The sequence below is a fragment of the Ruditapes philippinarum genome, unplaced genomic scaffold, assembly GCF_026571515.1.
Source record: "Ruditapes philippinarum isolate M1 unplaced genomic scaffold, ASM2657151v2 ctg2355_1_1_1_1, whole genome shotgun sequence".
Classification (NCBI taxonomy): Eukaryota; Metazoa; Mollusca; class Bivalvia; order Venerida; family Veneridae; genus Ruditapes; species Ruditapes philippinarum.
In genome coordinates this window covers 27030-99118 of record NW_026864350.1, presented here as the reverse complement: position 1 = coordinate 99118, position 72089 = coordinate 27030, and the positions used below count along the sequence as shown (strand labels likewise).

Below are 72089 nucleotides of genomic sequence, written 5' to 3'. Positions count from 1 at the left end.
GAAAAACATCAAAATAAAAAAGCTTTTAAGAAAAACAAATAAAAGCATATTGAGCCTTTAAAACGTTATTTTTAAGGTTTGGGGGGGGGGTCGATAATCCACAATTCCCTCTATACCCCATGTGAGAATTTTACGTTATTCTGAAGCTCCGCTCTTAATGTGCGACTACTTAAATAGTTTATATTTTTAGTACTGCCTGTACGGACTTCTTCTTAAAGCCGCATCTACACCTAGTCAAGTTTCTTATATGTCACATATTATCAGGCACATTTTTTACTGAAATGCCTTACTAAGATTTCCCAGAATTTATACCTTTGTTCATTTAACTTTGTTGATAAGCTTAATAATGTATTTTAAAAAATCACTATTTATAGTACTATAAAATGTGTAAATAAAAAAAACGGATAAATGCAATTAGCTAAAAACAATGGAGTTAATGAAAGGTGTACTAATAATATATTATTTATATTAATAATATTAATATTTTGAGCTAAAGCTACAGTCCCACATCCCGGCATAGCCCCGGTAGACGTCCGGGTGATCTGGAGTTACACCGGGGAAACACCGTAGCTCTGCCGGCATTAACCGGGGATGATCCGGGGTATGATATAGTCGGTAGAGCTACGGTAGAGCCCCGGTGAATGCTGGCAGAGCCCCGGTGAATGCCGGCAGAGCCCTGGAGGATGCCGGCAGAGCCCCGGAGGATGACGATGGAGCTACGGTTGATCCCGGTAGAGCCCCGACAAAGCCCCGTTCATTTAAAAAGAATCACGACAATTTGCGATGGTTGCACTTGTTTGTATTTAAACCCTTCCCATTTTTCTTCTATCCAGTCTTGCATTAGGAATTTTCAGAAAATCATCATGAATTACTGTTCTGGAACAATATGTATTAATTGAATAAAAATTATGTATCAATGTAATCATTTTCGCGCGTTTTCAATCCACCGGGGTTCTACCGGAGCACTGCCTGGATCGTCCTTGGCACTGCCGGGGCTCTGTCTGGATCGACCGGAGCTTTGCCTGGGTCAACCGGGGCTCTTCCGGCGTCATCCGGGAACGACCGGGGAAGCACCGGCATGAACCGAAGCTTCACCTGGGTTCTGTCTGGATGGTCCGGAGCGCATCCTGGGTGGTTGGTTGAGAATTACCGTAGTGCTGCCTGGGTAAGTGTGACCGCAACAATATTTTCACACCGGATCATCCCAGTAACTTACCGGGATGATCCTGGGCTCTGCCGTGAGTAAGTGAGACCGCAGCTTTAATAATTGATACAAAGTCTTTATTTGATGAAAGTTCTTCACTTACTGATCAAGACCATTGAGAATCCCTATTGATTCTACTATAATTCAGGGCACATGTTTTGCGTCTATTTAAGACCTTTAGTTTTGTTTACCATTGGATTTGACTACAACATGTACAATATATTATTTAAAACATAATGAAAATTAATTTTTTATGACCCCAAAGTGCGGTCGTTTGTCTGATGTTAAAAAATGCATATGTACATATATGTCATAATTGGACCCCAAAGTGCGTAACGCACTATTGGGTCGGACCCCAAAGTACGTAACGCACTTTGGGGTCGGACCCCAAAGTGCGTTTGACCACAAAGTGCGGTGTTACACCGCTACATTGTGACGTTTTAAACGTTTGTACAGCGTTAATGACTAAATTAAAGATATTGGTGTTCGAAATTATTTTCTTAGTTAGACCATTTTCTATCATTCTAGATAGTTTTCAAAACAAAATTCGACAAATTTTTTTTTTTTTTTTTTCAGATTTTTTAAACAAAATCGCGAAAGAAGTCCCTTAAAATAAATATGAGTTTTGACTCCGCCCACTTTCATATTTATATTAAAAATATGAAATATATTTGACTGATATAGCACCATATTTCATGGATAAAATTAAATAAATTGCAATACGTATTGTAATTGATATTGGGTACTGGGAGATAATTCAGGAAAAAAAGACTAATAAACTTAACAAATAGTATATATCTCTATATTTTTGCAGAACAGAATAAGTGGATACTTTCCATTAACACAAATTAAGACTGTTTCAACCGTTGCAGCATCAACTATTAGTAATTTAACTTAATAGCAGAATAAACACTTGAAAAGCTTATCATTAAGTAACAGTAAATAACAATGATAATTTTATTATTTTGTGATGCCGTTTTATGTGCGTTGTAAATTTGTAGTGCCCCCAGGCCACCACATTTGACTGCAACACCGCATCGATCGCAAAAAGCTGTATTTTCAATAATCATTAATGCCAAGGGACCCCCTTTTTCTTTCGGATTTTTTTATCAGATCGTAATCTTTTTCGTCTGCCATAGTAAATCACTCAACGTTTAGATCCGTTTTTTTCAAACATTTTAGCATTTTTTCTACCCGCGCACTGTGCATTTTTTTTTATCCTTACACAGTTTTATTACACACTTCCTACATTCGGTTTGTTATTTTTGTTCATGCATAGGACATTTTCATAACATTAATTTATCAAGAAAATTATGGAAGAGGTTCTTTAATTTATAAAGAAAATTATGGAAAACTGTTATTACTAAATAAAACCGGTACAATTGAGTGTGAACCGCGGAACAATATTTATTTCCCCTGTACTGCAATATATCGGTGTACCGGTAAACCGTTACAGCGCTAGGATCCATGCTGGTCGCAAACCCATTATGTTGGTTTTGTCATGGCGCGGCTCATATGTGTTTTCTATCCTCTTTTTTCATTGGTTATACCAAGTCCTTTCCGGTTCTGGTTCTATGATTTACGGCAATGACCAATAATCGTTTTCGTTCTCAATGTGAGCTATATATATATATATATATATATACACACACACACAATATTACACATTCAAATCCATTTTGAAAATTTTCATGAAAATTAGCCTAAATCTGGAGGCGTGCTGCTTTAATACTTTTTATACACCATCTCCTAAACCAACAGTGATGAAACTATACAGGATTTTCCCCAAGATGATCCTTGATGTAAATTTCCACAATAATCCCTGTCCGCTGAACAAAATGACTGCCAGAGCCAAATATAGAAAATCTTGCTCAACCTCTTGAAGATTTTAATGAAAACATTATGTAGTCATTTACAAAAAATGCTAAAATAGTTCAAGTCTGTTAAACGAGATGGCTGTATAATTGATTGGCTTTATATGGCATATTTTCTGTCGCTTTGCTAATGTAACAGTGATGAAACTATACAGAAATATGAAATACCCATGATGTTGATCAAAGTGATTCTTAACTGGCCGAATAAAAAAACCGGTTAAAATCAAGTTTTATTGGTGGTCATCTTGACCAAAATGATTCTAATTCTATCTAAAGTGAGAGGACCACATCTAGGCACATTATGCCTCAGAAATCATTAATTGTTTATAGAAAGGGCAAAAATGTGTTTAATAATGTTCTAACGTGAATTTAGAACATGCAAAATGCTTATTACCTGAAGAAAAAAAACATTGAATGTGAAATAGTTTATAATAAGGATAGCAAAATGCAAAGGAAGTGGTACTTTCACTTCCATACAAATGTTACGATAACCCTCCATATTGACAAAACGTAAAGAAAGTAAGAGATGGCTCAAGTATATATGACCAATGAGTAAATGTAGCAGACACAAAAAAGTAAAAGCTTTTGTAAAATACAAGCATTTTTATGCTTAATAGGCGTAATTAGGTGTATCTACCTGCCAAATATGCAAGTATGAAGGTACGCAAATTGAAAGCCTAATAACGTGAATCAAGAGGCGTTTTTTTATACGAGTAAAGGCGTTATAATGCAAATCAAAACGCAGATCAAAAGACGTAATAGCAAATAAAGGCGTTATATCGCGAATAAAATGACGAAATAACGTGAATAAAGGCGTTACAACGCGAATCAAAATGCCAATTTATACGAATCAAAAGGCGTTATAACGCGAATTAAGGCGATTATATAATGCGAACCAAAGGCATTATAACGCAAACCAAAAAGCGTTATATAACGCGAACCACTATGCCAATGATAAGACTTCATATGGTTAAAATTAGCATATTCTTACACTATCGGAAATTTTTCTATATGAACAAAGAAGCCCCAAAGCGTGCACTATTTTACAACAATGCACTCGCCGTTCTTATTATCTCCCTGTGTATTTTCACATTTTGTTTGAAAAATCTGATAAATTAAAAACAATTGTTTGTCGAATTTTGTTGTGAAAACTATCTAGAATGAAAGAAAATGGTCTAACTAAGAAAATGAATCCGAACACCAATATCTTTAATTCAGTCGTTAACGCTGTAAGGACGTTTAAAGTGTTGTTTATGTGACGTCACAATGAAGCGCCAAACAGCACGTGCAAAACAATCAAATCAAGTACGCTATTTTAATGTCGCAAACGAGTTAAGTTTTACATTTGTTTCACTTTTAATAGTTTGTATTTCACTTGGAAAATTATAGAGTGAAATAAAATAAACAAACAAAGCTTTATCAACGTTTTCAAAATTGTTATTCTCAAAATGTTTCTACACACGGTAGATTTAACGACAGTTTTTACCAACCCACTGGAACAGCTTTAAAGAACGGTTCTATTGGAAACTATGAGGCGAAAACAAATTTAACCACCAAACATAAAGTCCAACTTAATAATAATTATATTTTTTCTTGACGTGTTAGAATGAAAATAGATATTAATTCTTCGTGCATTATTTAAGAAATAATATATCCCAAACTGTGATTTTATTGCTCAATAACATCACTGTTTGGAGTTCGGATGAGAGGAATTATATCACGAGGGCGTAGCCCGAGTGATATAATGATGCGCATCCGAACGACAAACAGTGATGTTATCAAGCAATAAAATCACCGATTTGGATATATTATTTCGATTCTAACACGACATCAACAAATAAATGCTGCCGTATCTGATATTTAGCTAAATTGCGTCTGATTTGTTTCCGTACTTATTGTCAGCGCGTCACATTTTTAGTGGTTACGTCACGTGTATAATGATTACGTCACATGTCTAAATATAGAACGTCAAACAGTGATTTTATAGCATAATAACACACACTTTCGGTTCTTCTATGTTCAATAGGGAAAAATGCGAGTCGTGTTAGAATTCCTAAATAACGCTATCTTATTCGCGTTATTACGCCTTTATTTGCTTTGCTACGCCTTTTTTCGCATCATTACGCCTTTTGCGTCGCGTAATTACGTCTATTGCCCTTTATTCGCGTTTATATGCGTTTATCAGCGTTTCTTTGCCCTTTGTTTCGTGAAATTACGCCTTTTGGTTCGTGTAATAACGCCTATGCCATTTGATCCGCATTATAACGCCTGTTTGAACGTTAATAAGGTTTTATTGTATATAGAAATTAAGCAAATAAATCGTGAGTAAATCATTATAATGATATTTTCGATAATAAATTTAATTTATTTCTAATTATATACGTCTACAAACTGCAATTTTATTGTAAAAGTCTATTAAAACGGTATAATTTATATTTTAAAAGTCACTTGCGCATACTTTCGTCAAAAAAGTCACTTTCGTATTTTAACAGGCGGTGAAGAAGCTACTTGTTACCTTTGGCACCATGCGATACGATATTATCTAAAATGTCATGTCGTTTGAGATTGTCGCATGTCGTTTGAAATTATCGCGCGTCGACCCTCAAACACAAGCGCGACATACGATATGACGCTTCGCATTGTCGAGCGCCGTTTGAGATTGTCGCGTGTGGTTTGATAATGTCGCCGTCGCATTTGCAGGGTCGACACACGACAACGCGAAGCGACATCGCGACAACGCGAAGTGACATAGCGACAATGCGATACGACACTTGATCGACAATGCGAATTGACATCGCAATATATCGTGCTTTTATAGGTGACATTTTAAAGTGGATATCGCGACATTGTCATTTGAGATTGTCACCGTCGTTTGCGATTGTCGCGTGTCGCTTCGTAATATCGCTATGTCATGTCGCGTTGTCGCGTGTCGACCATGCAAACTCGACGGCGACATTATGAATTGCCCCAACAGGATTCCGTACTTATGAGATAAAGAGAGACATTTAGTCTGTGTTTGATAGCGAACGCCATACATACTCGTTTGTATGCGTTTTGCGCTGAGGCAAAATGCCAGGTAAACAAGGAAGAATGAAATCTATTAAATCGTGTCATGTCAGTTGTCATGTTATATGGTATCATTTTCGAATCGAAAGATATTCTTGCTAACTAAAGTTCATTTTGTGATTTCGGTATAGCTGTTGCCATGAGCTGTTGATTATAACAAATAATTAAGCCAAACGCAAAGATACTTGATCAAGTAAGGCAAATGAAACTACGTGTACTCTTGTTTTGAAAATGGCGACACATAGTCTATAATACTACTGTAATTATACAGAAAAAGAAACTAGTACCTAATGAATGTATTTGATATCAGATCACGAAAAATTGAAATGTATAAGATTTAATTATGTGCAGCCATTTCATATTCTCAAACATTGCATTGCAAACTTTGTACACGAATATCGGTATATCAGTTGCTAACAGTCTTGTCTTAAGTGGTCCATAGATAAGATTATTTAGTTACCTTACTAAACGAAAAATACGACTTAGTTTACAAAAAGGACATGTAATGTAATAACAGTAAAAAACAAAAACAACAATAAACACAAATAAAAAAAAGAAATGGAGGTAATGCAAAGCCGCAATTGTCTCTTTGTTTTCTTTTCACTTTAATGTCAAACCCTTAAACATTTTTTTTTATAAAAGCAATCATCTTGCAAAGTTTACAAACACAGTACTATAAAAGTATGTATTTCAAACTAATAGTTGAAATTCGCCCAGATGACTATTCTACGTTGGTAATTGGTGAATAACAAATCTATCTGAAAACCAATGTTTTAATCCTTAGGAACAATTAAATACAATTATTTTCTGTCTGTTTTCATATCATACATAACGAGATCAATGAACACGATCTTTAATTATAGAGTTTTAAGTAAAGAATCACTATATATCGAAAAGAGAAAGCTGTCCCTGCCGTAAAGCTAAACTGGGAATAAGACCAATATATTTGTTCATTTGAAACCGAATTCATCTCAGTTTGTAAATATGTGTAGCAGAAATGTAAAAAAAAAAGACGTATTAGTTAACCAGATGTCATATCCGACAAAGCAGTTTAGTAATACCCTTTTAAGTGGCAAAAAGAAAAACTAAACGAAATCTGTTCAAAGGTAATATAGTTTTTTTTTATAAATATGGTATTGTAAAAAGTGTCATTGACAATCTTTAATGATATAAAGATATAACTTTGATGAGATAAAGAAACTAAAACTAAATCAGTTTTTTATTTTGAAGAAGCTCTACCATACAAATTTAATCCAAAACAATTGCAACCATGGATTCCGTTACTCTCCTGCGCATCGGTCGAATGTTCCACTATCGCTCACTTCTTTCGTCTGAAGTAACGGGAGTGTATTCATTAAGCTGCGAAGGGAGCGTAGGATTCCGTATTCAGTTATGAGATATCTATATCAAATAATCATGTGATAGAGAACGTATTTCTATATAATTTAACAAAAGAGCTTCTGTTAAAAAACAACATTTGATTGATAAAATTGTTTTTTGATACAAAGAAACAAATAACGAAAAAATCAACAACACCCCCGCCCCCACACGCACAAAAAACCCACAAAAAAAAATAAAACAAAAAACATATCTAATTCATATCCCACTCAAGTCAAATACTACATCGCTGTTGATTATGAAGGTTTATGCATGTATTTTTCTTGCGGTCTCCCACGCCTTTCTTTTAAATCTTTCTTTATTTTCTTATTCACGTCTTTCATGTTTTCAAAACTTTGCTGGAGAAAACAATCATGAACAGTTACATCTGAATAATCTTTTTTATATAACCCGTCATATAGACTAGTCCTCGTGTCGTTACTCCGAAAATGCAGCAAAACAAGGATTATACCTCTATCACGCTCACCTGCAATTGAGAAACATACAATTACAATCACACCGTGCTTTAACAACATTTAAAAAATTCAGAAAAATTTTCTCTTAGAATAATTCTTGCTTCGTTTCGCTTGTATTGTAATTCTTGAAATACAATATTTAAATGGTTAAAAAGATTGTATTTTGTTAATTTTTTACCATTATTGGTTATTTGTTTTTTTTTGCAATTGAAACATTGTTTTGTTATTTCTTAGTTATTTTGTCATTTATGTTTTTTTTAAATTTTTACATATAATTTTATGTCAGTGTTATTATGAAGAGTCTACAATCAAGATTTGTGCGTGCAGTATTGAAATATTTATCAGCGCAGGCCATGCACAAAATTTTCTTCTAGCACAGTAATTCATGAAAGATCTCAATGCATGGAATACTAAAGTTCAAATTTATACATTTAGTGTACACATGTGTACACAAAAAAGATTTGAAACGCCTTACTTTTTAAGTCTTTCAATGTGTAGTTTATATCAGCTTCAGGCCGAGAGTGCATTAAACATAGTGCAATGATAGGGCAGTTTTTCTCCTTGCTGAGACTTGTTGTAATCGATGTTTTATATCCTTTTTTCATCAGATACTTTTGAAGGGTTATCGCAAATGATTTTGTATTGTTTGTATCCCAAACGTCATAGATTATACCTCTTTTATCTGAAACGCATGCAAACTTTCTGCAAGAATATATTGACCACATATGAAACCAAATATATGCTTATATTTTTTGAGAACGACACAAAATTTGGAGGGGATTATGTGTTAGCCGTGTGTGTGTGTGTGTGTGTGTATGTGTGCGTGTGTGCATGTATGTGCATGTGTCCGTTCGAAAAGAAAAAAAGTTTTACTTTTTGTCCCGTAAATTGGTAGACATAACCACCATAGATAGGCAATGTGTCGCGCGCAAGACCCGGTTCCCTGCTCAAAGTTCAGAGTCAAAGCTTGGGGTTAAACTTACTGTATTTGTCATATAGTCTTAAGTGCTGTTCAAGTTTGTGTCAGATTCATACCTTCTGCTTGCATAATGATATGTCAATAAAAATTGGAACTTATGATCACCATATGAAGATAATGTGTTGCGTGCAAGACACAAGTCCGCACCTTTAACGCCAAGGTCGTATTTGAAGGTCAAATGTCAAATTCTGTCCAACAGCGTTGTCATTACTTGATTGATTATGGGAAATTCGACATATGTCTTCACCCCTATAAGACTGATAGTATGTGTCGCATGTTAGATTCATGTCCAATGTCATTTTGGAGGTCAAATGTCAAATCATGTTTACCTATGTCATTACTTGATACATTGTCCAATTACTATAGTAAGTGGATGTCAAATGGTGTGTCAGTCAGGTGGTGTGTCATGCTTAAGACCTTATCTGCAACTTCAAGGTGACGATTGGGCTTCCCGATGATGTATATATTATACGTATGACCTCGACAAGGTGGTACTTAATGCAAGTGGTTGTGTGTAATAAATTATCTACATTATTTTATCTTTGTTTTGGGCATTTTTTTTTATTTTTGATTTGTCTTTTCAGTTATAATTTGAGATTCATACAACGATATAGTAATGACAATGAAACAATTGTAAGTAGAATTAAAATTATGTCTTAAAAAAGTGGCTTTGATTTTTATAAAACATGGTTTATACATTTTATAGTATTTATATCAGACAAAACAAAATCTGCATTTATCATTTAATCTTGCGCTTAAATTTCCCATGTAAGAAAATAAATGGTGAAACTTTGTTATTATAACATTTTATTTCGTCCCTACAATTCTTTTTAATCAATTGTGAAAACTGTTTATTGGAGCTCTGACAAAGGTGAACGTAAACTCCTTTTAACTTTCAAATCCAATATATAAATGGTTACAAATCAAATTGGAAAAAACAAGAGGGTAAAACATAGTGTTTAATTATTACTTACATCTAAAATATAATAAATTATAAATTTACATACCAGCAGCCATGTTTATTATTCGTGTAGAGTTTGTAAATTTTGTATATATAAATACGGATTGATGCATTTATCGCCTGGACTAGATAGATATGAACGTGCAGGATTGATATAGAAGAAAGATAATCAATGATTAAAATGATTAGGGGTCTAGATTTTTTTTTTAAAATGCGTGCAACAGCTTTTTCCAATTAAACCGATACCATGTTTTCTTTCTTCTTCACAAATTTCATAAAATAACTATTCCATGATACAATCATAATAAAAACCAACACATGAATAAACGTAAGACAGTATCCAAGATAATTTAACTGTATGTTTAATTTAGCCAATTAACTATGATATTTTTAGACCTTTGTTAATCTGATATACTCATGAAAGCTGATTCAAGGTTTTAATTGTTTACAAAAACGTATTCATTTAAAAGAAAAAAACAAGTTTCAATTTTAATCATATAAATTAAAAAGAGTCCATAGTTAAAACTATGGTACCTGGTATGAAGAATGTGCTTTTTTGAATGACGGACTGTATAATTCGATCAATTGGTATTGAGGTTTTGTCGGCAGTGGCAATCACGGGGATCACAGGATTTGAGACGCACTTTCAAGTTAATTTCAGTTTCCACAACGTACATGAACAAAAATTAGACCTGAAGAACAAAATGAAACTGAATGACATTGACAGTTATGAGGACGTTTACCTTTAAAGTAGCAAAGTGACTAAAAACAATATTCCCCCCAAAAAACTTTTGCAAGTCAATTATCGCAAAGAAACAGCGTCCGTGTTGATTTCAATGGGACATAATTATTCATGATCGTCTGGCTACAAATGAAGCACCAAGTTACGCATAGGAAGATACATATTCCATTGGGTCAGTCAGTGTGGCACATATAAATTGGTGCGGACGTTACCAACTTTTGATATTTAAGAGGCAAATCAGCTCATAAACTACACCTGGACGTAAGTCCAAAAGCTGAATTTAGCTCATAAAAACAAAAAATAGCTCACAATATGAATTTTATGAGTTTTTGTTCTTTATTCAACTACGGAATGAAGCTCATAAATATCAAATGTTTGCTCGGATTGACAAAAACAAGAAACTATAATCAACGTGGAAGTTTAACACGCACTACAGACGCTGACGTTACGTTAATTTGTGAAAACCATCTCAATGTTCAAAGCCCGACTGACATTTAAACACCTATGGATTCAATAGACTCGATATTCAACGAAATTCAATAAAAGCTTCAGAGTAAGCCTATTAATGAAACCTTTGCTTAGCGATATCTATAACATTGAAATAACAGATACATTATATGATGACAATATAGCAGTGAAATTAACACATAAAGAAGGGGAAAATGACTTCATGGTATTCTCAGGCTATCTTCCCCGACAAACTCGACGAGAGGTCGTGATGCCAAATCATTCTAAGAACATTTATTGTTACAGATCTATTATTACAGTGGGTGTGACAGGAATTTGCGGATTCTTAAATGAATCTAAATTCGTTACCTTAAACGACCGCTATTGTAAAAAGGCGACAACTTTCCATCAATATCAAGAAAAGGTAAATCAGTTGTTGATTATGTATGTGTACCACACGATGTTCCCAACATGTGCAAGACTTTCAACTTCTATTCGGTTCAGTAAATTGATGACTACTGGGGGCAAAATCAAAATTACCGGGCTATTTTGTTTTGATAATGGGCTATATAGGTTAGACCGACTGACGAGACGATCATAGCAAAACCAAATGAATTTCTGGTAAGCCGGACTGGTAACCATGGTAACCAGACAAGATCCCGCCTTCATTATAACTATACAAACGCTAGAAACACATTTGCCAAATGTTTGAAGAAAACTGAATGTACATAAAAAGATCAAAGACGCGTGATTTAGAGAATATATATATACGGCGACATCAAACCCGAATGAAATATGTCGGAAATACAACAACATAAGCATCGGAAATACAACAACATAAGCATCGGAAATACAACAACATAAGCATCATAAAGACATAAGTACTGCGATAGAAGTAGTAAATTGTTACAGTAGTGAACATACCATACAGGACGAAAATGCATTTTTTGGAGCGATGTGAAAAAACTTTAATGCTTTTAAAAACTTTACCAGAAAACGATGAATTGGTTGAAATCATTATGACCAAGCGTAACTTAATAAATTATAAATTATAACTTGAGAACAGCATTTACGACCCGTTTTAAGAGTAAAAAAACTGACAAAACTTTAAATTGCGTGAAATGAGTCATATAGTACAGGAAGGATCATCGTGTGAAATCGATGGAATACCAAATGTACGGATAAAACCTGTTGTTATTGAAATTATTCATCATATCTTTAACTTATTTTCAGAAGTTATTAATACCACTGTCAATACTACTGTCTAATATTATTATCAATACTACTGGTTAATCTGTGTGGCCAAAGGCAATTATTTGTTAATTTCTAAAGGATTCTAATCCCTACAAGAGGATTTATGCATTACCTCGTTTAGTTGTGTTGTATAAGCAACACGACTTTGCAAAACGAGCGACTAACAGACTACTTGGAAAATAATGAAATTCTTAAAAAGAAGCGGTCATGAGAAGATCATACTTTAAATTGACTGTAAATTGTACCACTCAATTGAGAAGATATAAACAAGGTCGGTGTCAGTATCAGTAACACGCTCACGGAAAGTTTTGACTTTTTAACGGGCGTGAAGCAAGGCTAAGATTTGGCATCGACATAATTTTATTTTTTCGTCAAAAACCTTGCACGTGGTAGAAACGGCCCTGACCTTGGTAATAAAGTCGTCGATTTTAAGTTTTCTCTTCGTATGTATGCAGATGACATTGTTCTCGTGACAGACAGCGAAGAGATATAAGTTAATCTCAAAGAAACTGTCTAATGTCAACTCTTTGAAATGTAATTATAACTGTTCACATAATATCAAAACACTTTTGTTTTTGCTTTCCTTGAGGAATATCTGATAACTGCGACAGACCTACCTCGTGCAAAACGACTACTACATAATCATCTGTCAAATATCGGGGCTGAAGACATTCAGTATCAAAACCTAGAACATTGACGGCATTTGCAAAAGAATATGCATTGTTATTTGGATAATGTTTACGCATCAACCTTACGTAGTGCACGCGAGCTCTTTCTGTTAGGTTAGCAAACAAGGCATCTATCAAGCACAGATCTTTCTCATTTTAAATCACATTTGAAAATGGTACGAGATGCTCCCTATAAACTGGCAACGATACTAGATATTTCTCTAGTAGTGTTTGTTGGATAAGTGTCAACTTTCTATCTCTTTCACTTTCGCAATTATCTTGACTTACATTGCTGTTTTAAGCCGACGGGTCTGGGTTGCATCATCAGTCAATATTCACCAACGAATAACTAATAAGAGCCGGTTGAACCGGGTGATGCTCCCCGAATAGCTTTTGGACACAGACAGGTAAACCTCTTGTAGTGTCAAAGTTATGTCACAGACAAAGTTCAAAATATAAAAACAACCCAAATGTTGCGTGCGACACATCGTCTCAATATGGTGATCATTTCTGTGAAATAGTAAAATCAAAATTCAAATAAAAAAGTAATGGGCCGGATACGATTTTGCTGCAAGGATATGCTGTGACCTTGAACTTCAAGGTAGCGACCCAAATGTTACGCGCGACATGTCGTCTCAATATGGTGATCATTTCTGCGAAATAATTGTAATATACAACTTCAAATAACAAATTTATGGGCCGGACACGATTTTGGTGCAAGTTCATGCTGTGACCTTGAACTTCAAGGGTAGCGACCGAAATGTTGCGCGCGACACGTCGTCTCAATATGATGATCATTTCTGTGAAATAGTTGTAAAATCCAACTTCAAAAAACGAAGTTATCAGCCGGACACGATTTTGATGCAAGGTCATGCTGTGACCTTGACCTTCAAGGGTAGCGACCCAAATTTGCACGCGACAGGTCGTCTCAATATGGTGATCATTTCTGTGAAATAGTTGTAAAATCAAAATTCAAATAAAGAAGTAATGGGCCAGACACGATTTTGCTGCAAGGTCATGCTGTGACCTTGACCTTTAAGGTAGATACCCAAATGTTACCCGCGACATGTCGTCTCAATATGGTGATCATTTCCGCGAAATAATTGTAATATCCAACTTCAAATAACAAATTTATGGGCCGGACACGATTTTGGTGCAAGTTCATGCTGTTACCTTGAACTTCAAGGGTAGCGACAGAAATGTTGCGCGGGACACGTTGTCTCAATATGATGATCATTTCTGTGAAATAGTTGTAAAATCCAACTTCAAAAACGAAGTTATCAGCCGGACACGATTTTGATGCAAGGTCATGCTGTGACCTTGACCTTCAAGGGTAGCGACCCAAATTTGCACGCAACAGGTCGTCTTAATATGGTGATCATTTCTGTGAAATAGTTGTAAAATCCGACTTCAAATAACAAAGTTATGGGCCGGAAACGATTTTACTGCAAGGTCATGCTGTGACCTTGACCTTCAAGGTATCGACCCAATGTGCGCGCGACACATTGTCATTTCTGTGATATAGTTGTCAAATCTGACTTCAAATAACAAAGTTATGGGCCGGACACGATTTTGCTGCAAGGTCATGCTGTGACTTGACCTTTAACGTAGCGACCCAAATGCTGCGCGCGACACATTGTCTCAAAATGGCTTCAAATAATAATATAATATAAGTTATGGGCCGGACACGAATTCGGAACGTCAGTCCGTACGTACGTACGTTCGGACTGATTGACTGACTGACGGACGGACGGACAACCCGGCGACTATATGCTCCCCCGAAATTTTTCGTGGAGCATTAAAAGGAAATTTCAGTTAGTCAAGGAGCACATTTCATTAAAAATGTGTTAGCATCCTATTGTAGAAAGACAACGATTTTTATTATAAAGCCGTATTTCAATGGCATATCAACCATTTCTTTCAACCATATACCGATCCATAACCACAACTAAAGTGAACGGATTTTGATGATTGTGTTATTATTGTAAAGCTGACATGTATATTCACCCGATGACCTTCATTTTATCGTGATTTGTGCAATATTGAACAATAAAACATTTTAGATGCATTCATATTTGAACTCACCTCGTATCATTTTGCGGGAAACATTGTGAGGAGTGATATTTGTACTTCATAATATGTTCACTACTTAGAAACTTAAGAATATAATTAAACTTTTTTCAACATATCTTTTTAAGGAAATAAAATTTACTTGTATAACTCAAACTAAAAATTGTCAAAAGTGCCGAATACCCCTGAAACGTGCAGAAAACGTGCTTTTTAGTAAATAATTTTCCACATAGTGAGAATGCAGTCGTTAATAGATTTAAAAAAAAAATCTTATTGAATTATTTGTCCTCAACATTTTTAAAAATGTTTTAAATTATTTGTTCTACATCAGTAAGATAAATAAAAGTTTGAATTGAAGTTTGCAGGACTTCTTTTAAGGACAATACGTTCTTTCTCCCTGAGATTCTGCTCTTCTACTCAGTCAGTTCTAATTGTAAAAGTGAACAAAGTGCAATAACTCCAAAATTAGAGTAAGGAGGGTTACGTTTCTTCCACACTCTACTTAACTCGGTAAGATCTAATTACCTACAAAGTTTCATGTTAATCCCTTCATAGTTCTCATGTTATGTCCAAGACAAAATACAAGGTGTAAAAAAGGATAAAGGGAAATAATTCCAAAAATTGGGATGAGAGAGTTACAGTTTATATTCACTGCATTTTTACTCAGTAAGATTATATGCCTACAAAGTCTTAAGTTGATACCTTTTATAGTTCTAAAGCGCACCATTCAAAGTTTTAAAAGGAATGAGGGGCAATAATTCCAAAGTTAGGGATGACAGAGTTATAGTTCTTTTGCACCGACTTCTACTCAATGAGATTTATCAACCTAAAATGTCTTTTTAATACCCCTTTTGGTTTTAGAGTTATAACTCGGACAAAGTTCAAAGTTTTAAAATAAACAAAGGCTATAACTCAAGAGTTAGGAAAGGCAGAGTTATGGTTCTTTTGCACTGCACATCAATGTAGTGAGATCTTTATACCTACATTTCTTTTAATTTAAACATTTTATAGGTCTAAAGTGTCGTCAAAGTGTAAAACTAAAGAAACAGCAATAACTCCTAAATAAGGGACACCAAAGTTATGGTTCTTTTGCACTGTACTTTTACTGAATAAAATTTATTTACCTCCAAAGATTTTTGAAGTTTTATAGTTATTTCCTGGACCAAATCAAAGATTAAAAAATGAACAAAGGACAATAACTCCAAAATTAGGCAAAGCAGAGTTGCGGTTGTTTTGCAATGCACTTCTACTCAATGATATTTAACTTTATTGAATGCTTCTTGTTAATACCCCCGTGGTTTGGACAAAGTTCAAAGTTTAAAAAAATAAACAAAGGCAATAACTCAAAAATAAGGTAAGGCAGAGTTACGGCTCTTTTGCACTGCACATCAATTCAGTGAGATCTTTATACCTATAAAGTTTTAGATTGAAACATTTTATACTATAGTTATCAATTTTGTCCCGGACAAATTTCAAGTGTGAAAATGAACAAAGGGTAATAACTACACAATAAGGTAAGGCGGCATTGCCGAGTGGTTAATGCGTCGGACTAGTAATCTAATGATCGACAGCCGCATGGGTTCAAACTCCGTCAGGGTCAAGGTGTTGTTTCCTTGAGCAAGAAACTTTACACTCATTGCTCAGTACTAGTTGGTTCCAGGAACGGACTCGAAAGTAAGTGTGTGTACAAGCTTATAGCTTTCTACATAATCGAACTAAAATAAATTCTGTATAAACCAACTCCAAAATTAGGCGAAGTAGGGTTACAATTCATTCTTTTTTTGCACTGCACTTTTACCCAATGAGTTCTATCTACCTACAAAAATTCTTGTTGATATCTATGGTAGTTTCAGAGTTATTGTCTTGACAAAGTTCAAAGTGTAAAAATGAAAAAAATGGCAAAAACTTCAAAAATGAGACAACGCAGAGTTGCGGTTCTTTTGCACTGCACTTTTACTCAATGAGATCTGACTTTCTTAATACCCAATGTGCTTTTTAGAGATATTTCCAGGACAAAGTTCAAAATGTAAATATAAACAAAAAGAAGAGCACCGCTAGGCGGAGCATTATATGCCCGAACGTGATTTTTTAGAAAAGATGAAGCATTTGTAAGACATGGGAATTAAATAATTTTACTACGACGGATGGACAGAATGATGCCAGGGATATAACATAATAAAAGCGAAATTTTTAGGGCATATAATTAATATTCTCAATATATGTGATCATATTCTGAAGTTTGACAGTAAAACTTTTAAAAATATTAAGGTCATTTGATATTTACGTTTGACCTTGTTACCCCAATATAGATATGGATCTTTTATTCAATATAGGGAATCATCCTATGAAGTCTGAACACTATAAGTCAAATGGAACTTGTGTTATGCTCCGGAAAGCACAATTTTTAGTGTTAAGGTCATTGTGACCCTGACCTTTGATCTTATGAGCCTCAAATCAATAGGGGTCATGTAATGGACATGGCTGTTCATCCTGTAAAATTTTACAGCTGTAGGTTGATTAATACTTAAGTTATTGAGCAAAAACCGTTTTCAGTTTTAAGGATATAATGACCTTGACCTTGTGACCAAAAAATAAATAGGGGTCTTTTACTCAATATTGATGATCATATCATGAAGTTTGAACATTGTGGGCCAAATAGTAGTTAAGTTATGCTCCAGAAATCAGAATTTTCAGTCAATTTTTAAGATAATTGTGATCCTGACCTTTGACCTTATGACCCCAGAATCAATAGGGATCTTCTACCCAATATGAAAAATCATCCTATGAAGATTGAATTTTGTGCCAAATAGAACTTAAGTTATGGTCCGGAAACTGTTTTCAGTTTTAAGGTAATAGTGACCTGACCTTTGACCTTGTGATCCCAAAATCAATTTGAGTCTTCTACCCAATACAGACAATCATCCTATGAAGTTTGAATAGTATGGGACGAATTGAATTTAAGTTATGTTCAGGAATTTGTTTTCAGTTTTAAGGTAATAGTGACATTGACCTTTGACCTTGTGACCCCAAAATCAATAGGGGTCTTCTACTTAATATGGACACTCATCCTTTGAAGTTTGAATATTGTCGGCCAAACGGAACTTAAGTTATGTTCCGGAATTTGTTTTCAGTTTAAAGGTAATAGTGACCTTGACCTTTGACCTTGTGACTCCAAAATCAATAGGGGTCTTTTACCCAATATGGACAATCATCCTATGGAGTTTGAATATTGTGGGCCGAATGGAACTTAAGTTATGCTCCGGAAACCAAATTGCTAACGAACGGACGGACAGACAGACGGACGGACGGACGCCAGGGGGTATAACATAATATGCCCGAAATTCTTTTGGGCATATAATGAAAAATAAACAAAGAGAATTATCTATCTACAAATTTTCATGTTAATACCCCATGTCGTTTAAGAGTTATGTCCCGACAAAATTCAAAGTGTAAAAATTAGCAAAGGGGAATAACTCCAAAATAAGGAAAGGCAAGGTTATGATTCTTTTGCACTGAACTTCTTCTCAATGAGATCTAACTACCTACAACGAGTCTTGTTAATATCCAATGTCGTTTAAGAGTTATGTTCTGGACAGTGTTTTTAGTGTAAAAATAAACAAAAGTCAATAACCCCAAAATGAGGAAAGGCAGAGTCATGGTTCCTTCACACTGAGTCAACTCGATAAGATCTATCTACCTTCAAAGTTTCTTGTTAATACCCCTTCTCGTGTTGGAGTTATATCCCGGACAAAGTTCAAAATGCAAAATTAACATAGGGCAATAACTTCAATATCAGGCAAGGCAGAGTTATGTTGTGTTTGCACTGCACTTCTACTCAATGGGATATATCTACATACAAAGTTTCTAGTTAACATTCCTTGTCGTTTAAAGTTATGCCCCGGGCAAAGTTCAAAGTGTTAAAAAACAAGGAGCAATAACTCCAAAATAAGGTAAGGCAGAGTTACGGTTCTTTTGCACTGCACGTCTACTAAATGAGATCTATAAACCTACACAGTTTCTGGTTAATACCCCCTGTCTTTTTAGAGTAATGCCCCGGACAAAGGTCAAAGTGTATAAAGACCAAAGGGCAATAACTCCAAAAAAGCAAGAAAGAATTATGTTTCTTTAGCACTGCACTGCTACTCAATGAGATCTATCAAGTTATCAACCTACAAAATTTGAAATTGTTTTTTGTTTTAGAATTATGTCCCGGACAAAATGTTCTAAGTGTAACAAAACAAAAAGCAATAACTCCAAAATTAAGATAGGCAAAGTTACGGTTCTTTGCACTGCATTTCTATTTAATAAGATCTATTAACCTACAAAGTTTCTTGTTAATAACCCTTGACGTTTAAAAGTTATATACCGGACAAAGTTCAAAGTGTAAAAAGAGGACAATAACTCCAAAATTAGAAAAGGCACAGTTCTTTCGCACTACACTGCTACTCTTTTAGATCTATAAATCTACACAATTTGATGTTGATATCTTTTTTTTCGTTTAAGTTATGTCCCGGACAGTGTTCAATGTGTAAATAAAACCCAATGAGAAATTATTCCAAAACGAGGCAATACAGAGTTACGGTTCTTTTGCAATTAATTTCTACTCAATGAGATCTATCTACCTACAAAGTCTCTTGTTAATGCCATTTGTCGTTTGAGAGTTATGTCCCGGACGAGTTCAAAGTGTAAAATAAATAAAGGGCAATAACTCAAAATTCAGGCAGATTATTTTTCTTTGAGGCAAGACAGAGTTGCTGTTCTTTTGCACTGCACTTTTACTCAAACAGATCTATTTTACTACAAACTGTTTTGTTAATACCACATGTGCTTTTTAGAGTTACCTCCCGGACAAAGTTCAAAGTGTAAAAAAGTGTAAAAAAAACAAAGGGCAATAACTAAAACATTAGGTAAGGCAACGTAACGGTTCTTTTGCACTGCAATTTGATTAAGAGAGATATATATCTATCGAGGAAGTTTTATGTTGATGCCTTTTATAGTTTTCAGGTTGTCTCCCGGACCAAGTTCAAACTGTAAAATAAACGAAGGACAAGAACTCAAAAACTAGGCAAGGCATTGTTGCGGTTCTTCTGCATTGCACTTCTACCTAATGAGAACTATCTACCTCTTAAGTTTCTTGTTTAAATCTTTTGTAGTTTCAAAGTTATTTCCTGGACAAAGTTCAAGTGTAAAAAGTGAACAAAGGGCAATTTCTCTTATATGAGGCAAAGCAGATTTGTGGTCCTTTTGCACTGCATTTCTATTCACTTACAAAGTTTCTTGTTAGTATCCCTTGTGGTTTAAGAGTTATGTCCCGGACAAAGTTCAAAGTGTAAAATTTATCAAAAGGCAATAACTTAAGAATTAGATAAGGCTGAGTAACGTTTTTTTTTTGCACTGAGCAATATATCTACAAAGTTTCAAGTTGATACCTTTTATAGTTCTCAACTTATGTCCTGGACAAAGGTGTGTAAATACAAAGGGTAATAACTCCAAAATAAAGGAAAGCAAAGTTATGGTTCTTTTGCACTGCATTTCTACTTAATGAGATCTATATACCTACAACATTTCTTGTAAATACCACTTCTCGTTTTAGAGTTATGTCCCGGACAAAGTTCAAAGTGTAAAAAAAGAAAAGAGTAAATACTCCAAAATAAGGCAAGGCAGAGTTACGGTTCATTTGCACTACATTTCTATCCAATGAGATCTATATACCTACAAAGTTTCTTGTTAATACCCATTGTCGTTTGAGAGTTATGTCCCGGACAAAGTTCAAAGTGTATAAAACAAAGGGCAATAACTCCAAAAATTGGCAAGGCATAGTATCGGTTCTTTTGCACTGCACTTGTACTCAATGATGTTTATCTAAATTCAACATTAGAAGTTGATATCTTTTGTCGTTGAAGAGTTATGTCCCGGACAATAATCAAAGTTTTGCATTTTAATTTTAAGTTGTACAGGAACAAATAAATTGTGCTTCAGCTAATGACGAAATGTATAATTGTTTGATTCTTTAAAATAAATAATTCAAAAGAAGCTTCAGCAGTACCAGATGAATTTACTATCAATGTCTACAGTGTTACGCTAACTTTAAAACAAACTTTGGACTCGAAAATATTTGGAAATTGTTAAAATAAGAAAATTTAAAAGTGCCTTAGCCAAAGTAAGAATTTCAAACCATGCCTTCAAAATAGAAAAAGGAAGATATAGAAACATTGATAGAGAAGAAAGAGTGTGCAAACTCTGTCAAGAAGATCAATGTATTGAAACGGAATATCACTTTGTTCTTGTTTGCAATTCATATAGCTCTCTAAGGAAGCTGTATATTCCTAAAAAATATTGGGTTTCACCATCAATTAACAAGTTTAACATACTCATTAATACTGACTCAGAATCGCTATTGTTAAATTTAGCTAAATTAATATTTTATGCACTACAATATAGATCTGAACAAATTGCTTAAATTAATTTCTACCAATATTTATATGACATCTAAGTATATGAAAATTTTACTTTTAAATGAAATGAAGTTAAACTCACATAACACATACTAAAATTGATACAAATCAAAGTGTCGGTTTCTTCAATTGAAGGAACATTTATACTTTATTTATACATTAGCAAACGTGTGCAAATTGTTAATGCAATGTGATTAAATTCTACATCAAGACTATTATTGTTGATTCCAAATTTTTCAATGTATACATTTGAGTTTGCGATAAACTACGTTTTAGCATGTTTTGCCTTACATCTTGTTTCGGATAAGGTTAAACCGTTGGAAATGTATCAAATTAATTGTCAATTACAATTTCTATTCCAGACAAACTTTATAGAAAGATTTTTCTCTATTAAGATTGCAGTGAATTTCGATGATATACATGTATTACTGTATTTGACTAAATAATAGTACTATTACCATAATACTTTTACACTGTTTTGTACATATGCAAACAAATAACTTGTAAACTATGTTTTGTTTTGGGCTGGTGGCCTATGAAGCAATAAAGATATTGTATTGTATTGTCTTAAATATCTAGCACTCTTGAATTACATTTAAAATTGGATATCTGGTGAGGTTCCTTACAGTTGGTAAGTAGCTCTTATTATTCAAATTCATTCCATAACCTGAAAAAGATGGCACTTAGCTTGCAAATTACCGCCCGATTTCACTTACAAGCTGCGTATGTTAAAAGAATTTAAAGTATTGTAAATAATTGCCTTGTGTGCTTTTAAGATAATAAAAGAATAATAACTAACTTTCAGTCAGTTTTTCGTAAACAACGTAGAACAAACAATCATAATCTTTTTTTTACAGAAGTTTTTTTTAAATAAACAAAACGCGGTGTCAACTTTTCTGATCTTCAAAAAGCTAATAATACAACATGAAAACATGGAATACTTAAAGATCTAAAGGATACAGGATTAAATGGCAGACTTCCATTTTTTATTTCCGGCTATCATACTGGTAGAAACTTTAAATTACGACTTGGTTCAACTTTTCTGAAAGCCACTAACACAAACAAGGTGTGCCTCAGAGCGAATACGTTTGGTAAGAAACTTTATAATTTTACCAAAAGTTAAATTCTGTAAATTCCTATTTATTTGCAGACGATTTTCTCAAAAAATATGCAAATAATTGAGCGTCAGTTTCATTAAAACTTAGATAGGATTAGAAATGGGCAACAGAAATTGTTTCAATTTTTCAAATTCAAATTTATTCATTTTGGCCGATAATGGAAACATCATAATGACCTGAACTTTACACATCTGGTTCCAAAATTTGTCTAGATGAAGCAAACTGAAAACAATTTTACTTTTTTTACATATAGAAAGGGTAAAACTACAGGCGCCACGGATGGATCGATCATATATACTTTTGCCATCAAAGCTAAAGTGATAAAATGAACGTTTTAATCTGCCACTTAAAGTTTGCATGTTGTTTATTTGTAAATAAGAAATATTTTTAATACCCTTTAAAGGGGATTTTGTTAAAAGATTTAAGACGAATTAATCAAAACGTTTGAAATCAAATAAATTTGTATGGCATAGGAAATAGCCATAGGTATTCTTGTATAAAAGTATACCCGATGTTCGTTTATTTTGTTTTTCATTATTAACCCTTGCATTACGTATCATAAGGAGTTAAAAGCGCACGTGAGGCACATTTTATAGTTTTTCTGGGCCGTCAATAGGTCCTGGAATGGAACGAACGTTCCTCATAGAAGGCATCATGACAACGGCATATGAACGCATCAGCGGATGTTTCTCAATTCAAAATTTCATCATTTTTGTGTTGAAATGTTAAATTCTGCTTAAGCCGGTGCTGAGGGCATAGACATTAGCTTGCATTTTAGTACCGTCCGTGAACATGCTCAATCAAGCCGAGCGTGCAACACATACAGTTTTACCGTTTTGATCGTTCTATATGGATTTTGTTTTTTTACTTTAAGTTTTCTTGCCACAACAAGCTACGACTTGGTTGTTTTGTGTCTTTAATTAAAAGAATCATATTATCGTTTAATTCTATCTAAGGAATAGCAATTAGGAATAACTTCCAATTATTATCAAAGCAGTTTGACATTGTTTGTAATGTATAAATAAGATTCTGAGTAAAAATACCATGCTATCGTCTATTACATAAATATTATTACGTAAGTGTTTACACTGTATGAAGACATTTGAATGGTCACGTTTTCTGACCAGTATGAAATATTTGTCTGAAGGTCTCTGGGTTTATTTTTTATGCAACCGATGCCATTTGACTCAGAAATACGCAATGAAACAAAGTTTACACGAACTTATTATTTAAACCCAAATGCAAATGATTCAACTGTTACAGACATCGATAGGAATGCCATCCATGTGCCGTTCGCATATTTGCAATGGACACAAGAAATGTTAAAAGGACGCTGTTTTAGCAACAACAAAACAAAATACTCGTATTACTGCTAAAGAGATGATTTTCTGTACTCATTCTAACGACGCAAAGTACAAATACTAATACAATGTTGACGTCTTTACGAAACGTACAGAACAATACCAGCAAATAAACAAATATAATCATTCGGTCAACTGTTTTAATTTCACTAATATACCGATTGAAAGAAAAACAGTGGAAAATAGGCCACTTGATTTGTTTGTTTTGTATTGTATTTTATGGCATTGAATTTATTGATTTTAATTCATAAACCTTGCTATTTAAGAAAGTGTATGAGCTTTGCCAAAATGAGTGCAAACCATATATAAACCAAAGAATCAATCATACCTTCAGTAATGTGGAAAATATAAAGAAGATAAAACATAGACACACGCGGTGTGGATCTTACAATACGTCGGACATTAAGAAGTTTAAAACCGGTAGTTTACACTATTGCGCTATAACGGCCAGTGTAACTATTTCGTAGAAACAAATTGAATTTAATCATATCATACTGCGCACACCTCACGAAGTTTACCGATCATATATCGAAGATAAATATATTGTGTACATTGACCTGTTTGCATTTGACAGGTTAATAAAATCAAACAATATAAAGTAAATACAGACTTCAAACATCTTGTCGACAGATACCATATCGAGGATGTAAGGCATATGTTTTGTTACTGAAATTATGACAAGTAAACAAGTAGGAACATTCACTCTACGAAGAAATAAAACGGCTGTGTGTAAGAGTGACTTCCTTTTTGTTAAATTTAATCATTACATTGTTAAATATTATTTTTGCCAAAAAGTAGGTCGATTACACTTTCAAATCTTTGGCAACTCTTGTGACAAAGGTTCAAGTAATGTGTTGCAGTAATTTTAAATATCAAAAATAAAGGGGTTCTTAAAACAAAAACTGAGATTAAAATGATTTTGATTATGGTAAAGTTTTACGTTTGCTGTTTACTTTTCTTCTATCTTCCTTTTACTGATTAGGTGCGGGGCAAATGTGATTATTCTGATAAATGACATACATGAATATCCTGGAGTTTAGCCTGTTAGGTAAGTGTTAATTTATGTAATATCAAAATTGACAAGTTCAATAAATGTTAATAATGTTTATTTACCTGAGAGGAATGCCATTCATCCTCATTTTAAAGCAGCACGCCTCCAGAAGATAACATAAAACTACCGTCTCAATAATAAAAATCCCTCTTCAAAAACATTATATAGTGGAAATAAATCGAAATGACACTTTAAAATAATCATATTTTACAATTTTTGTCATCGGAACAGTTTGCTTTGTCGCTAACGGGATGTACTTTCTTTTTATCTACTATGGAATTCTTTCATCCGGGTTTTTTTTCTAGTACCACGTGATGGTACAGGACACTATCGCGACGCACGGACACCTTGATCGTATGAAACATAGAGGGAAACGACAAAACTGCTTTGCTTTTAATATTTCACACATGTGAAGCGAGGTGTTTAGGCCGCCATATTGTCAGTACGCGTTACCGTAAAAGTCACGTGATTCCCTATCGTGAATGTGTGTCAGTGTTAATTAAAGTGTACCCTACTACCTATCTCGCGATAGTAGAATTCCTCTAAATGGCCGAGCCTCAGTACTTCTTAACTTTTATTTTGTTTCCGCTGTGTAATAACTGAAACATTTACACCGTAGATACCCAATAGAAAAATAAGCAGGAATTGTGTATAAGTAACGCCTAATAATTGCAAAGCTGTGTTCTAAACCAGTATCATGGACAGTAAACGGACAAAAATGATTCAATGTAAAGCAAATGAAAAGAAATGAATCGACACAAACGGTTGCTATGAAATAATACTTTAACCACATTTAAAATACATCCAAGAAAATGATAACATTTTAGGATCATTCGCTGGCACTATTTTTGTGTTTTGTCAATGTGAATAAGTATAATAACGTTTTGAAACTTTGTTTTAATATTCTGTCCAAGTGTAGCTTAAACATTTGCCGAACTAATAGTGTCATATAATGACGAAAATGAGGCAGATGAAATATGATTCAGATAAATCATATGATATTACCAACGTTGCTTAAGTGAATCATGTACTAAAAAGCTGGACCACGACACAATTGTCTCGGTGAGTTTAATAGTGTTATATGATACGAGTAGTTGGACAATGTCTGAGGAATTCCGGATCCTAAAAACAAAAATTACTGGATATACAAGTGGAATATGGAAGAGTGAAATTTTCATAATTTTCCAAAAGTGTTTTAATCTATCACTTTATCATTTTTGGTTTCAGAGAATGGGTAATCTATTCAAAAGGACGACTAAGGCATCAGAACCTGATAAAGGTATGATTTATATAATCTTTACCAAGAACTTATTCAAAAATGATTTTCTCTTTATACAGTAATCTCCAGTATTCATATTCTGTCAAAGAGAAATAATTATACTATTCATTTTTCATAAAGTGATTGTATGCGAACCAGTTGCAGCGGCAAGTGGGTAAAATGTTGTGTTATTATACATAACGATGAGCACATTCTTGATATATGCACTTTCTTGCTAATTCTCGGCATTTTATTCCTATAGAATTAGTTGTATAATAATTAAGTTCTTTCTCCGTATTCCTTAATGTAAATATTCCTAAAGATAGTCATGAATCTTATTTAATGCTGAATTTTTAAAAGGTTACGTAATATTACATGTTTGAAGAATGGAAAATAGATATATGAAAAGATCACATGTACAAATGTATATGGTTGCTTTTTTTCTTTATAATTCAGATGTACATGGTTTTATCTATGACATTTGGAAATCAAACAAAACAGAAACCTTTTCAAAGAATTTAAAACGCTATCTGTACAGAAAAGGATATAACACGCCAATTACAGATTGTTTTGACGATGAATTTCATGAAGGCGGTAACAGTCCAATCATTGCAATATGTTTACTGCACTCTAGGCTTGAAACCGACGTCAACTATACATTAGAAAACTTAAATAGTAAGCGTCTTTTTTGTACAATCTGTGTTTCATTTTCGCAAAATAGATCCTTAATTCTTGAAATGCTCACATAGGTAGAGCTCTTTAAACCCATGGTAAAATTAGACAAGTTTTTTTTTAACTTATTCATTTACAGTACTTGTAAATGTAAAAAAGATGAAAATAAAACAATTAGCACATATTAATACATCTGCGTATGTTTCTAATTTTAAAATTTCACCATTTTCATGTTTAAATAGGTTGAATTTTCTGGGCCGGTGCTAGGGGCGTAGACGGTAATTTTGCACTTGACAGTACCGTCTATGAACAGGCGTAATTTAACCGACCCTACAACATTTTCAATAATGTCGCTTTGGACTTTCTTTTGACCTTTTGGACTTTCTTAAGATATTCCTATATTCTTTTTTTTATCATTTTCTTAAATAATGCTTGTCACTTTTTCTTTTGTTAAATCCACTTTTATGGCTATCAATTGTAGGTGAACAGCAAAAGCGAATTATCCTTATTCTGCTACATTATCGAGAAGAGGACACATCGATCTCTTCAAAAGACTATCAATTTAAAAAAAAATATCATGGAATGACTATACACAATTGTTTTCTTCAACAAGATCATAAAAACATTGAAGAAGTGAATAAAGACATTTGTAAAGACCTTGCAAGAAGAGAAATAAATGAAATACGAAAGAGCTTAAAGGCACCGTGATATGTTTCTGCTGAATCATAATAAATATAAATGTTGTGTTTAGTATGCATATAACGATGTTCAATAAATTTGATATAGATCGTATTTGTCGATTTATCAGGAAGTATCTTTTTAAAAGACACTTGACCAAATTAAAACTGGTTATTTTGTACATGTTATTTCTATGTTGTCAATACATATTTATCTATTTAACAGAATAAACAATATAATAATGTCTTTTTTAATGGCACACAGTGAGATGTATGAGTTCTTATTGTCTGTTTCGGTAAGTGTACTCAATTTCTTACACTAACATCTACTCAGTCGGTAGGCAATTATATTCGTAAATACTTGATTAATGAATATGCAAAACTATATGCAAACTATTAATATATACCAATTGAACACATTGATGATTACATGGACACGTATTGAACATCATAAACTGTGGGTACCTGATAAGTGTGGTTTTCATTTTTTCAGGTGCAAGAGTAAAATTACAGTATCTATAATGTGATTGGTGGTCTCGTTATTTTGGACAAAATTTACAGCTCAGTAAGTTCTTGTGTTAAATAAACTGAGTGAATTCTAATAGAAATTAATTGTCCACTAGAAAATATAATGAGACCCTTAAAGAGTTTTGTGAAGGAAATATTTTTAAACAAAACTTAGATAACTTGAAGTTTAAAAGACTACTAGTATTCTGTACAGTTTATTTTATATTGTCATAAGCTATCCTTTGTATTTTGTTTTAGAATGGGCAATGAGATAACAAGGTTGCAATTTAAAATAAACAGTGAAACTTTTTATTGTATTCAGTTCTTTTTTTTTAATTTTAGAAAGACAAACTGATTGTAGATGGCCTCCGTCAAAAAAACAAACAAAAAAAACAAACAAACAAAAAAAAAACAACAAAAAACAAACTAGTATTACAAATTTGAGGCAATGGGTGAGGAAAATGAACGCATTTAGCTTGGATCGTCTTTTCATTTTTGAAGGGGTAGAAAACCAGTGTAATCAAGGTCACTGCTGCTTAAAAAAATTACGCGGTATGGAGGCCGTAAAATATCGCCCCGTCAAGGAAGTTACATTTTCGATCGAGACATATTTGTACATGTTTAGTTTCTTTTATTTGTCCTCTTTTACATTGAGTGATTCAAGTATTCCTATAATAACCCTTAGGATATGATGCCTGCTTTTAGAATAGATCTTTTGACGTCTTATCAGTGATATGAAGACATCATAACCTCTGATCCCCTTTCAATATACTATTTTGTTCATTTCCGTTCATTGTTTTCATGTCAAGGGCATACGTTTCCTTTAATTAAGGGACCATATGCCGCTTTTATGTAATGGCATGAAGGTGTCACATTGAAGGTTCCATGATGCTTCTAAATTCTTAATTTCACTATTTTTGTGTTTAAATGTTGATGTCTGCGTATTGAAGCCAGTTCTAAGGGGCGTGGAAGGTAACTTGCACTTTCCAGTATCGTCCATGGACAAGCTCAACCAAACTGAGCCTGGAACATTTTCAGTTTTGTCATTTTTACGTATTTCAAGATTTGTCCTGCAAAGATTTTTTAGCGGACATGTTATGATGTCATCTTAAAAATCAATCGCTATCTACCAGTGTGTCTAGTTGGTAAGAAAAAGTTGCGCATGGATTTTCGAATTAACTTTGGCGGAATAAATCAATGCATTTATTTTGAATATATTTTGTCAATTATGAATTACGGATGAAAAGTACCATTGTGCCTAATAGTTGCACACATTTTCTATACTGTGAAAAATTATACAAAAGGATACACAACATGTTTAAACTGGTAGTTTGCCTTTTATTTAACTGTCCATGACTGATGTTATTGTCCTTGTATATGGACTTTTCTGTCAATGCCATTCTCCAATTAAATATTGAATTTACTCAAATATGTATATAATAATAAACAACGTAAAAAACCTCGTTGCAAGACACTTCAAATTTATTAAATTTTATTGCCAACAAGAATTAATTCCCTTTTCACTTATAGCTCCAGTCTACTGAAAAAGTTCCTTGTTGGCAAAAATAATAAATTTACTTAATAAGAAATTGTAGGCGGTATGACCACACGCTTTGTCACTATGTGGGAATGATCACTCGCTTCTAATAGAATTTAACAAATAATTGAAAAGAAACTAGAAATGTGTCCATAGGACACGGGTACCCCCACACTCCACTGTTTTGTCAATCTTATGACTTTAGGTCAAATATCGTTTGTGCTACACATGCCACAATTTTTAAACTATTTTTTTTAAAGAAGTAAAAGGCAATAACTTTACAAGTACTGAATAAATCAAAAGCAAATCCCAAGGTGCATAAGTACACATGGTGACCAACATTTTTTGTAAAGTTTCAGGCCTACAGGTCAAATACTTTTTGAACTATGCATGAACAAGTTGAAAATTGCAAATTATCACTAAGTCAAAGGCAATAAATCTAACAAACCTGGAAAAATTCGCATACAAAACCCCAGGTGCACAGCTTCACAGTGATGTTGATAATTATTCCTGTAAAATTGGTTGATTCTAACTGAAGCACTCAAGGAACATATAACATTGGAACGTTTTTTTTACAAAGTCAAGGACAATAACTCTAGAACTACTGCAAAAATTCACAATCAAAATCCCAAGTGTACAACTACACATCTTGACCAACATCCCTATTAAGTTGAATGACTCTAGGTTAAATACCTTTTGAGCTACGCACGACACAAATTGAAACTTGCAAATGTTTTACAAAGTCAAGGGCAATAACTCTGACAAAACAGAATAAAACCACAAGCGAAATATCAGGTGCATAACTTCAAAGGCTTAATATCATTCCAGTAAAGATGCATCACACAAGGTCAAATATTTTTTGCGCTATCGACACAATTTGAAAATTGCAAATTTTCACTTAGTCAATGACAATAACTCTACAATTACTTAAAATAAATCCACATGCAAACACCTGAGACCCGTCTTATCAACGATCGTACGATTTTGGAAATCTTATCGTACGATTTTGATCTAAGATTGTCGTACAACCGTTGATAAGACGGGCCCCAGATGTGGGATTTTTCCGAAACAACTGGATGTTCGCCCGGACGGACGGACAAGGGTGAATCTAAACCCCCTCCCCTATAGTGGGGGCAAAAAAATTAAATGAAGAGATAAGGAGACTTTTACATGTATGCCGAAAGGTAATAGAATATGTGTTTCCATACAACATTCGGCAACCAAGCATTGAATACAAACTAGAAAAACGGGATCTCTAAAGAACGATCGAAACGGTAAAATTGAAACATTTTATACCCGGTGTGATATGCCTGTTCATGGACGGTAGTGGTAACTACTGCTAGTCATAATCAGAATTGATTGTTAAGCAGTATGATGTAGAAGTAGATGTAAGTGCAAATGCCTCCTTGATGAAAATTTGATGTTGGATCTTTTCTACATGTATGCAGTTGCACCTATAGTAAAATTACACGTTTCTAATCATTTTCAGGCTGTTAAGAATTTAGTTGTCTAATGCGATTTTGTTCACGCTATGAACGTAAGACAGTTATGATTGGACCTTTCCGGTTTTTCGTAGCGGAACATTAAGCCACACCTTTTCCATTCATTGCTATGTCAACTGCTCACAAACAGTATCACAAACAAAACCATGTGTTCTTTTGTGCAAACCAGGTCAACCAGTGACTATGTACTATCTTAGTGTAGCAATTGGATAACAAGCTAGCCAATTTACATAAATCTGTAAACACTGGAAAGGTCCTACACTTTGTCCAAATGTTTCGTTTCTCTTTAGTTGATCTAGCCACATGGCATGGCTATGGTTTAACAACGAAACTGAGTCCGGCTCACAGCTGAAATATAAACAAACTTGACAGCATATCAATACCTACACCATCAGGGTAGGGTTGGTGGGAGTTTAATGAACGATGTAACACGTTAGAATTTAAACTTGAATTAATTACCAAAGCTGTAGGAAACTGTTAAACATGCTTAATACAAACCTAGACGAGTGTTCAGACCGTTATGCATTGATAACTCGCAAAATTAAAACAAGTTTTTAATATGTTATCCGTACATCAATTTGTTCTTAAGGTCATCAACACTAAAATGGACTCTTTCTGCTGTTATTATTCTAAATTTATAAAACATCTTCATTTTATTACAAAGTGCTTAAAGGTTTTATATTAGAACTCTACTAATACTATGAATTCAGTAAATTTAGAACTGAAAATAGGGAAACAATAAAGTAAAATGAAATGGCACGTTGATTCCTTTATAAATTTCCTCTATTTCAGTTCGGATATGATTAATGTCCAATAAAATTTATGTAATGATATGTTGTATGTACAGGTATTTATTTACAGCAGTCAAAAATAAGATGTAATTTTAACATATTCTGATAATTTTTAAGTAATTTATTTGTCGTCACAGACAGGATTATATAAGCGAAACTTTGGACAGTCTAGTTACCACCGTAAATAGAGTTACCCTTGAGCAAGATATTCCGATCTGTACTGGTTGCTATTATAAGATTATTATAGTATACTAGTATTGAAAATGGGGTTGGTAAAGGGTAAATTATGGATCATGACAAAAGTTTATAAGGGTAATTTGATATTTTAATGTTATTGAATTGCATGGTAATAAATGACGAACTGGAGAGTTTAGCAGGAAATAAAATGCAAACATATTCAACCATAAATTGCACTCTTCATCAATTTATCGAAACAATTTAAGTAGGCCATTTTTATTGTTGTTATATCATAGTGTTATCATTTTTAAATTGTCTTTTCGGTAAGGCTTTTGTTTTCGGTAAATTAATAGCTATTTTCTTTTTTACGACCTTGATTGCACTTATAACTGACAATTTTTTTACCATCGACCGTGATTTTCCGATTTAAATATGTTTGAGGGGAATGTTGATTTGCCGAATACGAGTACTGTGACATTTTAAAAACAGAAACTTCTGTCTGCAGTTTTAACATTAGGTGTTAGAACTGGACGAGGATTTTGAAGCAATTCAACAAAATAGCAAATTGATCTCCCAATAAATCATTTGACAATAGCTCTTTATTCATACCCAAAGTCAAGTAGCTGTTATATCTTTGACTTGCATGAACATGATGTTAGTGAATTTTCTCACATCTGTCTGAAATTCAGGTAACAGTCTTCCATTGAGAAATAATGTTTCAATATATCAACATGCCATGCAAATTTATTCAATGACATGATTTTTAATGTACCATTATTTTTGTTAACGCGTATAACAAATTTTTTTTCCAAATTTGGTCTTTTTGAAATTCATCACAAATTCTTCATTCGAGTGTGTGTACTCTTCCATTATTTATCTAGTCTAGGACTTAGAAAATAGCTTCTGTATCTTAACTCCCAGGTGTTAAAAGAAACCATTTTTCTTAATTTGATACGAAAAAATGCATGTAATATTACTATATTAGTCCCTTTTATTGCTATTTTTATATTCTGTTTTGTATATTTGTTACAGCAATAATAAAAAAACAGACTTTGTTCATTTTAACTACTGTTTTGTATGTTCCAAAGAAAATACATTTAATATTTTTATCTCCAACAAGCCTATCAAAGTTCATGATGAACAATGTCTTTCGTCCGCCCATTCATCTATGATATACATGTACAATTCAGGTAAAATTAACCATTGAAATGTTTATAAGAATATCTGGCCATCAGATGCCTACTAGGTCATCGTCACTTGCAGCATTTATTGCTTTGATAATATACACTAGTACTTAATCTAAATAGAAAATAACCTGTGCGCAGGAATGATTTGGTAAGGTATCTGTAATGAGCGCATTTTTTGCGCGGAGCTTCTCAATTGCTGCATTGCAGCAACATTTGTACTTGTTTATAGAAGTAAACTGTCATAAGGCATTTCAATGGAATTTGGTAAGAAGTGCCCTGCCCCGGTGTCAATTATTTGGCCGATTGATTATGAGAATAATGAAGAAGTGACATAATATTTTATATGCTGGTTCATATTTCAAACTTATCGCATGGTTTGGAACTTTTCCTTTGTTCTTGTAACCCATTATACTCAGTACACTTCAATGAGCATTTCAAAACTGTATTGATATATAACAGTACATTTTTTTTCATTGATTCATATAGGAAAAAAAACTCGACTGTTATATATCGGTCGAGTTTTTTTTCGCACCTTGTATATATCAATACAGTTTTTTCATAGAGGCTCCAATGGGGCAGTGGTAACGACCATTCCCAGTAGCAACCCCCCCCCAAAAAAAAAAAAAACACCATAAAATAAAAAATGAAATCAATAAAATAGAATAAGTAATATAAAAACAATGAAAAATAAACAAAGATACTTAATGAAATGAAATTTACTCTCATTTAGTCAAAAGGTACATCCGCTGAATGAAATATTTCCACTGAAAAAAAGCCCTTTAATCTTAAATCAGTCTTGGTAACAGTATACAATCCGCCTCTTAATATTGGATGTCTTTTGTATATTTTTTTTTGCGGCAGCGAAAAAGCAACTTGAAAAACTGCCTTATGATAAATAACTGTAATGTAGCTAACGATTAATTTATTTGTTTCTATTACAAAAAAAGAAAACATTTTGCCATTGCGATAAAACAGTTAAAGTATATGAAACTCGTTAGTTACGGGGGTATAACACTGGCTGGGGCGACATCTCGGGATGTTTCTGCAAAAAAATTGTCTCGGCCTTACGGCCTCGCCATTTTTTAGCAGAAACACCCCTTGATTGTCGCCCCAGCCAGTGTTATACCCTCGTAACTAACTCGTTTCATGTACTATAACTATTACATGATTCACTTCAAAACCTAAACAGCTGTATTGAATAGATGACTTCTTGTTCCAATTTTAACTTAGCGATCAAACTATGACATATTTTGAAACGGTGTTATCTTTCTGTACTTACATTTATTAACTTAAAGATATTACGACGTAACCGTTTATCTCGTATCCTTTCCGTAGACGGTTAAGAGAAGTCTAGCATTGTCACATGATAACCTAGATTATAGGTCGCGGTCACATAACATAAATTATAGGTCAATGTGTCTTTGAGGGGAGGAACTGTAACTATAAGGATGAAGTTCTTCTGATAAAGTTATGTAACGCAAAATGTCGAAAAACTTTTGAATATCCCGAAGAAACAGTCGTCAAAAATTGTAATTTTCAGCTTATTGTAGTGTGAGTCAGAAAATATAATATCGTTGAGTGTATGTTGTCGTCAAAAATACTAAACGCAATGTAGGTCGATGCTTTGTTATCATTTTGGTGAGTGTTTATGTTCTTATTTCATAGGAAGGGGGCGTCCTTGGCCGAGTTGTTAAGGTCGTTCACTTCAAACCACTAGCCCCTCATCGTTGTGGGTTCGAATCCCGACAGGGACTTTGGATTCTTTCATGTGAGGAAGCTATCCAGCTAGCTTACGGAACGCCGGTGGTTCTACTCAGGTGCCCTTTCGTGCCTGAAATAATTCACGGAAGGGCACCTCAGGTCTACCTCCACCAGTAAAGCTGGAACGTCGCGATATGACCTATACAGTGTCGATGAAACGTAAAACCCAATAAAACAAACAAAAATTTCATAGAAAGTCATTTCTTTCGGAAAATCAAGGATATCATTCATCGTAAGTGTGCTAACAACTCAAACCTATGACTATTGAACTTTTGTTTGATTTGATTGTGTGTTTGTGTGTGTGTGTATGTGTGTGCGTGTGTGTGTGTGTTGGTGCGTGCGCGTGTGTGTGTGTGTGTGTGGTCTGTGTGTGTGTGTGCGCGCGCGCGGGGTGGGGAATAAACCCATATGCATTTTAAAGTTGAAGGCATAATAATTGTCTTATTTCTATATATCATTTAATTTGATAAAAATGTGCATGATAAGATAAGATTCTAAAAAAATAAAATGTTTAGGTTTTTCTTTACCGTCGCTTATAATTCCTAGATTAGAAACTAAAATGCATCCATCAGGTTCCATTTACTTAATTCTAGGGATATGTTTTGTATAAATGTAATAAATACTTAAAACTAATCCTTGATACATGCAATTAATCAAATATAATTTATTTTAAAAATGCAAGGTTGCTCATAACATCACATTTGTTTTATCTTTCAAGCGCCACAATATATCTTTCAAGCGCCACAGCGACGGAGAACGACAAATGTATATGAAAGAGCTCGATTCCCGACAAACCCTTTGAATAAATAAACGTGGATAGAAACCTGCATACTTGATTGCATTATAATCACATGTTCAAATGACATGAAATTCTAGCATTACTTTTTTCGGGTTTAACGTCAAGCTCTGGCAAATTTTGGTCAAGCTCCATTTTTGTATCAAGCACTTAAAATTGTATACGAACGTCGCTTTCTACGAGCTGCACCGCACTAACGTTTCCATAGTTATTTATGGCAACCTAAGACGGTACAGGGTGCAATTAAATCGATTATATGTTGCAATTAAACAGGTGTAACAGATGAAACATTAAACTTTGCGCAGGCATAAATTTAATGAACAAAAAAAATCCAGGTAATTCTGGATAATACCTCGTATCAAACTTATTTCCCTTAGAATGTATGTTAAAAATGATCTTTAACGTTTTACATCCAACAAATTGTTTAACAAAGCAATTAAAACAGCCTATTTGATTACATTTTTGAATTATATAATTATATTGTGCACTTCATTAATTTATGTGTTTCATCATTATGTCATGTGGTCGATATTCGTGTTTTTGAATATCGTTTTCATGTATCATTTTGTATTTGTATATATATCTCTTGTATTTGTATGTTTCTTTACAGTCCGATATACAATCCATTATCCCATATCATTCCTATATCATTCCATTTCATCATCTCATTATAACAACTAATTTTTCATATTTCATTTTGACATAATTTGCATGCCGGGCCTCAGTTTTTACAAACTTCCCGGGAAAACCATCTCACGCATGCGCACTTTGATAGATAAATCTCAGAGTTTAATTTACATTGCTCTGTAACTCTGTGAAATTCAAGGACGAATTTCAATATAGCAGGGGAGTATGTCACGGTTCAGAACTGTTCACTATTTAGGGGAGAAAAATGTGCAGCCTGACCGGGACTCGAACCCGGGACCCTCGGAATACCGTTCCGCGGCTCTACCGACTGAGCTATCCGGCCGCTTACACATCTTCTCCCCTAAATAGTGAACAGTTCTGAACCGTGACATACTCCCCTGCTATATTGAAATTCGTCCTCGAAAAAGGACGCATTTCACAGAGTTACAGAGCAATGTAAATTAAACTCTGAGATTTATCAGTCACGGTCCCCCGTTGGGCGCCAAATGTCACAGGGTGAGAAAAATGTGCAGCCTGACCGGGACTCGAACCCGGGACCCTCGGAATACCGTTCCGCGGCTCTACCGACTGAGCTATCCGGCCGCTTACACATCTTCTCCCCTAAATAGTGAACAGTTTTGAACCGTGACAATTACTAAACTCGACACCATTTGCACAAGAGGACAAACATTTTTATGAACAAGACATCATGAAAAAGAATTGAAATGGGACTAAATACACGAGGTAAAGTGGACAAAAGGGCTGGGATGCGATGACTTTTGATTTTGGAATGGTCCGATAATCCGTGTCATTTTCACATTTAAAACGTTTAGGAAATCTTACAATATTGAGTATTTGCCTATTATTTTGTGTCATGAACAACAACAAGAAAATTCCATCTGCAGTGAAACAAGTCATATACAAGACTAATGTGATCAGCTAAGAAAGCAGAAAACGATTTTAGAAAACAAGATATCAATTGGGAGCATCGAATGTATTAGTAGGAAGTGTTTAAATAAAAAGTTAAAAATGATATCCTTTAGTAAAAGAATTTTAATTGCTCGGTTCATCTTAATCAAAACTTTCCATTTTCTTTCATCTCTCAGTCTCATATCAAGTTCATTCTGTAAACGAATTTCAAGAAAATGAAACATTTATATCTCGGTTTGTTGTTCTTTTTGTTGTGATTTCCTCTTTGCTTTATCCGCCATGTTTCGAAGGTAATCAGTGCCAAAATCAACTGCCTTTGACAGGCCTAGCAGCAATGGTATATTTTTATATTCATCGATCTCTACTTCGTCTGTGTAATTCTTTATCGGATGCACTTGGTTCAAACTGACTTTAAAGACTCTCGCCGCCATTTCAACCGCATTCTGTACTTTCTTGCTATGAAAGATCCTCCTTATATCTTTCTTTGTCTCATCACAAATGGTATCAATCTTTGTTACAAGCACTATCCTATCTTGCGCTGTACAAAATGGTGGAAGAAAATAATAGCAGCTATGGTCTATCTGAGTGAAGTTCAATGTATTCATATTTTATGAAAGAAATTCCTGTGATTATAAATAAGTACAACAGTAAGATTTTATCATTTCAATACTCGAATGCTTCAGAATTTGTTTGTTGTTATGTTCGTTCGTCTCAAAGTATTTCATAGTAACAAAATTATTATAAAAATTAAAATGGTTTTAATAATGAATGTATATTGTTTTGCAAATAGTAAGGTTATTAATTAAATAATTTATTTGTTTATTTATTTTTTTTGTAAACAAATATTTTATAATGAAAATTAAATCAGTGAAAATGAAATATCTACTCAAAAAGTTATTACTTTTATGTATTTTGCAAAATGCTAAAAAAGTGATTCTCTTTGGAGGAAGGTTTATTTATCGAGAACATACGGTTTAACTTCAATTCCGACTCTATTTCTTGCATTTTCTTTTTAACGGGCTCTATTATTTCTTGAAATATTGATTCCGCATCAACACAGTACATAACACAATGTATTTCCTTTCCAAACACTTTACCGTCAATTCTTTTCTGGGAACGTGGATCGAACTAAAACGATACATAAAAGAAAAAAAATATTACTACTACATTGTTCTAATTTTTGCGCTGAATGAATAACACTGCTTTAAATTTAACTAGAGTCTACATTAAGATTTCTGTGTGTCATCATTTTAATCATATTAAATACTGTTTTGTAATTACGAATTCATTTTTCGTTAAAAAGAACAAAAAAGTAAAAAAAGAATTTATATTTCGTAAAATCGAAATAAATCCCCGAGAAAAAGTGCAGAAAATGTCATCTTAGTTTAAATTAAAATTTTATTTATCTGGCACAGCTATTATATCTGCAGTACATATCGAGATGGAATAAGATAACAGAGTAAGCAGAATAGTTTTTAATTATTTAATATCCAGGTATACAGTTATATAGTCAACAAGTACTGTTGTAAAAACTAAACTTAATTAACATGACAAGGAACTTGAAAGGTGATCTTTCATTACAGTTTCCCCCTGACTTGCTATTCCTGTATATTTTAATTTTATGTTCAGATATAAGCTTAAATACTATATTACATTATTTGTAAATTGTATTAGTATTTGTCAAAAATATCTAAAACAACTTCAATATCTACTTGATAGGATTCTTCAACGTCTCCTTTCATGCACATTTTAATGTCTTCAGTTAATATCCCTTGGTGTTTTACGGCCTCGACCCCCATGACGTCATAGAGAATAATATCATCAAGTTGTTTTTCGCCCCTGAATGAATCATACTGAAAAGAAACCAGAAATTCATGTGTAAATAAATTGAGCTCTATTCTAGACTTTTAAATATTTGATTCTACGACCTCTGTCTGATTTTACAGCGCAAACATAAATATTTCAATAATACAAATGATGGATATTATGGGAGTGTAACAAGGTATAAAAGGTGTATGGATTTATCAGTTAAATGAATTGACACGATATCGAAATCACTTTTTTATTTTCAAAAGCTGATTGAAGCCAGCCAGTACAATGTGCACGAGAGAGCATTTAAATGTTAAACTTGACCTTGAATTTCTTGAACTTAAATTCCTGAAGTCTGGTATGAAAAAAAATGCATTCAATATGCTTTCGAAAAAACTCCATGAAAATCTTTTTTATATCTCAAAATATTATCCAGTGACCTTGGCATAGAATTCGTGATTCTTTATCATGTGAGATGAGGGACAATCTAGTAAAATGATACGGACTAACATAGACATGATTACTTTATGCTCTTCTGAATTGTTTATTTTTTCTTCCTATTTGGTTTGCATTTTCACTATGAAATATAAGTGTTTCCTTTTTATTGGCTCGGAGTTCTAAAACATCATATATATTTTTATAAGCTTTATTGCAAATAGACATTTTGAAATAAAAATGATAGCAAGTTAAACAAATAAGGTCCTTTTAGTCAGTTTATACGAAAAAAAAACTATAACAAACCGTTTGTGTAAATGAGTCTTCACTGTCCCCTGATTTTGCCCGTTTACTTATTCTGTTGTCAAGTATACAGAATATCGAGTTGATTGTCGAGGATTTTCCGCTTTGAACATAACCAAGCATCATGATATTAATAGTTTCAGAACCGACGTCCTCCTTTTTCAATACCGACGTTGTATTGTTTTTGATTCTGGTCAACAGGGTCTTATAATACTACAATAAGATATTATTTTATTGGATATTTTACTCAGTCACAAATTGTATTTCACAAGACCAAAAACAGCCCAATATCCCCATATCACCCTATGTAAAGCATTATGTTTGGCACTGTTAACTCAAGTAAGATGTAATTTCATACCAAATCTAAAGTATTTTCTATTTCATATTATTAAAGATATAGTATGCTCAAATTTGATATCAGAAACTATTGATAATTGGTATACAGTGTTCTTGTCAATATAAAAAAACATGTTTTGACTTCACCTTAGTTGATATGTTATGTTTGAAATTCTGCACACAAAATGTGGTCACAATATGAAAATGCAGAAACTGGCATATTTTCTTTTAAGAAAAAACAAACCCCAACTTAAATTGACCTGTGAAAGGGCATGCAGCTACCAATACATTGTTTATTAATCCTTTTATTCAAATTAGACACATCCAGGAAGCATTACATAGACTTCAGTGAAGTTATGTAGTTAAAATGTTTTACTTAAGCCTGAGCATTAGTAGCACAGTATGCTAATGAATAGCTTTGTTGCAAAACTTATGTATTAAATGCTTCGTTCTTTTCTGTTGAATATTATTAGATTTAATATGATTAACGTAAAATTAATCAATACTATACATTGAAAGATTACAGTAAAATTGATAATTAGATATTACCTCTTTTTGCCACCCATGTTCACCCGTTAATTCTTTATACACTCTCCATGGTTCCACAGGCTCAATTGGCTCTTTTTTCTTTGATCTGAGACTTGCAAATGGATTCTTAAACAATTTCTGCTTTGCTGTTAAATTGTTAAAATATCTTTTGATTATTGTAAATTATTGATAACAATGTGGTTTTAGTCAATATAGTAAACATATTTTGGGAACTGCAACAGTCGTGAAATTATGTTCCGCGCAGGAACAATATATTCTGCCAATACCTAAATATATACTGCCAATACCTAAATACATTTTTGGTTCACCATCGTTTATCGTTCAGATTAGAGGTAATGTTTAAGTATTATTCCACTTTAAAATATTTATACCCGTTTAAAAATGATCGCATAAACTATATTTGATAATTTCGGTATAATTGAGAGTGGCCAAGTCGGGTGTTTGTGCAAGTAAATATATTGAATCATATCTAAAAGATTTAAAATAGGATCACTTTTCATTTTTGTGAGATGAAACTTATACATATGTAATAATTTTTATTATTTGAAGTGTCATCAATATATGACAACTTATAGAAAAGCCCATTTACATAATTTAACGATATAAACGTTGTTTGTATACGGCTATTCTATTCTGAATTACAAGATACTGTAAAAGTAACATAGTGGAATGGAGGCAACTGCCAAGTCTTTCCAACACACATTGAATGACTGAATTCTGTAAAAAGTCGTTGTCTTTTATATGTTAGCACTGACTGATTTTTTTCTCCTATTCTTTTATAAATAATTCCCACTTTCTTGCATTTTTTATCGATAAATATTTTACGAATCTGTCCATTTATACTCATAAACATGTCTTTCACCTCCCCCCTATGCAGTGTACTTTACTTGCTATTTTAATCTTGAATTATACCTTAGACACCAAAGATATGAAATATTTTGATAGTTTAGTAAGTTTTGTACTATGAACTGTATGATACTAAAAACATGTATATTCGCGTGTTACAACAACTCGTCTCGATTATCTTAATTTTGCGCAAATTAATGGAAACTTTTATTAATTTATAGGGATGTCATCTGGAGCTGAAATGGCCATCCGGATATCCGAATCAGACATCCGGATGTTCGGATCGTTGTTATATTCTTAGTTAGCTGATATGACGCAACCATTTTTCGCGACCTTTTTCAAAGTGTAGTATTTCGTTTTACTTCCTTTTTAATTGAATGTTACCTATCAAAAATGTTTCGGTATTGATTTTATTTTTTCTATGTATTTTTTCTATCGATAAATTAAGTGCATAAGGTACTTACGATTTCAAATGAAAATTATATTCATCTTCCTCAATTAGTGCTATAATACACATTCTAACATGACCCGCATTTTTCCCTATTGAACATAGAAGAACCGAAAGTGTGTGTTATTTAAGAAATAATATATCCCAAACTGTGATTTTATTGCTCAATAACATCACTGTTTGGAGTTCGGATGCGGGGAATTATATCACGAGGGCGTAGCCCGAGTGATATAATGATGCGCATCCGAACGACAAACAGTGATGTTATCAAGCAATAAAATCACCGATTTGGATATATTATTTCGATTCTAACACGACATCAACAAATAAATGCTGCCCGTACATGATAATTAGCTAAATTGCGCCTGATTTGTGTCCGTACTTATTGTCAGCGCGTCACATTTTTAGTGGTTACGTCACGTGTATAATGATTACGTCACATGTCTAAATATAGAACGTCAAACAGTGATTTTATAGCATAATAACACACACTTTCGGTTCTTCTATGTTCAATAGGGAAAAATGCGGGTCGTGTTAGAATATGCTATAAATCACTGTTTGACGTTCTATATTTAGATATGTGACGTAATCATTATTCATGTGACGTAACCACTATAAAATCCGACGGGTAGACAATAAGTACGGAAACAAATCAGGTGCAATTTTGCTTAATATCAGGTACGGCAGCATTTATTTGTTGATTTCGTGTTATTTCGAAATAATATATCCAAATCGGTGATTTTATCGCTGGATAACATCACTGTTTGTCGTTCGAATGCGCATCATTATATCACTCGGGCTGCGCCCTCGTGATATAATTCCTCGCATCCGAACTCCAAACAGTGATGTTATTGAGCGATAAAATCACAGTTTAGGATATATTATTTCTTAAATAACACTTGCTCACATTTTTGAAAAAAAAACAACAACAACAAACCCCCCCCCCCCCAAAACAAAACAAAAACACCCGTAAAAATTAAATATAATGTTTCCACTGTTCAATAACACGCATGCAATTTACACACGATGATCTTTGACAGTGTGTAGCCGGCTTTTCAAAAGAATCTGCCAATCTTTGATGTTTACCAACATGCAGCCCTGGCTGTTTGATTCAATTCATCAACGAAGTTGCCGAAACTAACATGAATTACACACACATAATTTATCACTCGCATACTTGATAACGTTTTTTTTTAAATTTCCAAACTTAACGCCAAAGCTAATTACAGAGACAGTAATTGAAGATTTTGGAAAACCCACAAAATGTTACGAACCTCAACACTCAAATATATACAATACAAGACATATATTTCAATTAAAACATGCATGTGTGTCATTTACGGGGTAATATATTGTTGCTAACTTTGAACATGTGAGGCCGTCAGTGATATAACGTAACTTCTTTTCAACCTTGCGACCCTTTTCACCTGTCAAAAGACACGAATAAATACAAACATGCCATGAGAAATTTAGAGCGAAAACGTTTTCGTTTGAAAAACATCATATTTCAGTAAAGTTTTAACAAGATCCGTGGGTGCATCCTGCACTTCACAACATCAATGACCTGCACCGCTGTGTCGTTACAGTGTGGGTATTTAAAGCGTATTGAAACGAAACTAAACGAATCTATATTACATTTGACTATATTACTGGAACATTTAAATATGTGGAAGTATACGTTAACATAAAGATGTTCAAACTTATAGGAGTTCGGGTATTTCTGGGTCATTCCTTGCTAAGTTTCAAAATAACAAAGCTTGTCTACTCGAGCTTATCACCCTCTCTTCAGACTTAAGCATCTTCGTTGTTTCGCTTTAATCTTATCAGATGGGCAGCTTCCGAGGCAACTAATGCGCGATTAGCAATTAAGATAGGAGGTGTTTTTTCTGGTAATTTTGATACATGAAACAGTAGTTAGAATTGGTTGCTAAGTTTTTGGTATGTTTTTATTTCCTAAGCTTATTAGATATAATATAAGTATGTTAAGTGCAACACTCGATCACCTCTTTCCCCTAAAATCGGCGCGCATCTGATAAAAATACTAAAACTTTACAGTAAATTAAGTGTAAAGTGTAACTTGATCAAGTCCCAAAGATGAATAGATTCCGAAATATAAAATGAACATTGTGACCAAAATGCCGTTGTATTCAGCAACACGGGTCGTAAATGATTGTGCTTACTTCTCACAAAATCTATTTTTCTAATCATATCAAAATTAATGTAAATACAAAATGTCAACTACATTTGATGAAAACCACAAAATAAAACAATAGCACAAAAATATAGTAAACAGTTGTAAATATTACTTACAGGTAGCCATCGTTCATGTTCGTTTGGAGATTTGCTAACTTTGAATTGATTTATCGTTTGATAAGTGATGATGATTTCGTTTATCAAAACCGTCTAAAGATATGATAATATATGGTTATTTACTGACCAAGTTTGCGGATAAGAAAATCACAATACCCATTTTTTCCGCTTATGTAATAAAATATGTATCTCAGGGCCAAAATATCGTTTCTTTTCCATTTTTCCTTACTTTTATTTCTTATCTTTCAACATAAATAACGTTAAGTAAAACTTAACTTGGACACTCATACAATGTTTCTGATTAAAAAAACAAACAAACAGACAAACAAAACAAACAAGGGATGGTAAGTTGTGAAACATGTTAGACGTTCATATATAAATGCAACTAGAGCAATATCTCGCTTTTAACTACTTTCTGCTCGAACTATGAACATGTATCGCATAGATGGTTGTGTAAGCTCTCAATTGATACAATGCATGTGTAAATCAGTTCACTTTAGCTTTTAAAAAATAGCTCGGTTATCGTTATCCACTCGTGTATACTAAAGCTAATACTAAAGCTAAAACGATTGGGAAAAGGTCTCCTTTCACTGACCAAATACGCTCCTATATCAAGAACCGCTGACATATTTAATGAAATACGTTGTGTTTATGGGAACAATGAACCTTCCTTTTCATCTGTCACACGGTGGTGTAAGAACAAGAAGAAAAGTGGTGTAGATTCAGTAAAATTTGCACCTCATTCACGCCGTCCGAAAACTGCAACTTCGCAACAACAATAAAAATGGTGGAAAAAGTAAAGGATTTGATTGCTACTGATTCAAGATTTTACCAATAGGTTTAAAGCTAATTAAGTTGGTATCTCTACAGTTCTACAATTCTCAAAAGTGATTTAAAAATGAGAAGGATAAATGCCACCCCATCGCCTTAAAAATGAGAAAAACTTGCTCAATTAAGAATCTCCAATAAGTTGTTGAAACGGTTCACTTAATACAAGAATAGATCTTTCGCAAATATCATCACCGGCGATAAGACGCGGGTTCACTTTTATAAGCCCAAGCGAAAGATACATAACAAAATATGGGCAATCAAAAACCTTGCATTGCAAAACGCACCGTGAACGTCAAAAAGGTATTGTATGTAATTTTCCCTACCAATCAAGGGCATGCTATACAAATTGCCGTACCAAAGGGTTAACCTGTAAATCACAAAGGCAAGGTCTTTATAAATTAAAGATATATTTCAAAAACCGTCGACCAGCAACTGGTCTCCGTGGTGTCAGGGTGTTGCATGACAATGCTTCGTGACACAAAGCGGCCATTGTACGAGAATATCTGAAAAGGTAAAGCTTGTCGAGAGCTTCCTTACCTTTCTTGTATTCGCCAGATCTTGTCCCTTGTGACTTTTTCCTATTTCCGAGGCTCAAAAAACACCTTGGTGGAAGAAAATCTCAAGCGCTAAAAAGATTCGGTTCGGCTATTTTGCAGTTTCTGAACAGTACACCTCGAGAAGATTATAAAAACGCATTTAAAAATTACATCAAAAGACTAGAAATTTGTATATCACAAGGTGGTTAGTATTTTGAAGGATTTAAATGTAGATCTTTTCGCAGGAAACTAATTTTTGTCTGCTAGTTAGTCGACTCGGGTATGGTTATTTTAGCAAGAATACAGAGAATTGTTTAAAATCATTTGTATATTCTGACAAGCCATTCATTAAGCCTTAGGAGAACAAACTAACGTATAACTTCTGCTGAGAATAGAATTAGGTTCTATCGCGATTGCTTTCTAAGCATTGGTTAACTTGTATAGAAAGTGTGGGCATCTCATTCTTTTTTATCTGTAATAATTTGAAGACGAGAAAATCAGATACACGTTCCTGATTTTCCTACAAAAAGTAAAGGATTTGATAGCTACGGATGCAAGATTTACAAGTAGGTGTATAGCTTATTGAGAGTTGGTATCTCTGCAGCAGCCGCTCATACAATTAAAAGACGTGATGAGAAGGATAAATGCCAGATATGAATATGAAATGAAATGAAAATGACTTTAATAATTTATCATCATACATCTCATGTCTCCTATTGCAAAGTTTATTTTCTTTGTGTTTTTTTATGTATAAATTGTGCATTATTTAAAGACATGAAGAAAAAAAATACAATATTATCATATATAGCAGATATATAGTGTGATGGGTTAACGTCACTAGTGGCACGTGATAGGATGAACACCGGCGCCTGCCGTTAATAATCAAATTATCGGTCATTAGAACGGTATGTATGATTAATAAAGTGTGACTTTAATATTTTTCTTCTTGATATCATGGATGAAGCACCGGCGGTTGAACGCTTTAATATGTACTTCGAAACCGGTAGGTTTGATTTGAACACGTGTTATATCGTATGGCGTGTTTCTATTGATAAACGCATTATTAAAAAGAATATTGAAAATCTGCTCAAATAAAATAAATAATGATTTCTTAATTGCATAAACTATTCCAAAATTTAAATTTAATTTTACATAATCTGATATGAGAGATATTTCTTTCGGCACAACGTTAGATCTTTACAAAAACAGTACATTTTAGGTTTATGGGATCTTTCATGGCGCCAGTCTCAAAGGATACGGTTTTCACTGGACACAGGCACCGAAGCGACGAGAAAAGGAACTCGGTTTGATGATCACATGTCGACAAATAGAGGGTGTACATCAGATTATTAGGAAACTACTGGCTTTACCGTTTCTGCCTGGAAGGGATATACCAAGAGCATTCAAGAAGCTGTTCGACAAAGTTGATGGTAGCTCTCAAGCACTTGTAGACAAATGATCAATGGATGGAGAACAGTTTGGTCTGCAGAGGAATTGTCAGTCTACCTACAGACTATTCGTAACAACAATACAACGATACAGACGATATGCTCTATTTTTGTTATCTTTTTAATTTAAACAAGATGCGCCAAAAGGCGACGAAAACCAGGTTTTCAACCACCAAGTAATGATGTGACAGGAATTAATAATAAAATATGGCAGTGAAAAAAAATGATGCTGCTTTTGTACGAACACAGAACATTGGTTTCACTAGTTCAAAATAGAAATATACCAGATACCTGAGTATCAATGCTAGACTGTATTTTCATGCAAGCTACACACATGCCAAGTTAAGTATCAAAGGTGAAAGTGTACTGAACCTTGCTCCCATATATCTATCATTGGCTTATATTGATTATAAGTTGTTATTTTTCTAGGATGGCATAAACGTCTTAATAGCCAGGCTGGTTGGGGCGTGATTTCCTTCAATGCTCTTCTGAGGTTACTTTTGCATGAGGCAAAGCTATTGAACATACATCTACAATTGGTGACGGAAGCTGGCGTCGGTCACTATCGAAGGGACGTTAACAGAAACATGGACGCAAAAGTGATGGACCTATGGAACATGTATTACGCTCATGATGTTGTTTGTGAGGAGTTCCTTCTGGAAATAAGGTCGATTTACGGAAACTTTTAGACAAGGAAATGTGTTATTGGATAAAGATTATAGACGCTGTATGTTAAGAGCAATAAGACCTACAAAAATACAGTTTAAAAATGTGTATATATTGTAAATATTGTAGTTATTACATACATGTATATAAAGATAGTGATAGTGTCTGTGTATTCTATGTATTGCTATTTTAATGTAATGTGTGTACATGTATATTTATGCGTGTTACTGTTTTTGAAAATACTACAAATAAAGAATAATAAACGGCTTTGACTACCTGCCATTATAAAATGCAACACTTAATCATAAGGCTGCAAGACAATGCGTCCTACAGTTGTTAGGACAGACTGTTTGGTATCAGTACCATAATGACAGTTACCTTTGACAAATTTACCAAAAAAGCAAAATGAATCACAAGCTCCTGCTTCACTAAAGGACGAGCTATGTATAGATCGTCATAAGCTTTTAGCAGTCAATGGAACAGTGACCTTTGCATTTCACAGACTGACTAAAAACTCAACATGGATTATAATCTAGTCATACTACCACATTGAGGTTTGTAAATACTAGTCGGACAAGTGTGCTGGCTGTAAGGTGATTAAAATATTACAAAATGTGCTCATTTGCTCCTATGACGAACCGACATACCCTTTTTAAATGCCCCTTTTATAATAGAACAACTCGGGCGTCATAATGATGGTAATAATTAATGTTATTTCATTAATGAACATAACATCTGTCTTCAGTTTATGCAGGTCCTCGAGATTTTTCGGATAATATTTAAACAATAAACGCTACTTGAAATAAAACAATTATTCGGAACTACCTTGATTACACATACCGAGCAATTATAAAATGATTATTTGTTTATATAATAACACATTTTTCTTTTGGGTTATCTAATAAACGTTTCCTCAAATACGCCCTAAAATACACAGTGAAATTCGTTTTAATATCTTACAGAAAACACACATTCTTAAATGGGTACAATGTTTCAGGGGCAAAATTGAATACCCGCTACATAGTTTAACTGATTACATTGTATAATAGATTTATAAACCAATGGCAACCCTAATGGGCACAATAAGGAACTGTAAAATTGACACAGGACAGTTACAAGCCTTAAAGGACACTTAAAGGACACTTGAATGCGATATTTCAAAAACAATTACAGTATGGTTTATGAGGTCTGGACCTTTTTCTGAACAAACACATTGCTATTACATTGGGCTCTTTCCAGATAATTTACAATATCATCATAATGAAAAATGTTGTCCTATTGATCATTGTTAAGAAACAAATAAAAAATATTCAAGTAACAAATCACACGAGATAAATGAGTGTATCTACACAAATTTTTTTTAATATGTATAAAAAAATATTACCCTATCCCAACCCACTTTAAACACTTAATTGACCATTTCCATATTTAAAAAGCCTTATTTAAAATATACTAAAAATTTCCCAAAATGGGGGGGGGGGGGGTTGTTTTCTAAGTTTGCCTAAATTTTCTTTAAGGTATATTTTATTTTGTTGCAAAATATAAAATACGTTTAAAGTGTAGTTGTTATCTTATTAGACTTTGACAATATCTGGTTCATTATTTGCTATAAAATTTGACATCATTTAGCCGTTAATACTACAATAATTATATAATTAAAATCAAACACTTTCTTCCTTCTATAAGGGATCTGACAGATTAAGAAATAATGTTTAAAAAAGTTTCCCCTTTTTAGGTCATCAGTTTCCATGCAGTCTAGCCTATTTGAATACTTTTCAAAGCTGAGGTAATGCATTAGGAATATACTACCTTAAATATGTATTTAGAATAAATCGAGCTTTGACACATAAGCATGGTATATTATATTGAGTGTGGTACACTCTTGTTTCCATATTGCTTGTAGGATAGCGACTACAAAATTCAATTCATTTTAAATCGAAAATTATTTAATTAAATTTGAAAATTTTCAATTTTACACGGAAAAAAATCAAGTTCATTATACAAATCAAGTGGCATTTATTTAAGAATAAAAAAATTCACTACAAATATTTAACTGTTAATTTCTTTATAACTTTCAATGTGTCAGACAATGTATGTGCATAACTGACTTCGTAACCCGAAATACAAAAGGCAACAAAAAGAAGTATTTGACGTGAAAAGAAAGGAAGCGTCAAGGTACCTTGACCAACTTTTAGGTAATTAATTTTGAGAGGGTCCAAGTTTCGCGAGTATTTCAGAAGATCGATGACGATATTAAGAGGTTGCTTCTAATATTGTTGATTTCTGTAACGGAGCCATATATAATATTTTCGTAGAAAAAAAATGGGTGCTTCGTTATTTCCTTGCCTGTAATGACAAGTGTTGAAAACTCGTTGAAAATACTAAAATGGTTCTAGTTTCGAGGAAATTCCTGAGGCCATGGGAGAGGGGCGACGAGAGATTCAAAGCACAGATTATCACAACAAATGATTGATTTTGATTAACTTTATTATTTTTTATCAGGGCTTCTACTTGATTCTAGAAATAAATATTACCTTAAGTATGAATATGCAGACGTGTTATTATACATATTGAGTATATTGAATGAGTGTATGTTTAATACTGAAATTATTGAACGAGTTGAATAAAATTATATTTTGCAAGCCTCGGAACTTACACGAATATAATATTCTATCAATCACATACCAGAAATAAAGACCGTATGAAGTGATAAAGAAACATTTTTCATTGAAGCGTCTATAGTATAACGCTAACATTTAGCGCGTCTTAACGCTATGTTTATATTATAAGTTATAAAGATTGTTGACAGGTTATGGCCCTATATAAACGGCTGTTTGTAAATATAACCCGAGCCGCTAGGCGAGGGTTATATTGCAAACAGCCGTTTATATACGGCCATATAACCTGCCAACAATCTTTATAACGAATTTATAATTCAGCAAACATCATTTTTCAGAGAAAAAAGTAAGAAATCTTCATTATTCGACAACAGCCGTGTATATAAAACTATATAAACGTCACGATTATCCATTGAAAAGCGACACTTGAGATATATTACACTTCAAAAATGTGTTGTGTTAATTTTAGTCATGTCACATACTTGTTAAAAAATCTGTTGTTTTTTTTTGTTGTTGTTGTTGTTGGTTTTTTTAATCTAATTCCAAATAAAAACACTTTTTGGAAAGGCTCTGTAAAAAGAAGAAAATGAATGATTACCAAAGGTTGAACTAATTTTTCAAATGGTAACAATTGTGATAGCATAAATATATTTTTACCCTCCATTATAATAACAAATTAAAATACTTTAGTTTATGTGTAAAGAGTACAGTATATTAGATATATTTTAGCAATTCAAAGAAATTAGAAATATATTCAGACAGCAGGTCAGAGAACTGCAAACCGTAATTATCTTTAAAACCAAGGATTTTCTTATTCGATAAATTATTTTAGATATTGTTAATATTGTTTGTTTTTGTTTATTTGAGTTTTACAGCAGACTGACACTCACTAGCTATACCATACCGAAAACAAGTTATTCTCGCTGTCATTGATAAATTATGAAAAAATTTCGAGATATATTTAGATATCGTTATAATTTTAATAACTGAGCCTCGATGCATGTATGGAATACACTTGTTTATTTTATCACATACCAATGCCGATTTTGCGACTCCGTAAAAACTGTATTGCACGGCCGTGCATAAATTTGACATGACGTCATTTGCGTTTTATAATACTGCACGTTTGTTATAATTTATCAATGACAGCGAGAATAACTTGTTTTCGGTATGGTATAGCTAGTGAGTGTCAGTCTGCTGTTAAACTCAAATAAACAAAAACAAACAATATTAACAATATCTAAAATAATTTATCGAATAAGAAAATCCTTGATTTTAAAAATAATTACGGTTTGCAGTTCTCTGACCTGCTGTCTGAATATATTTCTAATTTCTTTGAATTGCTAAAATATATCTAATATACTGTACTCTTTACACATAAACTAAAGTATTTTAATTTGTTATTATAATGGAGGGTAAAAATATATTTATGCTATCACAATTGTTACCATTTGAAAAATTAGTTCAACCTTTGGTAATCATTCATTTTCTTCTTTTTACAGAGCCTTTCCAAAAAGTGTTTTTATTTGGAATTAGATTAAAAAAACCAACAACAACAACAACAACAAAAAAAAACAACAGATTTTTTAACAAGTATGTGACATGACTAAAATTAACACAACACATTTTTGAAGTGTAATATATCTCAAGTGCTCGAATGTATTTTCTTAAAGTGTATAAAGGTGATTTTACGCTCCTATCATTCATATTTAAAGAAACAAAAGATACTACCTATATTAAAGATATTGTTTGGATTTCATTGTTATGTTTCAAAATGCTTATATGTAAAGAATAAGTTCGTATTTTTCCTGAAGAGCGAATGGTGCATTGCTTAACAGTTAAAATCATACTTAAAATAACAGCATAATAATTATTATATTGTTCCTGTCTGCATACAATTTATTCAAATTTTAACAAGAGCTGTGCATTAATTGCAAAGATTGATGATATAGACAATTAAAAATAAAAAATTACATTGAAATGCCGCTGTAGTATTGATATTTTTTCATTAGAATATTTAAGGTAAAATAATAATTTCTGGTTACAATATAACATCTGTTTACTGTAATACTCAGTAATACAATCACCTTAAATTCACATTTGTACCATTTTTGGTCAGAACTAAAAATAAAAACATTTTTAATATAGTTCGACAATAAATGTAACACAGATAAATAACTTATTTTGTGTCTACTAAAGTCTTGATACTGACACTGCTAATCGTATTGCATATCAAATTTTTCGATAGCTGTAAAGACAGAATCCGCAACCTTATCTAAACTCGTTTCTTTTCCTAGAAAGTAATCACACGCATGAAAGACGTTGAATCCACCAATGATATCTTGAGCGGCTTCTGTCTGATCTGATTCTTTAAAATGCAATAGTACAACGATAACTCTTTTTAGATACTGGTCTGAAATTAAGAAAAGAGAAGTTTAGTTGCTTGAATAGATATTGAACAAATACTAAAATACATAGATGTATCATTGATCTTGATCACATTGGAGAAATTAAAAAATTCATAGACAAAGGAAAAGTAGTCATGCATTCGTTCCGATTTATAATATACACAGATAAGCCACACAAACACGAACATTCAATAATTATTATTGCATATCTTTGCATTTGTCTATCTGTTGATATTTCCTTTGTTATCTTAAATATCTCATAATGTAATGTCTCGCATGTCGCGTAAGGCTCGTGCAAAACATCTGAATATATTTAATGTTTAAAAACTTTACTGTCCTATCATAGTTCACATAAGCTTTTCCATTTTGAAAATATACAACAAAACATTATAATTTTGTTTATTTTTTCCTCTATTTACTTCTATTTCTAAAACATAATGATTTCAAGTTTGATGAGCCTTACTCGATTCACCTCAGATCTTTCTTATATGAAACCATCACTTGGTAGTTGCAGGAGCCGGAATTGAAAGAACGTAATGCTTAAATAAATATGTTTAGAATGAAAAAGCAAATTGTATAAGCGTGTTTCATCTGAGTAAGATTGAGCAATTTTCTGCTAACCTTCTATGCTAGAAAACGTTGCGGTTACATCGGATATAGCTCTTGAGTGGATGAGAGAAATCACAAGTAAAGGTTTTTCATTTTGAGCCAACGCATTTTCTAGGTTGTCGGTAAATTCCAGAACAATGTTTTTCTTCTGTAAAAGTCGGTTGAGGTTATTCAGACATTGTTTGTGCCTATTTGAGGTGGATTCTTCTCCGCAATAAACCGCAATCTAAATATTATAAGAAGATAAACATAAACATAATTGTATAAAAATATTGATTTATTTAAAGATAATCATCTATAAAATATTTAATTGCTAGAATCGGTTTTAACGTGGTCGGTAAAAAGTACAAAAATTGAGACTGTGTTAAAATTAATTATGTTTTCATGGTATTCAAAACGATAATTTTATTTTTACTTATACTTATACTTTTTATGTTAACTATTATAAATAGGCATGAATCCATTTATTTCTTTAAGATTCTGAAGCTAATATTCAAGTGTTATACCTTCTGGGTTTTTAAGGCCGGAACATTGATTTTTACTGTCTGCTTACTCACGTACTTTTTTCGTAAATGAGTGCCTTCCTTGATATCTACTGTAAGTTCCATGTAATTCTCAAGTACCTTAACAAAGATGGTTCAAAGTCAAAATGGGCAACTTCGCACACATATTTATAAAACTTTTCTTAAACTATCATAAGATCATTAGAAGTTCAATCTTCTAATCTTAGCAATATATCTTACATTGCGTTTTCTTTCTTATTGGATAAACGTCATGTTTATGTTATGTTTATGTTTTTAAATAACTGAATTATCTATTTTCTGCATTTTGTGAGACTAATTTGCATTTCTACTTACCTTTGACTCGCCAGCCGTGTTATGTTCAGCTTTATGGTCAAAATCCTTATGCAATACAATCTTCAAACTTAAGCAAGCCTCCCCATGATGAAGAGAAAAATTATATTTCAACGCGATATCAATCGAGCTCGGTGCTGTGCGTTGGCTAACCAGCAAATACTGAGCTTCAGTTAGCTTTTTGCCAATCAATTTAGGCAATAGTTTACATTCACATTCAGATGCTTTGCATTTGGAATCCTTTTGGCAAAGTGTACACTTAAATTGAAAACAATTTAAACAATATCGGTTTTGACACGAATGACATCGATTTCCAAACTCGAACAATTCTCTTTGAGATTTTGCATGCATACGTGCCATTATTTTTAAAAATCCTGTCTTTAATCCACTATCTACATATATGGCGAAAATCTGTAATTTTCTTAATAATAATTGAAACGTTCATACATGAATTTGTTGTCAAGATATGGGTACATCGTATTCTAAAAATAGTTGCTGGTAAGGCTAGTTACTGGCAAGGCTTCACAATGTTTGTACAAGATACATACTTTTATCTTATCAAACAATATTTAACATAAGAGGCCAAACTATTATATATTTAACAAAGGATGTATAGGTAACAAAATATTCAAATGTAATTTATAAATTTTTCTTTATTCAAAGCAACTATAATATCATTTCATTCATAAACCTTTAGATATAAAAATACCGCAACAAAAATAATTATGTTTAAATGGCTGATTTCTAGTTAAGGAAATAATGAATAAATGTACTATATAAACGTTAACAACTTCTTGAGTTCTGTTATATACATGTACTTATATCAGCATATCAACACTCTGATCATGAGAATGGTAAACTTTCATCCTCTTGTCCCGATTCTGATAAAGATAAAATATTTAAGTGGACAAATCTCTCTCTCTCTCTCTCTCCCTCTCTCCCTCCCTCTCTCTCTCTCTCTCTCTCTCTCTCCCTCTCTCTCTCTCTCTTTCTCTCTCTCTCACTTATACATATAATGTAATTTTGCAAATATTAATATAGATTAAATAAAACAATATAATTGTAATTTAATTCGTAACTTAAGACTAGCAGAAAAAAATTTGAAAAACACACGCAACATCATACATGCTCAATTTGAAAAAGTCACAACATAAATTCAGAATTCTGGTTATCATACAAATACAATATATGTATTATTCAAAAGAATTAATTGCGTCTATTATTTTCTTGAAAACATCGTCTATATTGTCACGTTCAGGTGTCTGGAATAGGTCGATGATAGTCATGTCTGAAAAGCGTCTATTCGACTTCATTTCAGATGAACATTTTCTTTTATCAGATTGTTTGAAATGTAACAGAACCAGTATGATCTGCTTGAACAATTTTTCTGAAATAAAGAATGTATATTAAGAGATAACACAATAGTTCTTTTTTTAAAAGAACTTTTTAACTTGCAATTTATCTTAACATTGAGTCTAACTAAATGTTTGATAACTACTTCTTCAAGCGAATTTTAGAATTATTGTTTCACATTGCACTTTTCCATCTAAAGAACAAACATTGGTTGTTCCTCATTAAATATTTTATTCGTGTATTCATTATTTATATCTTTAACGTAGATTGGCCAAAAAGGGTCGCGTTTTCAGTAAGTTTGAAAATTGTTTGATTGGATTTTACGTCGCACCATCACAGTATAGGTCATATGGCGACTTTCCAGATTACATGTAACTGATGGGAAGACCTCAGATGCCTTTCCGTACATTATTTTAGACACTAACGGGCACCTCAGTAGAGGTAGAGTAGAGTACATGAAAGAATCCAAAGTCCCTGTAGGGATCCGAACCCATAGCCCATGGTTTAAAGTCAACGACCTTAACCACTCGACAACGGGCGCCACTTTCAGTAAGTATTTCAGATATTCATAAAAACAACAGAAATGTATCATTTGGATATTCTTACAAAAGATATGACGATATTGTTCTTAATGATTTAGTGGGAGCTTATATATAATTTATAATACTATTTGGTTCTCGAAAACTTTATTTTCCTCTCTATATAAATATGAAATATCCAATCATATATGTAATACTGTAAACAGCCATATAAATCCATATAATTTTTGTTTATTAGATCAGAAATTTGGAGTAATCTAAAATATAACAACATATAACACCGCTGTAAAATTACCGTTAATTTCACATAAGGCAGCGTTCACATCTGAAATAGCTCTTGAATGGACTAAACAGACGACAATCAGTTGAGCCTCTTTTTTTCCTAGTTTTCCAGAAAACTCATCAACTTTTTGTACCTGTATATCTCTGCAACCTAAGTATTTGATTAAAGGGCTAATAAATTTCTCTTGTCTCTCCGTCGTGTCCTTGCTATAGAGTCCAATGACCTAGTTATAAAGAATGACATTAATTCTAAATAAAAGATAAACAAAAACCACTAATAATCTCAACATGTTTTTATTGTGTTTTTGTATCCTTAATTAATGTTGGATAAAATATATTAAGTAAATAAACTTTTGAATAATTTATTTATATGACACTGTGGCGTTAATAGGCATTCAATCGCCACCTTGTCAATTCCAAGCTTGTGTTTTTATACTTGACAACTGACCTTTTCATCTACAACGGTTTTCAAAGTGACACATACTGCCTGACGACTGCGTTGATACTGCCTTGAGGAATGATCCTCATAGTCCAAAACCAAAACTTTCATAAAGTTTTCCTAAAATAAAAAGAACGATAAGGATACACTTAACTCCTCATTTTTTATTAAAGGTACCGATTTAAATAAAATCAAAACAAACATTATTCTAAATCATAGTTACACTTTCATATAACTCATGATTTTCCAAATTAAAGAAAATGTAAAACTTATGTACTTTAACTAACCTGAGATTGTTTATTATCATTTTGCGCCTCAAAATGTTTTGATAATCTCATGTCTAAGGTTAATATAGTTTTTCCTTTATGAAGATTGTAACAGTGAGTCGAGACGATGTAAATTGTATTTTCATTCGGTAGACGGCCATTAATCGATTCTCTTAAAATCTTTTTCACTCTTTCCTTTTTTTCTTCAATGGTCTGAGCCATCATTTTGCAATAACATGTATTGCCACATGTGCATTGTTTTTCACAAAGTAAACATTTAAGTCTGAAGCAGTTCAAACATCTTACTTCTTCATCATTCATATTTTCAAATGGCTTGGATAAGCAATCTTCGCATCTCTTGCCGAAATCGATCATGCGTTGTTCATTTAACTTGTTTTCTTCTGATGAATCATATAATCTTTTTAAACTGCTTAACATGCTTCTACGTTTTGATTGTGTTCCTTGAAGACTCATACTCAATTCAGTTTGTGTGTTGGTATACTTTGATAACACAACTTCGTTAGTTGCATGGTCAGAAAACAATGCAGAAACCTCATTTTTGCCTTTTTTACCTCCGAAAATGATAGGAAATAATTGCATTTTCCATTTACCTTTTGTATCCTTTTCATTTTTTACTACAAGAGTCTCTTTAGTAACATCTTCCTTATTTACGTCAAAAGTAGCTGCTGTAGAATTTACATGTATATGTTCAGCTGTTGATGCCGTCGTTTGCATGTTGTTCAAACTCATTTCTACTTCATTTTTGAAGTCCACTTTGGCCTCTTCCTGGATATCTTCTGTATAGTCATGACACAAAACATCCACTTTTTCACTGCCATCGGACATAGAAATATGTGTGTTATCGGGACTTTCATTCTCACTAACTTTCTCACCAGTATAATCACCGTCGTATTCTAGAGAATGGTGTGTCATCTCATGCAATTTCTGAGTATCACTCATGTCTTTCTCCTCAAAAATGTGCTGATTACTTTCGCAAACGATACCATACTGTTGCATTTTAATAGACGTTCCACCTTCTTCTCCATCAAGATTACTTTTGTCAGTCTTCCAGTCATTGACAGCGAGCTCATCCGAAAACGAACAAAACATTGTCATTGGAATTGAAGGATCAGGAACATTAACAGAATTAAGTTTACATAGTTGGCTTTTGCTTTCATCACCGCTTTCATTGTTATCAGTCATCGAACTAACATCAGTCTGTCCTTCAGAATTTGTCTCATTTTTTATAGTTTCAGCCGGATCGAGTTGACTTTTGTCTATGTGACGAGAAAAATGAGAAAATTCTTTATGTCCAAACAATAAATTTGAGGTTCCGTTATTAGTTTTGTTTGATTGCTCATGGTCATTATTTACAACATTTGTGTCGGACTTACTTTTGATATCCATTAGATTAGGAATCTGTTCATCTTTATATGTTTTCATGACATCAGGTATTTCTATCAGATGATTTTCATCTATTTTATGAAAATAATCTTTACTTGATAACAAATCTAGGATATTTTCTTCTGTTGTGCTTGTTGATATTATATCCGTTAGTTCTTGGTCGTTTGGGTAACTTTCGGTGCTAATAGAGTGCATGACTGTTCTTTGATTTTGTGAAGATATGATGGAGAAGACCTCCACAATGTCAGGTTGAATCGATCCTTGTTCGGGATTGGAAGTTGCAGGTGATTCTGAAGCAATGGCAAAATGTTCAACGTTACTCTGTGGGTTGAAGTGTTCCGAAGATTTATTCTCTTTTGACTCTTTATTTGGGAGTTCCCTGTTATCATGTTGAACGTCTCCCTTCTCACTCGTTGAAGCTTTGGCCGCTTTCTCATCAGTATAATCACCGTCGTATTCTACAGAATGGTGTGTCATCTCATGCAATTTTTGAGTATCACTCATGACTTTCTCCTTAAAAGTTTGCTGATTACTTTCGCAAACGATACCATACTTTTGCATTTTAATAGACGTTCCACCTTCTTCTCCATCAAGATTACTTTTGTCAGACTTCCAATCATTGACAGCGAGCTCATCTGAAAACGAACAAAACATTGTCATTGGAATTGAAGGATCAGGAACATTAACAGAATTAAGTTTACATAGTTGGCTTTTGCTTTCATCACCGCTTTCATTGATATCAGTCATCGAACTAACATCAGTCTGTCCTGCAGAATTTGTCTCATTTTTTATAGTTTCACCCGAATCAAGTTGACTTTTGTCTATGTGGTGAGAACAATTTCTCCTTAATTCTTCCTGTGTCTCGACTTCCAGAGCTTGATTGGCATTCAATACATTTAATTTTATCTTATTATCAACCATCATATGTATGTCTTCTTGTAGGTCATCCGAGAAATCCACAACTTTATTGCTTGTACTGCCTTTACCATCTCGATCTCCTGATAACTGTTGGTAACAACTGAAACTACTGTGGCTTTCAGTATGTTTTGCATACATAGTAACTGCAACATTTCCTTCGCAAAACATTTCGCTCATATCTTGAATTTTACAATTTTCTATTTCTTTCTCCCCAGAAAATTCTTTATGTCCAAACAATAAATTTGAGGTTCCGTTATTAGTTTTGTACGATTGCTCATAGTCATTATTTACATCACTTGTGTCAGACTTACTTTTGATATCCATTAGATTAGAAATCTGTTCATCTTTATATGTTTTCATGACATCAGGTATATATATCAGATGATTTTCATCTATTTCATGAAAATCATCTAGGATGTTGTCTTCTGTTGTGCTTGTTGATACCATATCCGTTAGTTCTTGGTCGTTTGGGTTACTTTCGGTGCTAATAGAGTGCATGACTGCTCTTTGATTTTGTGGAAATGTGGTGGAAAAGACCACAATGTCAGGTTCAATCGATCCTTGGTCGGGATTGGAAGTTTCAGGTGATTCTGAAGCAAGGGCAAAATGTTCAACGTTACTCTGTGGTTTAAAGTGTTCCGATGATTTATACTCTTTTGATTCTTTATTCGGGAGTTCCCTGTTATCATGTTGAACGTCTCCCTTCTCACTCGTTGAAGCTTTGGCCGTGTTACCTTCATTGCTACACTTCATATCTTCAACACTATTGAAATCAATATTGCAATATTCAGTTTCATTGTCTGGCTTAGAATTATTTTCATTTAGGTTGGTATATCTAGAAGAATCATCCTCATTTATATCACTACAATTAACACTAATATTGTCCGATTCTCCTTCATATTCACGTTTAGCTATTTCGGACATATCTGACATATTCTAACTTTAAAGAGCAATTTTTTGACTTGTTTAAACACAGTTCTCTATCACACTTGTTTCTAATACAGAATTATCAACATCAAAAAAATACAAATTCGAATTACAATTTGAGAAAAGCAGTATCAGTTAACCTTAAAATGTGCATGGTATATTAAAGGCACACTATGTTCAAGAAATGATATTTAAAGGGGCAAACCTATGGTAATTAATGTTTGAATGGATTTTAAGCAAAAATGATTCTAATTACAAGAAGTAAATAATAATGCATGCGAAGATAAAATGTTAAAAGTGTTGCAGCACGTTAACAATGTGTTATTTGTTCTTCGATTTACTTTACTCAGTCACTTTAATTTCTCTTAAACAAAAAAATGTGAAAAACCAAAAGATAGCTCAGCGAAATGCCAAATCAGTATAACTTCGGCAATTGTGACAGGACACCAAAATACAGAGTTTTTTATGAAATGAAAATCATACAAAGTTTTTGGATGTTTAATGTGCCTTTAATCAAATCATATCTAATAAGTGCATGACGGGATAATCATCAATCTATTTCTCTACAGATAAAGTATCCTTGAGAGAGTATGTCACATAGATTTGTTTTCCGTTCTCAATCGACATTATTTCAATACCTAATTACGTATTTAAATAAAATGTGTTCATGTATTTCGAGATTGAAATGTCAAAAATTAAAAATAATGACAATAAAAGATTGAAAAAACCCACAATGAAACCAACATACATGTATTTGTATAATGGTGTGAAAGAGAGAAACATGTGTGTTGAAGAGTATAATAGGACGTAAGACTACCGGTCTTGATATCGATATAATTCAATTTAAAATGAGACATTTAAAAGGCATTTCTGAACATAGATGTATTAAAGGGGAGGGGATCTTTTGAGAGCATTGGAAAACAAAGAAATATCTAGGCAACGATATAACAATTCCAAATGTTTTTCCCCTCTTATTGTAATCTGTAATATCTCTTACGTCCCATCCCTTACACCGGCTTAGGTGGGGTTTAACTCTTTACATTAATTGTATTGGAATCAATGATCCTTGAGGAGCGGAAATTATAAAAATAGGACACGTTGCTTTGAAATCGTTGTTAGTGTAGCTTATGTTGAAGTGCACTTTGATACGATTTCATATGTTGAAAGACTTCCAAAATATTGTAATGATAAACAGATAAAAATACTCAACTTATCTTGGATTGAAGATGTTCAAGTATTCTGTGCAAGGGATAGCTATTGCCAAAGTGTCATAGTCTAAAGGTATCTCAGGTAAAGTTTGCTCACGCGTGCCTGGTACTGACATAATGTGAACTTTGTCCTAATTGTACATTTACGTTCATCGTATGATCTCATATGACTTCTCTTAACCTACTTAGTAAAAGATACATGATAAAGGTACAGTTTGTGTCGTAAGAACACATAATTAAAGAAAAGCAACTCTGTTGTTAGAAAGTCTATTTCATACAGGGATTACGTCCCAACTAAATTCTGTTCATTGAATACGGGTAACTCTAAACTAAAACTTTAACCATTGTCTTGTATAATATTAAATACTGCTTAAGCTTAGCAGTACTGCTGGGCTTAGATGATAGATTGCTCTTAATACTACCGTCGTTGAACAAGCAAAATCAAACCGGAGTGCAATATTTTCAATTTTGCAGATGAACCTTATATGTTTTTTTTTTCTATATTATAATGTGAACGTGCGTGCGTGCGTGTTTGTGTGCGTGTTAAAACAAAACCAAAATCCTTCAGTGCCAAGGTAGTCCAAATATAATTAATCGGTACAAAATAAAAAGTACAAGTTAAAGTGAAGAAAAGTTCAATTTTAAACCAATCATCCTTTATTTTATTTCTCATCAGAAAATTATGTATGTTTTGAATTTTACAGAACTTTTCAATTGAGTAATTATAGACATTTTCAAAAAGAATAAATAATCACTAATAAACACTTTAAAATGCGCTAATAATGTCGAGGCTTGAAGCAAAAAATCAAAGAATAAATTTAATTTAGTGATGCACCAAATATATTAGCTAAAGCAGACAATATAAATATATACTATGTGCATTCTTTAGTAAATAATTTTTGTATGTTAAATTCTTCCTGAATATGCCTTATCTAGATAACAGAACGTACAAACTATTATGTGAAACTGGGTTCTGTATTACGGGTCAAGTAAAGCTGTGCCTTTCCTTAAAAAAACTGCCTGGCTTTTAAAGACACTATAAATAAATAGACGGATTCTGGTGTCGGATTCTTGGTACATAACGACATTGACTGAAGTGTACTAGTCCTGTCACAGTATAAAACGAGTACTACAAGTACGGAGGTAATGAAATTTTCGAGTCGTAACGCATCCCCTTTCATTTCAACACCCGAGCAGATCTTAATAGACATTCGTCTAGGTAGCATTTTATTCGGCTCTTCAAAGGTATGCAGTAACAGCTGACCATTCCTTCGCAGCTTTTTTACGCGTGCGTAAAACCTCACTTGTTCTCTAGTGATAGAGATGTTATTACTGACAGTATGTAAATGTTCCAATAAATTCCGAAGCATGAATAAAAATGCTGAACATCTGAACCTATCATCTATAATGAATAAATCATTTGTTGATTTTACTAAAAAAAAAAAATAGACGTTTTGAAGGAAAGGATGCTGTTGATGGAACAATGTACTTATTGTTTTTAAACAGATGGGATTTTCTTTTTTGACATTTCTTTCACCAAAACATTTTTTTAGATTTAGTTGTAGTTTTATGAATATAATGCTAGTAAATGCATGTATAGGAGAAACATGTCATATCTTGCTAACGCAATTTTATTTTATTTTCATTTGAAGAGTGTTTCGCGTTATTCTTAATCCATTATTTTTCCTGTCTGATGCGATGCTATATATACATACATAGTAACATATGTGTCTCTTCATGAAGTATTATGAAGTATCGCGTGTTTAGAAGTCGTTTCCTTTATTTCCTGAGAGGCGACTATTTTAGGAACACCAATTTCAGTCATTTTTTTTACAAAATCATCATTCAGTGATTGAATTTTGAATTTGAGTAATCAATGCAACCACTCATCAGAACAAAATGCAGTTTTCAGTAAGCCTAGTATCATGTTATTTCATATGATAGTTCAAATTGTTTTCTGATTTGACGAATAGAAAAAAAAATGTATTTATCAAAACTCACGCAAACTTTTTTCTATAACTTAATATGGCGTCACATGAGGTTATTTCGATCTATTATCCTGGAAATGAATATTACCTGGTCAATATATTTTCAGTGTTTTCCAAACCAACTTTTTAATATAGTAAAAAAATTCAATATAGTAAAAACTTTACGCGTCACATGAGGTTATTTCGATCTATTATCCTGGAAATGAATATTACCTGGTCAATATATTTTCAGTGTTTTCCGAACCAACTTTTTAATATAGTAAAACATTCAATATAGTAAAAACTTTACGCGAGTAGAGCAGCCAGGGAACTAGAACATTAAGTTTTCTTAAGTCTATGTAGATTAATCGTCCCAGGGGAATATAAAATAACACATGCATTTCAGGGTAATGGTGTATATTGATATAAATATGAATACAAACATGTATATATAAATTGTTCACAAGAAAATTATTTAGTTCTTGTTGCAATGACATATGACAAGATGATAGATATAAAGCTGCAGAATGATTTTAAAGCATAAACTGGTATAAGCCTCATTTCACCACATATCGGTATATAAAATTAATCGTACAAAAAGGCTATAACAAAATAGGCAACTGCAATATAAGAAATAAAATTTAATGATGCAAAAATTTAAGTATCAAAGTTCTTTTTTAACTTAGAATTTTTTTTATATAATTCTTATTTTCTTATTGGAAGAACAATTTTATGTCTAGTGGAATAATAAACATTGTAGAATGTATAGATTATTGAGATACTTGAATTCTCTCTTGGAAATGCTTTTTAATTTAATGCTTTTATAACAATTCTAAATGGAAGAATAATTTTACACCAAATGACTATTTGAATGGTACAATATACCCAAAAGAGCATGGCATCAACGAATTGCCTCCAGGAAATGTCTTTTAATTGAATTACTTATCTTGCTCTGGAACCATATTTACAAATTTTGCCTATTACAGTTATAAAAGATAAAATAGTTACAAGCATGAGAATTGTACAATGACGCCATTTTTATGAATGGTACAGACTAATGTTACATTGATTATTCAATCCATCATTGGTTATTCAATCAAATGGTGTAATGGTTTAAGTTGATCAATGCTTAATGATAGAGGCATGAAAAAATACATGCTTAATTACATAGCTAGTGTTGGTTGAGAGTCTAAAGTTTTTTTATTCGATTACGTAATGTTGATGTCCCGATGACAATAATTCTTAAAAAAAACTAATATTTATTTATGATTCATTTTATAATTAGCGACATTTTGAGGTTACAAAAAGAACTATAAATCGCATTATGAGACTTAACAATTATTTGATGAATATTAAGCCTAGTATTATGTAAGATTAAGAATTTAAGATCATTTATATGTTCTGTAATGCCGAATTTCATTGAATTTAGTGGCGACGGTAGTTCTAAAATATTGAGAACTAAATGTTCATTTACTATTTGATCAACACAATAAAAACAGAATCTTTGATCACGATCTACACAATATGTTTACTTTTTCGGTCATAAGAAGGTGTGATAATAATCTTATGGAAACTAAAGCACATATTCACGTCTTTATATCAATTATATCAAGATAAAATTCGTACACAAAAACAGACTTTAAATCAACATATTAAGATATTAACTTTGCATTTGTAATACAGTCACCTATCCATTTCTGTAAGTACTGATCTTTTAGTCTTGTGTCTAACTGTTGTTAAAATAGTTTTTTGTTTGCAACATACTGGTTTTTCCAAATATTTCCAAAACCATTTCTCTATAAACTTAACTTCACCTTTCAATCCCCATTAGAATATCCAAATCTATCATAATGTAACATTTTTAACGTATCTCTAATCAGGAATATCCAGATTTTAACGAGAATTTAATTCAACGTATGAAAGTTAAAACTAGCATTGGATATCTTTCCCATGATAGCTGCATTATGTGGACCAAATGGGAGAGCATGATGGACAGTTCTAAAAACCCTTTGGGACTGAATTGGTTAATGTTCGTCTTCTGCCTAGCTTCATCGGTCTCTTGTAGGTGATTTTCTTGTTTCTCTGTCTTCCTTTAAGACATTAAGTACTTTTGTTATCGTGATTAGGTTTACTTTTTATATGTATCTACATGATCATTTCTGTGTTTTACTTATTTCTCCTTTTGTCACCATAGCAACTGTTAGAATTTCACTTGGCAGGATTCATTTCATTTACAATGTCTCGTTTTAAAGGAACATAGTGGGGATTAAAGTGAAATTTGCCGCACCATTTACAGGTTTAAACTTCCCAGCAGTGCTTATGCTGCTGATTGTTCCAAGGCGGCGCCCCTATGCGTTTCTCAGATGTATGTCTGTTGTTTCATATTGTTGTGGTGACATTATTAATTGTTGATTATTTGTTGATTAATTAATTAAATGTCTCTTTATTTTTTATTGTAGGTTTCTGTTATTTTCTATTATACATTATTATAGTAATCATAGTAATCACCCCTGTGCTTTGCCTTGTGCCATGTACTGTTTTTATTTGGGTCCACTGGGCTCGGGCTCCTTGTCGGTGGTTCTGTATTGCTTGGTCGTGTGGAGGTTGCAATAATTTAACGCCGCCATTCCTTTTTGATCTTGTTTTTCATATATTAAATGACCTCAAGGGTGCTGACATGAATCTTTTACAAGCATTTAAACGACTTTTTTCTATTTCATAGATATAATAAAGCTCTGACTCATACATTAAAATGGGTGCTATCTTAGCATAAAAAAATAGAAAAATAGGCATTAAATGATTTAATGATGATAATAAAGATACTTACACTCGTTCAGCTTTAATTACATAATATTCAGCCATTTTAAATAATAAAAGTTTAGAGGTAAAGAATTGTCCTACATTAGAAAAACCATAATAACTCTGAAATGATTTCTATTATAAAATATTTTTTCATGACGCGATAAACAACCGCCATTTTTGAAAACTGTTATCTTAGATTTTTCAATATTTAAAGACGATTTCCAGTCACTACAATTTTCAAATTATATGTCTATCAGCTTTTGTAAACCATTTACAGTGACAACAGTCAAAGCAAAATCATCAGCAAATATAAAAGAAGCACTTGTACTAAATCTGGTGTCAGTTGTATGCCAACAATACCGTTATTAGCTAAAGCAGCATGTAATTCGTTTATAAATAATGAAAAGAGAAATGTGCTTAAATTTTCATTCGGCCTTAAAACCAAACATTCTACAGTTTCAACAGTTTTAACAGTATCGTTGTAAATCTCATCAAAAATTGTTCACAAATTACTGTTTTAAACGGAAAACCCCAACACTGAAGTTCGTATACGAATTTAAACATGCCAATGAAGACCATTATCATCCTGGTATGCTGTTCGTCACAGTGTCAAAGTTGCTATCTGGAGTACAGCAAATATGAGATTTTCTTGTGCAAACACACATTTACCGTTGTAGTTTCACGGTGCATTAGACATGGCGAGTAGTATAGGGGACGGTTTAATGCCAATACTGCGCATGCACGACGCCATATTGGATTCTTTTTTTTGAATGACATCATCGTTCTATTTTTAGAATGTGATCATCCGTCTATTTTAAGAAATCTATTTTTAATCTCCCGGAAGTGTACGGAGCTGACTCGTATACACAATCTAGGGCTTGAATCGCGGACATTGTAGGTCAGGTCCTCGGCCCTAGACGGAGAGATAATTACCATCATGACAGATAAAAGAAATGTTTGTACTTAATACTTTAATCTATGAATTAAAACAAATAGTTTTTTAATATGTTCAAAATAATATTTATACATTTATAAAATATAACTCGTTTACTTAACTACATTTAGTAAGGAAATGTCTGTTATTGCGTAGCGTCCTTGTAGAAGGCACATGTGCCGATCTATTTTTAGTCGCGGTATTTCACAAACACCAGGAGCTATTTTATCACGCGGGTGTCCATGAAAGAAAGAGGCATTAAGTACAGCCGCCGCTCAGTCTAGATTCACAATACATAGCGGGGCTATTTTGAACAAAAACCCTTTATACTTCGTTACTAAATATAGCTTTTATTAATCACAAAGGATGAAAAGAATTTATTATCCTTTTAAACGCAGCGACCGTCAAGTAAAATCTCATCAACCAGAAATTGCTACGCATGCATTTACATATTTTAACACTTCATATATTGTACCCCCTTAATTAGGTTCCTTTTAAGTGCATACAACGGTCAACTGATTGCATATTTTAAAAAGCGGTTCCCCTTAGCAACTGGTCAAATTTTGTGATTTTTATGAACACTTCAGATTCCTATTTTTTATACGAAAATTGATTTTGAATGAAATTTATAATACACTTATGTATAAGAAAGTTGTGAACTGATTTTGAATGAAATTAATAATACAATTAAGCTATAAACCGGTTTTTTTTAATCGTTTGGGCAACCGTTTACGCTCAAAATTTTTGAAATAAAGTCGTTATAAGATAGAATGAGCTAAAAGCTTTCGTTTTGACCCGGGGTTCTCGATTCGATTTTCAGCCATTTTCAAGTTATAACGCAAGAGCGATTTTAAACCCTAAATTGCGAAAGTCAATAAAAACGTTAGAGCTTTTAATCAATCGATCCATTTTGTCGCGCTGATTAAGAAAATATATAGTTTTATGGGTTTATCTTTTACCGTTTTCGAGTAATTCGAGTTTAAAGACACCGGAGGTGACGTCACGGAAATTTCAAAAATCAATTTCTTCGTTATTACTTGACCGAATATATACGTGTTTGGTATCGTTGGAAAGCATTTTACCACACCTATTACCTGACGCTATATAAAAAGCCATTGGACCGGAACTGAAATCACTGAAGCGTAAAAACGTGTTTTTTACCACGCCTGGACCGAACTAAGGCGTGTTTGGTATCAAATGAAATGTCTTAAGCCGCTCTTTATGAAAACGGACTAAAATCGAAATTAAAATCACTCATGCATAAACGCTTTCTCATTTACTTTGAAAGCGTAAAAGATATAGTAACAGAACCACAAAAGAATTCAAATATCGTAATTATAAACCCTAGTAAAATTTGTAAAAACTTATCAAGCAGTATAAGTAAAATTAATTGTTGAACAATGTAAGTGAAAAAAATAATTATAACATGTCAAAATAAATTACAGATAAAAAGAACTATATACGAAATATATTTAAATATCATATAGATTTATCCATACACAAATTGAAGTTATATAAAAAACGAAATATATTGATATAAAACGACTTTTTTAAACTAAAATATTAAACAATGTATTAAACAAATACATCTTACCTGAAAATAGTACTTTTGCTGACGATGTTTCCTGGTAGGCGTCCAGTTATAAAATGACTCCAATCATAAATGTAATTGTACTTATTGCGCATGCTTGGACCTGTTTTTACAAACAACATCATAAGTTATATTTAGATCCGGTCACGAGTGCACCGAACGTGATCAAAGTTTAAGTGTCTAGCGTCTATTCATTATGGGCATTAAGTACAGCCGCCACTCAGTTTAAATTCACAATACCTAGCGGTACTATGTTGATCAAAAACCCTTTATCTTCGTTATTAAATATAGCTTTTCATTATTGACTAACACAAAAGATGAAAAGAATCTACATGTATTATCCTTTTAAACGCAGCGACCGTCAAGTACCGGCGTCGCTTAGTCTAGATTTACAATACGTACCGAAACTATTTTGAACAAAAACCCTGTATCCTTCGTTATTAAATATAGCTTTTTATGTGTAAATGGTTTGCCTGGTGCGAGTCGGACAAAGTAATCAAATTACGTTCATCAAACAACATTGAACGTTAAAAAAGCCAGTACAACAGTTAAAAATTACATTTTTTGTACATGGATGGAAAGGTATAAGATTTTTTTTCAGCAAAACATGCATAGCATTTTAATAGAAAAATGCGTTTTTTCGTCTTTTGTGCAACATTTTACGATATATACATTTTGATTTTTTTCGCATCAAATGATAGACCTGCCATAATGCTTCGAAATAAACCCCAGGCTCTCGATTCGATTTCTAGCCGTTTTCGATTTATGGCCCTTTAGCGGTTTTTACCATTTTTTTAAAGTCCATAAAACCCTTAGATTTATGTACCAAAGGAAAGATCTCTGCGAGTAGATACAGAAAATGTATTATTATATGGATCTATCTCTTACCGTTTCTGAGAAAGGAGAGTTTGAATATGGCAGACAAAATCACTCATGTGTATAAATACGTCTAACTTCTTCGTTACTGGACATAACATAGGCATGTTGCATATCAAACGAAAGGTCTTGACAAATGCTACAAGCTCGTACTGTCAAACCGGAAGTGTAATCACTCATGCGTAAAAATCATTAAAAAAAGCTTACACCAGTCTTTACTCCCCGCTTTCTAAATCGGAAATGAATGAATCGCTACGGTTAATCGTAATAAATGGAGTAAAAGAAGCGTTCTGATTGGTCACTGATAAGACAGTACTTGCACATTTTCATTGGTCTAACTGCAACATGATTGGACTAACCAGAGTGAGGCGGGGACTAGTTGTCTTGTATTCCGGGGCAATAGCAGTAGCATAAGGTTATTCTTATGGGAATAAATAAAAACAAAACACATGGTAATTTATATTTTTATTTCATACAGATCATTGTTTTAAAACTAGTGATATACTTGATTTGTCACTTTTTTTCTTATCAGTGTCTTCATTTTAGACACTACTGAACGATTATTGTGCTTCTTCTGATACGGATCAAATTCTTTGACGATGTCTTTCAAAGCCTTTCCCTGATATCGTTTTATGACATAGTATGCGCAGTAGAGGCCGCACACATTAGACGAAAGTTGTTGTAGTTTGCCGTAATTTCTGAGATATTTCTCGTTAAGTATCTTCTCCAATCCCACGCCATAGCTTTCTGGACTATTTCCAACCGAGTCGAAATATTCGTAAAGTCCATCTCTAGGAAAATAGAAGGCTACCCAATGTTTTCCCGGTCCGATACTCGTATCTGTGTTTGAAATCACAAATCTTCCGTTTTGTTTACGAATTTCATCAGCCCCACACACTGTCACTGGTTATCTTTTCAATATATTTTCTAGCTGGTAATTATCCATTTTAGAAAGTGAACCGAGTCCAGTCAATATCCGTTTTACGCTTCTTAGGCGCCGACCTTTCTATATTGGAATCACGTAATCGTTTTACTTCCGACTTTGCCATTTCAACCGCTTGTGTCACGGGGCTAACCATATTGACCACAGGGCGTTGTGCATTTTGAAGCTTCTCTTCCGTTTCTTTAAGCTTTTTCTCCGTTTCTTTGAGCTTCGTTTCTAGTGTCACGAGCCTTCTACGCGAATTACCGCTACCGATAATGTAACGGCCTCTATGATCGGGTGTCACGTAACCGTCTCTCAAATCTTTAAAATGCTGATACCATTTCTCTGGGTCATCTATATACGGCACCCATTTTTGTTGTTTATGATCGTACACCTCTATGGAACCCATGTTGTGTTTTGAAAGTAAAGGAGCAAAGATCATTCTTACGGTATTTTTATTCTTCATCTGATATGTGATCTTCATTGTCATCATCTTTATTATTCTCACAATTACAATCCTTGATAATGTTATTGGGCCATAACGCCTCAAACAGGTCTTTTCTAACTTTAACGGCTTGTCGGATAGATTCTTCAATGGTCATGTCGTGCTGATGTCTAAGTTTCTTCGCTGACTGGAGAATTTGTTGCTGAGTGGGGTCCTCTTGTAATGCGTAAAAGTCAATCAAAAACTGGGCATAATTTTGTCTCATCTTTTTTCTCAAATGTGGCAACGCATCATTAGCAGTGCGAGCATAAGCCTCATGAAAAGAGTACTCTTGATCTATGTAACTGTTTAGCCCGTCTTTAAATTGTTCTTTACAAGACTGTCGTAAAGGCTTTTGAAATCTTCTATCCCATATGTCATGACGTTTGCGTTCTTCTTTGAGCTCTTCTTTTATACGCTTACCAGGAGGTCCCATAAAGAAAGCTTGTCTCTTGGCACCTCTATCACCACCCTCTATATGCTCTTTATTAGTATCATCATCTGCATTTTCATCATCATCTGCATCATCAACATCATGATCATCGTCATTTATGTGTCAGACGAATTACCTTCACCGTGTAACTGGTTCTCCGGAGGTATATCCTTCCGTTTTCTAAGTTCTGGATTGTTGGCCTAAAAAATG

General features: G+C 33.1%; 3 protein-coding genes and 1 long non-coding RNA gene across 4 annotated transcripts; 1 reads left to right on the top strand and 3 right to left on the bottom strand.

Annotated features, from left to right (window-relative positions):
* Positions 1-7309: 7309 nt before the first annotated feature.
* On the bottom strand, positions 7310-8671 carry LOC132725298 (uncharacterized). The gene is made up of 2 exons (XM_060710398.1): positions 8473-8671; positions 7310-8008 (listed from the first exon to the last, which is right to left on the bottom strand). Exons 1-2 carry the CDS (start codon positions 8600-8602, stop codon positions 7779-7781), a joined length of 360 nt encoding a protein of 119 aa, XP_060566381.1. The 5' UTR covers positions 8603-8671; the 3' UTR covers positions 7310-7778.
* Positions 8672-25022: 16351 nt separating this feature from the next.
* On the top strand, positions 25023-28476 carry LOC132725299 (uncharacterized). Its single transcript, XM_060710399.1, has 4 exons — positions 25023-25100; positions 26331-26382; positions 26818-27036; positions 27515-28476. Exons 2-4 carry the CDS (start codon positions 26334-26336, stop codon positions 27739-27741), a joined length of 495 nt encoding a protein of 164 aa, XP_060566382.1. The 5' UTR covers positions 25023-25100; positions 26331-26333; the 3' UTR covers positions 27742-28476.
* Positions 28477-37660: 9184 nt separating this feature from the next.
* LOC132725300 (uncharacterized) lies at positions 37661-44571 on the bottom strand. Its single transcript, XM_060710400.1, has 6 exons — positions 44562-44571; positions 40958-41082; positions 40076-40285; positions 39238-39378; positions 38497-38653; positions 37661-38063 (listed from the first exon to the last, which is right to left on the bottom strand). The coding sequence occupies exons 1-6, from the start codon at positions 44569-44571 to the stop codon at positions 37750-37752; spliced, it is 957 nt and encodes a 318-aa protein (XP_060566383.1). The 3' UTR covers positions 37661-37749.
* An 8078-nt stretch (positions 44572-52649) lies between these two features.
* On the bottom strand, positions 52650-53899 carry LOC132725297 (uncharacterized). Its single transcript, XR_009625028.1, has 2 exons — positions 53690-53899; positions 52650-53073 (listed from the first exon to the last, which is right to left on the bottom strand). It is a non-coding gene; the product is annotated as an uncharacterized LOC132725297 (long non-coding RNA).
* Between the last annotated feature and the right edge of the window lie 18190 nt (positions 53900-72089).

Coding starts and splice junctions, on each gene's coding strand:
- LOC132725298 (XM_060710398.1), bottom strand. CDS start 8,602: ATGAAAAAAGGATATAAAACATCGATTACAACAAGTCTCAGCAAGGAG. Junction 8,009..8,472: donor CACATTGAAAGACTTAAAAA/GTAAGGCGTTTC, acceptor TCTCAATTGCAG/GTGAGCGTGATAGAGGTATA.
- LOC132725299 (XM_060710399.1), top strand. CDS start 26,334: ATGGGTAATCTATTCAAAAGGACGACTAAGGCATCAGAACCTGATAAA. Junction 26,383..26,817: donor GGCATCAGAACCTGATAAAG/GTATGATTTATA, acceptor TTTATAATTCAG/ATGTACATGGTTTTATCTAT. Junction 27,037..27,514: donor TACATTAGAAAACTTAAATA/GTAAGCGTCTTT, acceptor TATCAATTGTAG/GTGAACAGCAAAAGCGAATT.
- LOC132725300 (XM_060710400.1), bottom strand. Junction 39,379..40,075: donor AAGACTCATTTACACAAACG/GTTTGTTATAGT, acceptor GTTTCTTTTCAG/TATGATTCATTCAGGGGCGA. Junction 38,654..39,237: donor ACGTTGAAGAATCCTATCAA/GTAGATATTGAA, acceptor GTATCGTTTTAG/TTCGATCCACGTTCCCAGAA.